The 70,286-nt window shown below is 48.8% G+C and overlaps 1 protein-coding gene and 2 long non-coding RNA genes across 4 annotated transcripts; all 3 read right to left on the bottom strand.

Moving 5' to 3' along the window:
* Positions 1 to 34,061: 34,061 nt before the first annotated feature.
* Positions 34,062 to 44,197, bottom strand: LOC116795813. Its single transcript, XR_004360165.1, has 3 exons — positions 43,720 to 44,197; positions 37,675 to 37,926; positions 34,062 to 34,260 (listed from the first exon to the last, which is right to left on the bottom strand). It is a non-coding gene; the product is annotated as an uncharacterized LOC116795813 (long non-coding RNA).
* Positions 44,198 to 47,821: 3,624 nt separating this feature from the next.
* SUDS3 (SDS3 homolog, SIN3A corepressor complex component) lies at positions 47,822 to 66,766 on the bottom strand. Of its 2 annotated transcripts, none has more exons than XM_032705829.1 (12): positions 66,592 to 66,766; positions 64,916 to 64,985; positions 64,231 to 64,286; positions 63,775 to 63,846; positions 61,594 to 61,613; positions 60,890 to 61,046; positions 58,876 to 58,971; positions 57,024 to 57,085; positions 56,116 to 56,137; positions 55,286 to 55,391; positions 51,245 to 51,332; positions 47,822 to 48,707 (listed from the first exon to the last, which is right to left on the bottom strand). In XM_032705829.1, the coding sequence occupies exons 1-12, from the start codon at positions 66,749 to 66,751 to the stop codon at positions 48,609 to 48,611; spliced, it is 1,008 nt and encodes a 335-aa protein (XP_032561720.1). In that variant the 5' UTR covers positions 66,752 to 66,766; the 3' UTR covers positions 47,822 to 48,608. The 2 variants fall into 2 exon arrangements, with proteins under 2 accessions (XP_032561720.1, XP_032561721.1); XM_032705830.1 differs by having other exon boundaries at positions 51,248 to 51,332.
* Positions 66,767 to 67,682: 916 nt separating this feature from the next.
* Positions 67,683 to 70,039, bottom strand: LOC116795812. The gene is made up of 3 exons (XR_004360164.1): positions 69,941 to 70,039; positions 69,740 to 69,825; positions 67,683 to 69,631 (listed from the first exon to the last, which is right to left on the bottom strand). It is a non-coding gene; the product is annotated as an uncharacterized LOC116795812 (long non-coding RNA).
* Between the last annotated feature and the right edge of the window lie 247 nt (positions 70,040 to 70,286).

The following is a 70,286-nucleotide window of genomic DNA, read 5'->3' as shown; positions in this document are numbered from 1 at the left end:
CAAAGGGAGCAAATTCCCTCGCTGTGCTGCAGGAAGAACAGGCAGCCCCCGACCGCAGGCAGAGGGTCCCAGATGTGGCCGGGAGATGAGGAGGGTGAAACGCAGGGCTGCCCTCCTTGCAGGGCTGCCCTCCTCCCACTGCCTGCCCCGCTGGCAATCAGCAGCCTCCAATCACACAAACAGTACCCTTGCCTTTTGGGGTAATTACTGGTTAATGGAGCAGAGGCAGCTCGGTCGGATCCCAGCCTCCAGCTCGGGCTGACTGGAGGAGGAGGTTTGGGGATGCTCAGCCCAGGTTTGGCCTGCAGAGCAGGAAGGCACTGGGCTTTTGTCTCCAGCTTGGGAAGGGTGGGACAGGTCAGACCTGGGATGCACGTCCTCCTCCAAACCAGCACTGCGATGTTTCCAGTCCTGGCTCACTCTGGGTGTTGGTGCCAGCCTGGCAGGGCCAGGTCCTGCTGCCCGCTCCTCCAGCACCTCCCTGCCCTGAACCCATGAGCCAAGTCAGGGGCAGGAGGAGGTTTGATTCCCCCAAACTGTTTGAGCTTTAAAACCCCAGACTCCAAACCTCATTTCACACTGTGAGCCCTCTATCCTGAGCCCACCGGGAATGGCAAAGATGCTGTCAAGAAACACAGATCTGGCCAGAAATCCAAAGCTATTTAACCAAACCTGCCCGGGGAACACTGATGGGACGGGTGGTTTGACCTCATGCAACCACCTCTGACTGAGTTTTTTTCCCCTGGATTTTTCCCCTCAGGATTATTGCACTGGGGAACTGGGAGCTATGGACAGGGGAGCCCAGTTCTGCCTCCTTCGCCCCTGCCATGCAGGGCTGCCCACACCATGGGGGGATGGAGCAGGAGGGAGCAAAGTGCTGTGTTCTGGCTTTTATAGACTATTACTGATAATGGAGAGGAACAAAAATGCTTTAAAATAAAGCACTTGAGGGCGTCAGCCTAAGCGTTAAATAGGCTTCTGCTGAAACACTGCTTCCACTGAAAAAGCTTCCTGATTTGGATGGGAGGCATTACCCTGCCTGGGAGAAAGCTGGAGCTTCGATACAGGCAGCACCACCCTGGGAAAGGGGCTCTCGTGCTCCTCCTGGGGTGTGGGATGATTTCTACTTTCTGCACAGCTCCCTCCCCCCACCCACTTGGGGGTGCCTCAGGAGAGCACCCAGTCTCCTAAATTTTAGGCTTCCCATCCCGGCGGAGCAGTGCTGCTCCTGCGAAACACACGGAGCATTTCGCAGTGTTAATGGGCAGCACAACTGCTAATGTGTAAACTTTAGTGCTCCGGAGAGCAAACGGAGAGTTTGGGGAGCAGACACTTCCCATTAAGACGCACTAATGAAATGTGAAAATGTTTTACTGTGCTGTAATTTTGTATATTTTCGAGCGCAGCCGCAGCTGCAGCGTTGTGCCATTTGTGGCTAATTCAAGCACAATTAAACCGGGCTAAATTACAGCCAAGTGCGCTGCAGGAACTGATGTGACAAGGGACGTGTCCAGGGGCCCCAAATCTCACTGACCTTGCTGTCACTGTTGGAGCTGGTTTGCAGGCCGGATCAAGAGCCGCCGGCTCCTGGAGCTTGCCAAAAGGTCATGGCAGATCCCTGAGGACTGCAGGATTTGCTGTCCAGGGTGATGTGAGGGCTCCACACCTCCCACGGGCTCCAGAGCAGTTGGGGGCATCTAGTTGTGCCCAGCTTTCGGAGAGATGCTCTTCCCTGTTGTCCGTGGCTGAGAGCTTGGATGAGGCCAAGGCTGTGGCAAACCCTTCCCACTTGTCCAGGGACGCCCATTTGCTCTTGCAGGAACTGTGATGTCCTTCCTGAGCCATCTCCTCAGCCCCCAGTTTGCTGCCTCCTGGGGAAGCTGATTATTCTCAGGAAAAAAAAAACTAATTTTTTTTTATTTTTTTTAATTTTTTTAATAATGAAGGAGCTGGTGGGATTTTGTTCTTCCTTTTGGGTAAAGGAGGAATAGAGTACCTAAAGGCTGGGTCATGGCCACTGGCATCCCCTCTGTAGCATCTCGAGCTGCGCTGCTCCATTCAGCAGCCATAGAGTCCCACAGCCTTGGGTCCCACGTGGTTTAGGGTGCAGAGCCTGTTCTCAGCAGTCTGGAGTTGGTTTTTACCTCTGATAGCTGAGGATGGCCTTGCTTGCTCCACCCAGGATACCTCAGAGGGATTCAAAATGACCACCAGCCAGCTCAGCTGTTCCTGCAGCCCCCGGCACAGGGAACTGCCAGCTTTCCCAAGGGCTTCTTTAGTTGGTTTAGGCAATTGCATTAAATCCCCTGTGGCCACTGGTTTCCAGCTGAGCCAGGTTAGACCCAATTTAGGTCAGTGGGAACAGGGCTGACATCATCTCACAGCCTTTGGGGATGCTCCTTGTGCCTAGGGGCACTCTGTCCCTGCAGAGCCCCCCCACGTGCCTCCCACCATTCCTCCAGGCAGGTGGGTAGTGAGCTTGGTACCGAGTCCCCAGAAAGCTTTTTCTAATACTTATAAATAAATACTTATATGTATATATACACATATATATATTTAATGGGTGTTTCCCAAGGGCAGCCAAGGAGCTGAGTTGATGGCACAGACTCCAGGAGGATGCAAAGGATCTGACCCCAGAGCACAAAGTGGGGGGGAGGGGGGGCGCACAGGCTCCTTCAGCTCTCTGGGTTCCGGTGAGGTCTAGAGAGGATGTCTGTCTGTCTGTCTATCCAGATGAGTGACCACATTGACACTGGTGTGTCTGAATGGGAGAGTAAGCCTGAGTGGCCACCTAGGGCAGCAGGAAGATGGGATCTCATCTTCCTGACGCTCAGCAGAGACTGCAGTAGCAGTGGGGCAGCGTGGTAGAGTCAGCCTTCCCACAGGACTCCCAGCCCACCCTCACCTCCCTCTGTGCTTCTCCCCAAGATGTGGGGCAGAGGTGACCGAGGGCTGGTGGGCACGATCCGGGGCCCCTCAGACAGCCAAGGGTGATGGGGAAGGCCTCCCCGTCCCCCACCTGCCTTAACACCCCCTCGGCTCCTCCTTTGGGTCCTCTTGTCTGACTCACAGCCCCCTCTGCTCCTGCTGCCTCTTACAAGCCCCCGTTAACCAAGCCATGCCTCATCAACTCCAATTAGCAGGCAGGTCGTTTCCAACAGCCATCATCCAGCTCCAGCACCCACGGCCGGGTGAGCAATGCCCCGGCATCCCCTGGTGACGCTGGTCCAGCACCCGGCGGGCACAGATCCCATGGATCCCGCCTCTGGAGGAGGCTGCAGCCAGGGCCAGACCTCCCCAGCGCGGCCGCCAGCTCCGCTCTAATTAATCCAATTACAGCACTGCGTTGGCGGCGCAACCGGTGGATTAATTGCGGTTTGTTCCAGGTAGATGGAGGCGGAACCGCTCCCGTATTCAAACTGGCTCGTTGTCTGCTGTTAACTGTGCAAAGCCCAGCCTCAAACCCGGCTGGGGAGGAAGGAGTCCTGCCACCGGCATCACCCTCATCGGGAGAGCGGGGAGCTCGCTCCTCCCTGGGCTCACGGGCTGCCTGCAGAGCCCTCGCGTCGCTCCCAGAGACAAATCCGCACCTGAGACTAAAAAAACAAAGAGGGGATGATGCTGTGAGCGGGAGTGCAGAGCGGAGGGCTGCTTGCTCTCAGATATATATATTTATTTTTTTTAATAGAATAAAAAGGAGATTATTGGAAACAATTAATTGTTCGGACTGTCAAGAAGATGAAAGTGTCAGGAGTAAGCAGATGCTGGTCACGATTCAGCGCTCATTAAGGCAGGAGAAGGATTCATTTCATATGCATGATTAACTCCTGGCCACTGATTTACACAGCAGATGATCAAAGGAGAATTAATTATTCCTCAAGCCAGGCTGCTGCCAGCCCGACCCCTGTCCCTGACGGCGCTGCCGACGGCACAGCCTGTGGCCCCCAAAACCAGGATCACCGCGGTTGTCACTGCCCAAGGCCACGCCTGGACCCAGCTGTGTGCTGTTTGCCCCTCAGCCCTCAGCCCACCCATCCCACCATCACTGCCCAGCGTCCAGAGGATCCTGGGCTGCACCCACCAGGCTCTTCCAGCATCACTATGAATATTGCAGGGGTTTTGTGCCGCCGGGATGCACCGGCTCTCTGACACCCAGCTCAATCATCTCCTCCCCGTTAGCAGTAATTAACCCAGGAACGTGTCTCTCCACTTGACACCTTTTCTTTCCTTTGTGATTGATGGAGTCTCTCGCTGTTACAAATCCACGCTGTAATTAAAGGAAGGAGCTCCACTCCCTCCACCTGATTTATTTTTTAATACCGTCCCCTTTTGATCTCGTCTCTTTCTTAATTAAATTACGAGCTGTGAATCAACACCACTACCAAAGAAAGCTGCTCTGCCTCGCTTGATTCCCTCCTCTGAGAGGGAAAGAGTGTTTCCAAATCCTGGGGATGGTGAATTGCTGAGAGTTACAGGAAACACCAGCTCTGCTCTTACTGAGATTTCATGAGGAGCACAGGGGCTGCATCCTGTTGGAGAGGAAACATGAACACCCCAGGACCAGGGTACGAAGCAGGAAGCAATGCTGTGGGGTGATTTTGCAGCCATCCCATGTCCCTGCCAGGTGACGGAGGAAATGGGGCAGCTGGCAGACCATGGCCCCATCCCAGGCATCACTCTCCTGCCTGTGCTTGGTCTCAAGGAGGGGAAACCCTGACAGAAACAGCACCTGGGCTCTGCTGGGATTGTCCATCTTTGGGAGCAGCAGGTTGCCAGTCCGCAAAGCCCCCTCAAGGCTCACCTGCTCCGGGGGCTCAGCCCATCCTGGAGCATCCCTGCCACGTGCGGTGCCTGTCCCTGCATCCCTCCTGCACCACAGCACCCCGGTACACTTCCCCTCCTTGATCTGAGGCCACCACCAAGGGAAAATCGGACGTCAGCCACCTCACCCGGCAGAGCCCCTGCCCACCCCGGGCACCCGGCGTGGCCGAGGCACATCCCCGCGGCTGCAGGAGGGCAGGGAAGCCGCGTGTCACAGGAGCTGAACGGCACAGCAACTCCCTCCGTGCGGTGTGGGTGATGACAGAGCTTTTAATGACGGATAATGGTGGTTTGCATTTAAATATACCGCACTGTTGACTCATGACTGCAGCAGCACCGGGACAGGAGGAGTAAATCAGGGAGGGATCCCAGCAGCCTCATCCCACTGGAAGCATCTCCTGCGGACACCATGGAACGAGGGCAGGGGAAGCAGCAGATACACCCTCTGCCTCATCCCCCCACCGAGTGCAAATGAGCCTGATGCCAATTTAATGAACTCTTGATGACTATCGCCTTTATTTTTAAATCTGAATTCCCGCAGGAGTCACCTTCAGCAGGGAAGCAGCCCCTCCCCGGCGGGAGTGTGGATTGATTGCCTGTATCTGATTAGCAATTACACTCAGCATACTTCAGCAGTAAATACCATCACCCTGGGCTGGGCACGAGGTGATGGCAGACTGTGGGGTCCCTGAGGAGGGTGCAGAGTGGGGCTGGGAGCCCACAGGAATGGGAGTGTGGTGGTGGCTCTGGATGGTGATGACAACCACCCTGGGCTCAATGCCCGCAAAGTGCAGAGCAGGGGCCACAGGCACCTCCTGGCTGGAGGAGACAGTCCCTGAAATAATTTGCTTCCCAAAGATTTTGGAGGCTCCATGTGGAAACCATTGGAAGCCATTGTCAACTCTCCCTCCCCTGCTGCCACCCAGCTGGTACTTACAGGCATTTATGAATTGTCTTTAATATGGCGTTGGAATATTTGCCCCATAAATTCTTAAGACCAGATTTATCGGTGAGCTATTACTGACATTATAGACTGTTAATATATCAGTTAAACCCACAGAAAAAATTGTATTCCCACATTTTACGTTGGCACAATAAACATATAGGAAGGGCCATAAGGCAGTGCAGCAGCTGGGGGGTGGTGCGCGGCCACCATGGTAGTGAGGCCATGTGCCGTGTCCCTTGGGCCACCTGCTCTGTCCCAGAAGCCACCAGCCATTCCTTCCCTGTGGGAATGCACAGGGCTGAGTGAGCAGCCAGACAGCTCCTGCAGCAAAGCCTGGAATACCAGCCTGGACACAAAGGATCTCAGCACATCCCCAGGTGGCAGAGGTGTCCCGGGGTAAGGAGGGTTTCTGCACACTGGAGTCAGTCCTGAGGCGCTCAGGAGCATGGAAGGGACACAGGGGACGATGCTCTGACTGCGCTGCCTCCTCTGTTTCCAGAGAAGAGCTATTTGCAGAGCTGGCTGCTCGGAGTACGCAGCTATTTCTGGGAGAGGCTTCATTGAGAAAAGCCATCTGGAGAAAGGCGGCGGCGGAGCCGCGTCTCCAGGAGCAGCTGGTCCCGCGCCGGAATCCGGTGTGTTTCCAGGGCCCTGATGCACAGGGAAAATGTGGAGTCTCCCCTCATTCCCAGCCATATCAACTGGCTGGATATCGGGCTGCTTTGTCCCTAATTCAGAGCTAGTGAAGCCTAATGGTTTTATCCCCATTCCCACCCTTGCCAGGGCTATTCCCAGCTGGGGAGATGCTCAACCTCCCCACCACATGATGCCTAAGATTCAGGCAGAGATCTTAAAACCTGGAGATGTCCTAAGACCAGATCCTAGTGCTGCTGTGGATGACAGGAAACCTGGGATGGAGGGCTTAAGCCCAATGCCAGCTCCTGGACTGGGGATACCAAGTGAGACCCTCTTCCTAAAAAGAAAGAGGCTGAGGAGAGGTGTGGCAGGAGGCCAGTCCCACTGCTGCTACTGGGATGCCTGGTCACAGAGAGGGGCTGGGAGCAGATGGGCCAGCAACAGCCCCACTGTGGTGGCCCCATGTCTGGCTTGTGCCCTACAGTGCCACCAAGCATGAGGAGCCCCCATGAGAGTCAGGACATCTCCTCCACAGGAGCACAGGGGGAGATAAATAAACAAAAATGCAATATTTTCCTCTGCCGCCAAGATTCCATCAGTGCTGGCTGGCTGAGTTTGATTAAACCTCTTATTTATTAGAGTTTGCAATATAATTTTTCTACCAGAGTAAAAGCAAATAAGACCCAAAAGAAGAGTCCCAGTGCATCCAGTCCTCAGAGCCTGCACATGCCATGGCAGGATGGGCTGGGGGGTGACAGTGGCACCTTGGGGCACCTCAGCATCCCCACTCAGGGTTCCTTAGGCTGCCAGCCCCTCCACCAGCCTTTCTTCAGCTGGGAATGCAGCCTTGTGGGGGTGGTTTTCCTGGGGATTGCAGGCACAGGGGATCCATGCAGCCAGGGAAGGGCCAGCACAGCAGTGCAGATGCTCCTCCAGGGGGCACAGAGGCACCTGGGCTCACCAAGAGCCTGGTGAAGGGACACCCCCAGGCCATTGCCACCCAGCCCTGATCTGCCCATGTCACTGAGCTGGACCATCCCTGGGGTTCACCAAATCCTTGGGGCAGCAGAGCTCCGTAGGGGTGCAAGGGTAATGCAATCCCATCCCTGATCCAACCCTGGCAGCTGCTGAGGAAGAAGCCCTGCTCTCCAAAACCATCTCCATGGGGTCTGCTCATACAGACACACGTGAGGCTGCTGCTCTGGCAGGCTCTCAGCTCTCTGCCTGTTGCCCTTCAATGAGCTGGCTACTTAAACTGCACTTAAGCACTACAGCTGCCGGGCTGTACAGCGTCTCCGTGACACCAGCCCCTGTTCCCAGGCACTTTAAAAGCCTCTGTGTAAAAGAAATTAATAACAAAGTGAATTGTACTCGAATGCAGCTTCTGGAGAGATAAAGCGGTGGCGGGGGAGCAGCGGAGGGTGAGGGAGGAGTTTAACCTCCCCTCCCCTCCCCACACCCCCCCGGCAGTGGTGGATGATGATGTTTTCACAACATCACAAAACCAGGTCAGATTAAGACTGAAACAGGCTGAGGTCCACCAGGCTTTCTGCTGGGGCCCTTACTGGCAGTGACGGGTGTCAGGAGTCCGACAGCAGATGTCAAACGATCGCTTCCTAATCGGGCTGGTTTTCCTTCTCAGCCCAGCCCTCGGGAGCCAGGAGGGAGGGAGCTGCCTCCTGACACTGGTGGGGTTTTGGTCGGGTCTTGCCCAGCAGCCCATGATCGATGCTGACACCCCTGTCAGCCGCCTCCAGCTCCAAGCTGCTCCAGGCTGGGGGTGTTTTGTTCTGTTCGTGATGGACAGAATTTGGGAAAACTCAATCCTAAAAAGCTCCATGGCCTCATCTGGAGGCTGTGGAGCTTTCACCCCCAGCCTTTGCCAAATCAATGCGGCAGCAGATCAACCCACCGTGGAGCTGCCCTTGATCCTGATGAACACGGAGAAGGGAAAAATGTGTTTTAAAAAGATGCAGGTTCACAAGGGCTGATCATAACTCACTGTGTGTCCCACAGGCAGGAACAAGAGGCTGGCATGGAGAAGGAGCAAGTTCCGCAGGTTCCAACCCCGAGGGGGACACAGTTCCTTCCCAGTTTTCAGCTGGAGTTTTCAAGGAGCAGCATCTGCAAAATATCCCTGGCTGGGGAAGCAGCAGTGGTCAGGACCTCAGCATCATGGCTCTGCCAGGCCATCATCAGCAGTGATTAATGAGGCATCTGAGCTGTCACTCAGTGCTGTGATGAACCCATAAGCACCAAGATATATTAGGGAAAATGCTTGTGGGAGAAGAAGAGAACTGGGCTGGTAACTCCAAACCTCACAGACCCACAGGGAGGTTCCTGTCGGTGATACTCTCCAGGGAGTATCCCACCCCCAGGCAGTGTCTGGCATCCCTCCCAAGCACCATTGTGCTCCTGATTTCCAAGGGGATTTGTCTTGCAGGGGCCCTGCAGGTCCTGGCAGAAGAGGGAGTCAGGAGCCATTCCCACCTGCCAAGGGAGAGCAACTTAATGTCATTCAGAGCTGAGATCTCACCTCCAAATCCTTCCTTCTTTGACAAGAGCAAAAATCATCCACTCAAATCTTCAAACAGCAGTTCAAAGCCTTTACATCACTCTGAAGACTAATTAGTAGCTAAATAATAATCCAGGATAAGTCTTATCAAGGCATAAGAACCATGACATGGTCAGTCAGTGATGTGGGGGATCTGAGGCAGGAGAAAGCTTCATGTTCCTGGTTAAATCAACATCTCCCAGGAAATTGCAGCCTCTTCCCATAACAAATAGCAGTGTCAGGAGTTAATCCTCACCAGAGGAATATTTCAAAGCAAACTCACCTGGAGCAGAGGGTCTGTTTGCTTTACCTGTGCTAGCCTGAAGCAGGGCAGCAGCAGAGCTCTGGTCGCTGTTGCTCAACCCAAGTGCCCACCAAGGCAATGGGTGGTGACCCCATGGAAGATGGGTTATGGTGGGACAGAACTGGTGGTTGGGCAGGTCCTGGGGCAGGAGGTTCATAGCCTGAGGATGGACATTAAATATACAGATACTGTGTCAGACCTGGGACATCCTCAAATGCAAGCAGTGGCAACAGGAGAAGGGACCCTGGAGGTTCCCTGTTATTCCCTCATCCTGATCTTACATGTCCTGGCTGGGCACTGAGCCCAGGGACCTTGGACACAGCCTATCCTGCTCGGAATACTGCCTTTCCTGCTCTGGACTCCCATCTGGTGCTGACATCCCCTGAGTGCCGTTCCTTTCCTGCCAACCCTGCTTTTCCCAGGCACCTCTAAACGCTAGGAAGGAAAAAAACCCAAAAAACAAAACAAAAAAACCACAAACAACAACAACAAAAAAAACCAACCAAACAAACAAACAAAAAAACCAAAAAAACCCAAAAAAAATCCCGCAGCAGCAAGCTGGCTGCACCAGAACATTTATTTCATATAATGCATCATTTATTTTCAATTATCGTGGCACTTTCCCCCCGCCCCCCTCCCCCTGTCCCTGCTGCTGGAAAGTTTGCAGAGTTGCAAAAGAGCCTTGGGAGGAGCAGCGGCTCCGGCACAGGGCGAAGGGACAGGCGGGATGGGGACGGCACCGGCACCTCTTACAGGGGCTGGGAGGAGGCTGGGAACCTGGCAGGAGCAGGGGAGGATGGACACCTCGGGGCTGTGGGTCAGACAAGGAGAGATGTCCCGGCTGTCAGCTCACCTCCGGATTAACCAGCTGAAGGAGGTGACAGCAGCGAAGCGGAGGCGGTGACAGGGACACTGCAGGGGAGGGCACAGGGAGGGATGAGAGCAGTTCTGTGGGCATCTCCTCCCTCCAGACAGTGTCACTCTCCCGCAGCCTTGGCCTTCTCTCCCTTCCCCTCTCCTCCAGGGAGCTGCTCTCAATGCCTTGGCGAGCCAGAGGTTGAGGGTGGAGCCAAGTCAACCTTCGGCTCACTGGAGACATCCAGACCTGACTCTGGGATGCAGCTTGAGATGCCATTTTCACAGCTGATGGCTGAAAACCCCAAACCCACCCCAATTACTGCTTGGCCAGGAGACCTCCCAGGGCCAGGCTGCCTTTGAGACCAGGGTGCTTGTGTGACACCCACCCTGCCCCACAACCCCATCCCACAGGAGGTGCTGCAGCTGCAACCCAGGCATGGAACGTGTCATCTTCGCCCCACCATTGCACACCAAGCAGCTTTTTTATTCCCAGGTCTACCTCAGCCAAAGCCATTTGAAGATCTCCAACATATCATGAAGAATTTTCTAATGGGGCTCAGCAGACTCTAAGATTTATATCAAAAAGCCCCAATTTATTGAATTAATGCTGCAGAGCAAAACCATGGCTGCTTAACAACTGGAGTATCAGTATTTTACAGCAACATAACTAATAAGGCCATTAATACAAACTGGGCTCACTCCTGACATTTATATCACTGTAAATCTCGCTCTCAGCACCAGAATTATTTATGCCATCCCAGGCACTCGAGAAGCGCTGTCATCCTTTATCAGGCTGAAAGATTTGAGCTGAGAAACAACGAATATAAACATAATAAAAAAAAAAAAAAAGGAGCTCCAGACAGGTCCCTGATGCAGAGATGGGGCTGTCCCTTGCTTTCCAGCAGGGATGGGACCAGGGGGGACCTGCAGTCCAGACAGGTCCCTTGAAAATGAACCCTTCCAGTGCACCTGGCTACAGCTCCCCAGGTGAGCCCTGAGCAAGGAAAACTCAGATGATTTTCATACAATCACAGAATGGGCTGGAAGGCACCTTAAGTATGATCTAGTTCCACCCCCCTGTGGGACTGCTTTTGCTCAAGGATCTGGGTGCTTTTGATGGAGAGCACAGACACCGAACCCACTCTTACAAATTTTAAGCAGGGACTGCAGATGCAGCCAGGAAGAGTGAAAACTGCAGAGGGTGAGAAAGGTCTAAACCCCCCAAAAAACCCCGTCCCCAGCACTAACCAAGCACCTGGGAAAGTGCAAATGGGAAGGAGATGAGGGCAGGGGGGTGGGAGAGGAATGAAGCCCGACAGACCTCACTGAGTACTAATTATTTCTGGCATTATCTGCGCAGACAGATAAGGTTTTCATTAATAAACTTGATGGGGGGGGGGGGGGGCAGAGAGAGCAGCAGCTGCCAAGAGCCAGGCAAGAGCTGTGGATGAACCACCACCACCAGCAAAATGCAATCAGGACAGGGAGCAATTAGGGGCCCGACCAGCAGTGGTGGCAATGGGGGGACGTGGGGACAGTAATTGGCCGCCAAGCCTGTCCCTGCTCAGCATTCCTGTGCAGGCTGCCTCCTAATTCACGGCACGTTGGAAATGAAATCGTTAGTAATCTTTCATAGGCAGGGCCTTATTAAACCCACTATCAGCACTTGGTTAATTGGAGGAGATAAAACCCCGGCCGGCACGGGAGGGCGGGAGAGGGAGATGCATCAGCCCCTCAGAGCCTCGCTGCAGAACAAACACAGGGCACACGTGTGTCAGTGTGAGACACGGGGGGGGCACGGGCTCTGAAACCACCCATTGAGGATTTTAGCTACACAAAGGGACCTGGAGAGGCAGAAGGATGAGGGATGCCCTGGGCTTGCAGGGGGGTGTCAGCACAGCCAAGGGCTGCAGGGCAGATACAGGCAGGTCCCCGGGGGCAATGGGGTGGTCCAGCACATCCCACCTGCCCGGTCTCACCCCAAAGGCCAGTGAACTGAACAGGGGTTGGCCCCAAATTGAAAGAGGAAAACCTCAAAATCATCTCAGTTAGGAAAAGTGCTGAGAGGCCAAGAGTTGAAAAACCAGCTGAACTCGATAACCCTTGTGGGTCCCTTCCCACTCGGGATATTTTATGACTCCTCACCGCTCCAGTTACTTTGCCCTCCATAGAAAAGTGAGGAACTCCAGACTGCTGAGGAGGAGTGGCATTCCCAGGTGGGTGCAGGGGGCAGTGTGCCATCATCCCTGGTCAGCATTCCGGTTCATTAAGCACTGGCACTGCTCTGTGGGCGCTGCCAGCCCGTGTTGGCTTCCTGTGGCCAGCGATGCAGGGCATGGACGGGGATGGCTCAGGGTCTGCATGGGATGCAGACCTGCTCCACCACTGCCTCGGGGCTTGTACTGCCCCATCACCTTTGCTTTGCTGCACAGAGCTCTCCCACAGCCCTGACAGCCCGGGGATGTCTCGCCATCCAAAAGGATCAGAGCTGTGATGGCAAGTGAGAGGCCAGGACAGGATTCCCTGGTGAGGAAGGTCAGCCCAGCCTGGCACAGCAATACATGGGGTGAGTTCACACTGCATCATGCAAGACTGAAAAAGGGGAAAAAAATTCCACCTCTATCTCTCTAGAATCTCCTTTTTCACACCTTACAGCCCAGCTTCTCCACAAGCCAAATACAAGTCCTCTGGGCAGCAGCAGTGCTTTGCCCTGCTTGGCTGTAATTAGCTGCAAAACCACCTCAAAAATTGCCTGGTTGAAGAACATTTAAGGACTAAAAAAAAAAAAAAAATGGAACTGAGCTGCGAGAAAGCAAGCAAGATCCATCATGGCTAATTATTTGCTCTTGATTGTCAAAAAAAAAAAGATGGATTGATGGAAGGAGTTGGTAAGCAGGATGATAGCGGGAGTGTTCTCAAAGGAAGCACTGCAGTAGGATCCAAAAGCAGGAATTTTCATAATCCATGGGCTGTTAATTATCTAAACAGAGGTCTCTTGGACCTGCCTGAGCGAAGATTAATTAGTTTTTGAAATAATAGCTAAATTGATAATGGGAAAGAGTTTGGGTTCCAAAATAATGGCTGAAAATTAGCCAGCCTGTTTCTCCATTTCTCTCTGCCACGTTCAGGAGGACATTTGTCTTTGTTGCTTTTTCAGAAAAGGGCCATTAATCAAATCAGTAGATGGTCCTTCCCAAGCCTGGGGTGCTGCATAAACACAAAAGTGAGGAGGAAGAAGCAATCACCAACAAGTGTGAGGGAAAAAAATCCCCCAACCCCGTGATTAGCAACTCCAGAGTCAGTGTTCCCTGAAAGGGCTGGATCTGTTCAACTGGAGTAACTCTCCTGGAGATGAGGAACGTCTACCATGACAAGCAGGCATCTCCAGGAAAGGGATTTGTCTGTCTTTTAAACAAATTACCTGCACTTATCCCAAATACCGGGATTTATGTCTCCTGGTTGACCCAAGTTTGATGTCCAAGTTGTCACTGCCTGCTCAGGCTTTCACCCATGAGTGAGCCACACGTGTGTCGGACGTTCCTGTGTGTGCCAGGGGTTTGCCTGCTGCCTTGTCCCTCCACAGAGATGCTCCCCATCACCCTCTCCCACCCAGCTGCATGTTGCACAGGAACATCTCCTGTCAGCATCAGTGACAGCTCTGCTGTCACACGCAGCCGAGACCATCCGAGGGGCTCGGGAGCTGTCAGATGTACACGCACATAAAGAGCGCAGTGGCACGCGTCTTGTTCCCTGGGAAAGTCAGCCAGCAGGAGCCTCGGGTCCTCTGAGCAGCCCCCAGTGCTCCCTGCCTCCCAGGGCATCCGACCCTGCCTTGGGGATGACACTGGCCATTGTCACACGCAGCTCTGAGCACAAAGCACCCTCACAGCAGGTACCCTCACAGGTGGGACACCGCTGCCCAGAGCTCCCTGCTGGCACAGCCGGAGGTATCGGGCCGCTCCAGGGAAGCAGGTCCGTGTCACAGCCAAGTGAAGGCACAGGCAGCTGAAGGCTGCCCCATCAATCACACCAGCCTCTCTGCTCACAGAGCCCCTCGGCTCAGAAGAGCATCTGCTCCATCACACACACAAGGCTGACACATGTGAAACCCTGCGCAGCACTTATTGATGTGCGTTGCCTTGGATTTTATGGCACAATAAATAACGGGGGAGAGGCAGACACCCATCCCCTCAGCGCCTCCACACCACATCCCACCCCTTGTGGCTGCTCAATCCCAGCACTGCAGACACACTTTTCTCCCTGGATGTCATTGCTCCACACCCTGCCAGCCACACGTGGCCAAGGGACAGGAGGTCATGCTCCCTTGTTCCCTTTCCTGTTTAGCAGCCTTTAGTGAACAGGCATCACCAGCTACCAACAAAAAACATCCCTCCCAGCCACTTGTTATCTTTAGCATCCCACAGCCAAACGAGGGGCACGTGCCTTGGTGCAGGGGGGTCTCCTCCAGGATCTGCCTGAGCACAGTGCAAGGCTCAGACCCTCTCCATGAAGGTGACAGCCACACCCTTTGTCACACGGGTGGCCAGCAGCCTCCTGTAGCCCACTGCCCTGCCCTAACCTCAGAGCAGAGACCAGCAGCAGTCAGAGTCACCCTCAACTTTACACCACCCTGCAGCAGGATCAGACCTCAGCTGTTTGTTTCACTGTGGATGAGGCAGGAGCAGTGGGAGGAAAGATCCTTCAGATAAGAGGGAGTGGGTGACAGGCCTGCAGCAGGGGGAAGCCACTTGGTTTATCAGCACAGGTCTTGGGCAGCACTGAGTGCCCACTGCTGTGCAGGCAGCCAGCAGCAAACAGCTCATTAGTAACGGTGACGCTCCCGCTGCTCCGCCAGCCTGGGCTGAACCGGCTCCCAACCTGGAACAATATCCCCCACCGGCAGCAGATCAAAGGCAAGGCAGGGAGAGGGAGGGGGAACACACCTTGCAGCTCCTGGTTCAGCACCATCCTCAGCTCCTGGGCTGTGTAACCTCGTGGTCTCACCCCACTGCAATGCCTTAACTAGATTAATCGCCCCCGCCACAGGCAAGAGAAGTCAAGTGGATGCTGTATCCATGACCATTACTCTGATTTTTCATCCTTCACCTATTGTGAATAAAAAAAAAAATGACAGTGAGAGGGGCAGCCCCTCAGCCCAACACCCATCATCACCCCCAGAGCATCCATCGCTTGCTGTGCCCTTCATGGTCCAACAAGCCACTGATTTATCCCCAGGTGCTGGGAAGAAGGTGGCTCACCACCAATCCCTAAGCAAAGTAGAGGTACCTCTGCCTCGAGGAAGGGCCGGGTCCTGTGCAGAGCCTGGGAGCAGCTCCAGCTCCTGGGCAGGATGCTGGGGCTTGGCTCCACTCAGACATCTCCACGCCTGGTGTTTTCAGCGTGGGCTTTTTGCCACGTCTGTGCAGCTCCTGTCCAGTGCCAGGCTGTCTGCCAGCACACACACCAGCTCTTCTGGGCTCTGCAGCCCAGCTAACATGATGTGGTGAGCACATGGTCCCTTCTCCAGATTCCTTTCCAGTTATTTCCCAGCCCCAGGCATGGGGATGATTTATCATCCCCTTCTGCAAGGTGATCAAACGCTGCAGTTGTAAAACACTTAATTCTGGGAAACAAATTATGCAAAACACACTCAGTGGGATCTCACACAAATGGATACAGCCAGCTGACAGTGGCGACTCTGCTTCCAGGATTTACTTTTTGGGGACTGTGAGAAGCTGCCTGGCCAGCCTGCTCCATCCTAGGAAAGGGTGTCTAGCAGGCACAACATGGATCTCTGGTTGACCCCACTCCATTGCAGCTCCCAGGGACCTCAGATCCTGCCCCTCCTCTGGGGAGGGCTGGCTGGTGGCAGGCACAGCACAGGGACAAGCTGGTCTGGAGGAGGCTTGGGCATCACATGGAGCAGCTCTGGAGGTCCAGCACATCTGGATCTCCTGATATTGGTTGTTTTAACACTCACATGGATTTTTCAGAGCACTTCTGTTGCTATTGGCAGTGCTGCAGCACTCATGCTGGGAGAAGAGCATCTGGATGAACCTTCAGATGCTTGCCATGTTTCCAGGTGGCTCCAGGGATGCTCTACCTGCCCACAGCCTCCACAAGCACTTTCCCAGCAAGAGACCTTCCTGACTAGGCAGAGTTTTCCATGTCTTGGGCCACCAACAATAGGAAAGGAGGAAGGAGCTCACTCTTCTGGACTGGCTCAAGGATGCTCCAGGGGAAAGGACTGCAGGCAGGTAACATGCTGGATTATGACTGAAATCAATCCAACCTGGATCCTGCTTGGGGTGCATCACTGTTTAAAAGCCATAAAGAAAAGAGAAATGAAGATTTCCTGCCCCTGAATTGCTGACTCATTAGTGACTCAGGGGCTAAGTTTAGCTGTCGGAGCGCTCGGCACCGGGGTGAGCGGCTGCTGGCCCCTCCTTAACCTCCTTATCAGACCTTCACCAGCTCAGGAGAGATTCCACTGATGCTCCAAGGGGATTATGAACCATCTCTGAAGGCTGGAATCACGTACTGAGGTACACACACAGCCTTCTGGTGGGGATGCAAGACCTGGGAGCGGAGAGACAGCACAGAGTGCATCAAGCTTGGGGAGTTGTCATAGCAACAGGGGATTTTAAAGGCAGTTAGGTGTGGGTTCATCTGCATCAAACAGAGGGATGGCAGAGAGCCCTGTGGACAAGGGGCTCCTCTGGTTCAGAGATGTGGTGGCACTGCCTGACAGCAGCAGGCAGACCCAAAATGGTTTTGAAAGCCCCATAAGTGCTGGTACAGCAGCTCAGCCTGGCCTGGGGAGGGGGGATGCCCCATGGGGAAGCACAGAGCTGCAGCCCGGACCGATTTCCATACCAGGGTGCAAAGTTGAAGACTTTCTGACCGAAGAAATGTATAAATTTCTAAACAGTGATGATATCAGCACCACAGCTTGACCCAGCTGCGAGCTGAGCTGGCCCTGGGCCTCAATCACACCTGTTCCTGTAAGGTCAATCATTACATAACCTCCCACAAAATCTTCATTGACCACTTCCCAGGAACACAGCCTGGAGAGCAGCTCAACTCCTGCACTGCTCAGGCTGATCCAGGTTGCTGCTCCTCGCTCCTCCCCAGCCCCAGGGCAGGAGCTGGGGGATCTGCCCACCCTGAGCCCCCTGCACTCCCCAAATGCTGCTGATGGGGCCCTTGACCATGGCAGGAATGGAGACAGATTCCCACATGGTTACTATCACGTGGGCTGAAGGCATTTTCCCTTCTCCACACACCTGGCTTTTCCAGTTCCAATAGCATTGCTGAGAGCTTTTTTCTTTCCCACCTTTTTTTCTTTTCATATGCTAAAAGTCACTTCCTCCTCCTCGCTGCTAGTAATTCCTCTGAAGTTTCTCATCCCATCTTTTCCTTCCCTTCACAATTTCTACATTTTCCAGGCTCTGTACTGGATGAAGTGCTGTTGATTCCTTCTTTCCATCTATTTTTCCGCATTTTTGGCTCACAGTGGCCACTCTGGCCAGGAGACATGCTCTGAGACTCACTTCCCTGGCTAGGGACATTCCCTTTTCATGAGACAGCTTCCAGGAGGCCCTGGGAAGCCACAGAAACATGGGCAGTGCTGTGTTCATGCCTTCCTTCAGCTTCCAGCCTCCCATTTTATTTATGGGCTAGAGAAGGGTCTGTGGCAGTGATTTGGCTGCTTTCTCCCAGTCTGGAGAGATACAGGGGGGCAACATCCATCTGCAGAGGGGAGATAAGGGAATGGGGCACCTCCAATGCCTGGGATCTTATTAAAGGAGAGCTGGCTGGTGAGATCCTATCACTGCCCAGAAATATCTCTGACTTCATCCTCGACTAACATGGACCAAAACGAATCAAGTGAGCAGGGCGAGCAGGTGGGTGCTCCTGTGAGGCAGGACGGGCAGGGAGGGACAGGAGGCTGCTCCCCTCTCCAGGGGACCCTGAGTCACGCTGTCCCCAAGGCTGGCCAGCAATACTGGTGGTGGATAAGCCTGAAGCAGTTTAAACCAGTCACCTTCTAATGGAGGTGGCAGCGCCAGACCCGCTGCCCATGGTTCTGGAACCAGAGCTGGGTTTTAAAGCTGCCAGTCCTCCATTCATTCAGGGACATGAGGGACAGGGACAGCTCTTGGACAGCCAACATCTCCCCTGCCAAGGCACCACCTTCCAGCCCTGTCAGTCCCACCTCCCACTGTCAGCCCAGTGGGTACAGCTGGAGAACTGTGCCCAAGCATTTTCCCACCCAGCACCGTTTCCCCTGGGAAAGCACAGTTGGTTTGCCAAGGTTTTTTCCCACCTCTCTGCTCCACAGCAGAGGGAATTGGGCACTGCTGATAAGCAGCTGCACAGAGCCAGGTCTTGCTCTGGCAAAGCCCAGAATGAATTACAGACAGGTGAAGCTCAGATTTCCAGCTCCTTTCCTTCTGTCCTGACACCTGGGAACCTGATTTATCTCAGAAACCATCATGTGCTGCTTGTTCCTCTCAGGAACAAGCACGAGACAGACAGCAGTGCAGGGAGGGATCCCTGCCAACAAACACTGCTCATGCTGAACATGGCCAAAAGGAGCCACGGGGAGAGGACCCAGAGCCAGAGGCTCCTTTTTGCCAGGGCAAAGCTCACTTTGACCCCACAGCAATTTGGCAAGGGGGTTTTGGAGGGCAATGAGAGCCTCACTGAGGCTCGTGGGGCACAGACAGGTGCTAACAACAGCCAAGCAGAGATAGCGATCTTCTTGTCAGAATAAACCTCGCAAGAGCCACATGAACAATTAGCAATAAATTCTCCCCACCCTTCAAAAGGGAGGGCAGGTGTGCAGGAGCCTGCTCTGTGCCCTCCTGGGAAGCCAAAGAAGATGCAGCCTCTCACCATGCCACCTCCAAAAAGCCTGGGCACAGCTGCCAGCTCATGGCACGGCACAGCCCTTGCCTGAGTCACCGGGGCCTTGGTGCCACCTCCCACCAGCCACAGGAACAAAAGGAGCCTTATCATCCTCCCTTGCACGGCAGAGCTCTGCCCTCCCCATGGCTCTGGGGAAGGGGGGCAAACATCAAACCCCACTGCTGGGTGTGTGGGCAGAGCCTGACAGCATCTCCCCCATGGGCAGGGGCAACAAAAGTAAACCAAGAGCAGAGAAATTTGGGAAAATGAGTAGGCCAAGCTACACCAAAGCAAAGAATGTGAAAATGTTTCTGTCAGCTCCTCTCATTCCTCTGTAAACACCAGCCTAGGAGCACTGTGCCCGAGATCACAGCCTGCCCAGCCCAGCACTGCTCCAGCAAGGAAAGAACTTGTCCCACACAAGGGAAAACATGAATCTGGGAAAGCACAGAACACACAACCAGCCAAAGTGTGTCAGCAGCTCATGGCTCAGAGGGTGACAGCCCACACACCAGCAGGGCAGGTCCTAGACAGCAAGGCCAACGTTGACCAACCTACCTCAAGAAGCAGCCCAGCGGCTGGAGAGAATATTTGTGTGCTTCTCAGGATGGGATGATTACAAAGCAGCCCTGCTCCTTCTGGACTGCACAATTCCTCGCTCAGGCATCTCTGCATCCCACTGTGGTGGAGGCAAGGAAGCCCCTTTGGGTGAGTGGGAGACCTGGAAACCCTGAGGTGATAACCTCCTCCTTCCATATTATCTATTAGCTGTGATTGAAGACGTGCTGCCTGATTTATCCAGGGCAAAGCGTGCTTGCAAGAACAACAAAGTTATTGAAGAGCTGCACTGGTCAGTCTGCATGGGCAGTGGGAATGTTACAGGGCTGATGACAGAGCTGCTCTACCTGAGCTGTCACACGTTGATGGGAAAAGGAAGGATGTGAAAACCAGCCTCATCCACAGCAAGCAAGAACCAGGGCTCACATATAGCTTAAACAATGTATTAGCTAACACACTGAAGGAATGAAAAAGCTCCGTCTTTCCTATATAATTTATAAACATCCAGAATGTGATAATCTTGGACTTAGTACCACGAGGATGTTCAGCAGGAGCAGTGGCTCCAGGATGCAGCACCAGCAGCCACTGAAGGTAGCAGGAGGCACTTGTGGAGCCAACCTTGGCAGGAGGTGCTGGGACATGAGCTCCACGTTCATTCCCACACACCCAGAGCTGGTCACTGCCATCAGCTGTGGCTTATTGACATCAGCTCCCCTCTGTGGGTCACAGCTGCCCCTATGCCCCAACCCATGTCATCAGAGGGGACACGGGACATTCAGGGATTTAGGGATGGCAGCAAGAGCAGTGTGCCAGGAGAACATGGCTCTGCCTTGGTTTGCATTGTGCTGCACTAACCCAGACTAAATTACCTTTTACACTGCCACACTTCAGCAAACAGAATAAATAACCAGAGAGCAGCAGCAGAGAACTTCTTCCTGTGGCAGCTGCCAAGGGAAACCAGACCCTTTTAGTTCATCCTCTCTGCTGCTGACAGGAAGGCAGGTTTTAGACACCCCAGTGCTGAGGCTTTGGGCACTTGTCAGCAGCACCAGGGGTGGAAGGGAACAGCCAGAGCTCCTGACGCAGCTCCGAGCTGGGTACGGAAGAAGAGTCTATTTAAAGGAGTTGGAGCCTTTCTAACCTACCTTCCTTTGAAAGGAAAAAAGCCCACCTAAATATATCCTGCCAGAATTAGAGCTTTCAACCTGTTTGCCTCCTGCAGCCCATTGTCCGGCTCACCAAGAGCTGTTTCCCTGGAAATGGCAGTGCAGGCTAATTGCTGTTTGAAGCTTTTCCTCCTATGGAGCAGTGCAGCAGCCTTGGAATGCTGATCCCTTCCCTGACAGCAGAACAGGCTTCCCAAGCTATTTTTCCCCAGTTTTCTCCCTCTACAAGCAAGATTTAACCAGGAGAATTTCCCTGCAGAAGCCACCCTAGGGTGGGTACAAAGGAGGAACTGCTGGGGACACACAAATGGACTGACAGCTCCAGCTGAGCTCAGGGGACCCTCAGCAGTGGGATGAACCCACAGCTTTCCCTGCAGGTGAGGAGTCAAGGCAGCCAGGCAAGGAAGAAATGCAAACAAGAGGAAAAGCACATCTGATTTATGCCTTTTTTTTTTTTTGCCTAAGCTCATGAGAAGAGCAGGTTGTCAGAAGGCAGAACAGACATTTTGGTGACAGCTTCTTATTTAACGTAATTGCTACACCTCAGAAAAAAAGAAAAAAAAAATATGCCTTATCACGAGCCAAGACGATTTTCCTCCAAGAAATCCTTGAGGTTTGTTGTTTCCATTGAGCTCTGCAGGGAAGAGCCCTGCTCCCAGACAGCAGCTGGGGCTGGGGAAGCCACTTTCTGGAAAGGGAGGAAGGCTGGGGAGGAATGTGGCACGGCAGTGCCCTCTTTGGGCACAGCCACCCGCCGTGCTTGGTTCTCACTGGGTTCATCTACATCTCTCCTTCAGGAGCTGGGACACACAAGGAACTTTGTTCTACACAGCAGGTATTTGCTCTGGCAGCCTCACCCTTCCCAGGAACCTGCCAGAGCCAGGCTACAGCGTGCAAGAGAAGCCATCCAGACCCCCCTGCTTCATCCTGCCACGAGCTCCTCGCACAAACCCCATGGAGAGCAGTGACCAGGTGTCTGGAGACACTTGGGTCCATTGAAGAAGCAGTTTGAGGGAGTGTTGAGGAAGCTTTGCCAACTTAAGAAAGGTACCTGGAGCCATGCAACAGTGTCCCTGCAGCTTGAGTCAAACTTCTAGATAGGCAACGCTCCTTCAGCCTTGCTCTGCTCCAGCCCTTCTTGGCTGCAAGTCTGGTTGGGCTTTCCAAGGGGAAAGGCAGCTGATGGAGACTATTTCTGGGTTCTTTGCTGGCACACAACAATGCTGTAATCAATCACCTCTGAGGTTAATTGCATCAGGTTCTTCAAAAAGCTCTCTGGAGGGGCAGGACTTCCTTTTCTCCACATTAAGCCATTTTAATAACACTCTGGTAGGTCTCAACATTGTGCTGCCCCTGTGATGCTCCTCATTGTACCACTGCCAGTGAGGGGGGTCTATTGCAGGAGATCAGGGGTGAGCTACAGAGAACCACAAACAGCAGAGAAAGCTGAATGAGTTTAGAAACTGTCAGCTTTAGCAGCAACACCAGAGTCCAACTGTGCTCGTGCCCAGAGCAATCAGCCCCATGCTGCACATGGTATTGGAGTCACAGCAATGTCTTTGGCTCTTACCCTGAAAGATTTCACAGGACTGGAGATGCCTCAGAGCTCTAACAGGCACCACACAAAAAACCCCCAGTGCTCTCAGTGTAACACAACATGACTATTTGCTTGCAAAAATGACTCAGCTTCTCTGTCCCTGGACCTTGCAGGTGTTTGGTGAACAGCCTGCATGTGCTGAGGGTAATCACAGCCCTGCCAGGGGCTGAACAGCCCGGAGGACACGGCCACACTTATCTCCAGCACGAGCTGAGCGAGCAGCTCCCGAGGGTGAGAGCTAATCTGTGCAGCCCTGAACAAAGCAGCCGCTCTCTCACACCTGCAGCCTCCCTGGGGAGAAGTAGAGGACAAGGCCTGAATGGGATTAGTACAGAGGAGAAAGGGATGTCTAGGGCTGTGCCTTGGCTGCTGCCAGGGATGTGCCTGGGGAAGGGTCTGCCTTGGCTGTCCTCATGATGCCGAGGGCTGGAGGCCGGGAATGTCTCCATGGGTCTGCTGGGGAGTGAACAGGTCTCCAGCTTCACATCCCCTTCTGGTCTCCCAGCACAAGGAGGAGGGAGGTGGCCAGGCAGCACGTGGAATCTGCTTCCCCATGCACCCATATGCCCCAGAGCAGAAGTGATGGACTTGTCCTCATGGCACAGCCAGTGCCAATGGTTTCTGGGCAGTCACAATCATTTCTGATCAGACTGATATCCCCAGTGACTAACCACAGGATAAGGCCATGGGGAAGCAGCTGTAAAACACTAATTATTCCCACCCCAGCCCTCACTCATTAACCAAACCAAGAGATCCCACCAGCCCAACTCCCTGGGGAAAGAATCCCACCGTGAGGAATGAGCTCCCTTGCTTCTCTCATTTCAGTCTATTCCAACCTCACAATTCCCTGTTATCCTAAGAGCCCGACTCCATTTCAGGGGTTTACTAGACACATGGCTTAGGCTGCTGAAGAACACAGAGGTCAGAGGGTTTAAAAGCCACCTAAACAGCACCAGCAAAATGCAATGGGCTGCAGAAGAGCCTTTCATTAGCAACCCACATTTAAAGCTGGGCTACAAACCACTGCTGTACTGAGCAGCAAAACTGTGGTCCATGATCAGCCCTTTCCCAGGGAAATATCCCATTGCTGGAACAGGCAGCAGGACCCTCAGCCCCAGCCAGGAACCAGCTCCCAGCTGAGGTTACTCCTGCATAATTCCAGAGGATCCTACAGCCCAAAAGCACTTCTCAGGGCCAGGAGACCCAGCAGGGACTGAGGTCAGGACATAACTCGGCTGAAGGCTGTGGGATCAGGTGGGGCTGGGACTGTACAGACCTGCAGAGCAGGGGTGGTGTAGAGGGAGTGCTGAGTAGATCACAGGATAATACAGACCTTATACAGCCGTCTCCAAGGCTCTCTGGAAAGGACCCTGGAGCTTGGGAGCACAGGCATTTATCCCTGTTGCCCCTTGGCCCACAGGAGCACCCATCTTCACCCCCCCCACTGCCATCATTCTCAGGAGACCATGCTCTGCTTTGCTCATGCACACAGAAAACAGCTCAAACCAGGGAGAAAAGGGAGAAAAAGGCAAACACTCTGCTCTCCACCCACCTGCTAACCCTGGTGTCTAACCTGCTCTCCCCTCCAATTCATCTGCATCCACAGCCCTTGCTCCTCAGCCACCTGAATGGTGCAGGAGCTGGAAGAAAGCCAGGACTCTGGCTCCAAGTCATTAACCCTTTTCCTTGTGACTGGGTAACCCTTCTTCAGCCCACTCAAGCCTCCCCCAGGGCTGGCAGGGGTATGGTGCTGTACAACTCCACAATGCCTCAGCTCCAGGAGGCTTGAGCTGCTCCCTTCTCCCCTTTGGCTTCATGGAAGTGCATAACAAGATCTCGGCACAAGCTGAGGAAATTGCCTTCCTTTATCTTGCCAGTGCCTTGCCCAGGCTAATCAGGGAAGGAGAACACAAGCAACAGCCAGAACACTGTTCTCCTGCAGGCAGCAGAGCCCAGCAGTGAAGGAGTCAGCAGCCCCTTTGCCTCTCAGCTTTCCATTTCATTTGCATTTCATGTTCGGGAGCTGCCCAGCTCAGCATCTGCCCTACAAAGGGCAGGGGATGCTCCAGGGCCAGATTCCTGCTCTGCAGGTCAGCCATGGAGAGAGGAGACATGCTCCCTGCAGCCCCTGCTCACCACATCACGAGGCATCACCAAGTGCACAAGGAAGAGGTCAGGCACAAGAAACAAAACCAGAAACCCTTCGGCAGCATCCTGGCACACTCAGCCTAGAAAGAAGCAGGTCACGCTTCTCCATGGATACTTGGACCAGGATATTAAAGAGGATCATCACAGCAGGCAGGCAGTGGTCCAAACTCACTGTTTTTAGGCATTTGAGAAGCCAGGATTTGCCTGCATGAGCTCCCAGGAATTATCCCAACTGTCCCCACGGCACAGAGTTCACTGTAGCATCAGAGGCTCTTCCTGCAAGATTCTCTGTAACAAATGGCCCAGCAGCATGCCAGATGGATAACTGATCCCAGCACCACTCACCACCCGCTCCTGGGAGCTCAGAACACTTCCCGTGCCCACAAACAGGAACTATAGATGAGGCTCAACTGGAGATGATGGTGGATGGCAAAATCCACCGTGTACAACAACTGCTGCACTGGCAGGCTCAGCAGGGTCTGACCAGGGACAAGGCTGCCAGAGGATAAAACTGGGCTGTTTTGCAATAATTTGTCCAAGTCTGCATGGAACACGAGGGTTTCAGCAGTGCCTCTGGAGCCAAACCAAGACTAGGACCTCAGCACAGATCCTACACAAACACACTCGCTTCCAGTAAATCCCAGCTCCACGTGAGGGAAAGGGAACAGCTCTACTTCCCCATTTTCCAATGGTCCTTGGGAAGCATAACAAGGTGAAGGCAGTGGTTTGACACTGGATGAGATGAGGTACTTTGATAAATGTCCAAATTCCTTCCCCAAAGAGCCATCAGGGAGATTCTCCTAAAGATGTTGCTGGTCTAGGTGGCAAAACACAGCCCACTGGTCCATGAAAGGGAGAAGGGAGAGCTTCTCCATTCCCAAAACACAGGAGGCTGATCTCCTCCCTCAACCCAGCCCTAGCAGCCACAGAAATGGAGATAAAATCAGATGGAGGCTGCAGGAATTGAAGTCTCCCTGTCCTGTTTGGACACTCTCCGAGCATGGGGCTGGAGGGCAGCTCTGCCCCTCAGCCCAGCTCATCCTGGAGGAGCTGATGTCTCACAGGTAAACAGCTCAGCCAACTTCAGAGGAATTGGTCACAGGGCTACGTGTCAGCAGAGCTTCAGTACAGCATCTCTGCAGCTCCAAGCAACAGCCTCTGCCAGGGAGAGAAGGAAAAAAAATAGCCTTGAGCCATCATGCTGCAAAGACACCATCCCTGGTCCTGTTGGCTTGAAGGACAAGCGTGGAGCACCTAATTTTCTTTGGCCTCATTGATTTTCTGCAGCTTTCTGCCCTCAGATCTATGGTGAGGTGGCTTGTTCAGCCTTGGCAGCAGCTCTGGATCAGGATGAGGACACCCATATCCTGCTGGGGCAAATGAAACAAAGGGCAGAGACAGCAAAAGGCACCATGGGACGGTTGGGTTAACACAGCCATGAAGTGAGGATGGCATTCCTGCCCCTTGGCCTGTTCCCATGCCCTAGGACAGGGACTGCTTTGAGAAAACTGGGCTGCCTGGGTGACAGTCAGCTCCTTCATCAGCTCCTCATATCCCCAGAAGGCAGGATCCACCCAGAGCAAGCCCTGCCTGCCTGGCAGCCACACTCACAAGCTTTTCAAGTCTCTCACATCCCAGCCTGGAAAGCAAACTACAGCAATTACCAGCACTCACTGCTGTGAATGGCAACACTCTGTAAATAAATTGCATCTCGGAAATTAATAAGTGTTGCCTAATTGAGGCTTAGCATCTCAAATTCCTAAAAATCCTTATAAGACGACAGAAAAGGAAGAAGGAAAGACATTTTCTTGGCTGGAGAGCCCTAATCCAGCCCTAGCAGTAGGCAGGACACCCGAGGAGACTCAGCCCTGACTGTTATGGGCTTGTCATGCTCCAGCAACAGGACATGTTACATCCCAGGGTCAGTCCAATTTCTCCTGCCAGCAGAGCAGCAGTACTGCAAATGGCTTCTAAATATCAAGCTGGCACTCGAGGTAGAGCACTACATGCACCAGGAATGAAAAGAAACCAAATCAGGGAGCAGCAGTCCAGCCTGGGCCTGCACACACAGGGCAGAGAACCCTTGGGCATTCAGCATTTGCAGTGCAGGAAGCTCAGTGTTCCTCCTTCTCCTCCTCCTGATGGCTGCCAGCTCTTTGGTGTGTCCCACGACAGTGAGAAGCCAGTATGGATGAGCTCTGGTTACCTGGGAGCAGTCAGAGCTTCTGGTGCTGTGTGGGGAAATCATTTTGGAGCCAAACATCACAGATTCCCAGCAGACAACTCCCCTGGCAGCTTCCTCTGGCCTGCCAGCTCTCCCATGCCAAGCCTGCTCCATCCAGCCTCCAAGCAATCTGTCCCTGTGCAGGGAGCAATGTGTTGTCCAGATCTTTTCCTTGCCTGGGGCACACATGGACTCGTGCCCGATGAGAATCAAGTCAGAACCACACTTGTGTGTGATGCTGATATTTTGGTTCTCCTTCAGATTCCTCCCATCCGCCTCCCAGACACCCCAGAGTTCCCAAAGGACTCCATCCCCTAGCCTGTTAATGGGAGATCAGGAAACAGGTAACTGGGATAACAGCATTTTCCAGACCTCCAGCTCACTGGGATTGTTGTCCATCCTCCCCAAGGAGATGGACACACATCCCGTGGCACACAGAACTGGCACTGCTATGCAGCCAGTGTCCCCCTCCCTGCTGCACACACAGGTACCTTGAAGGTTAAAGCACTAATCCCCTTTTCTCCTGCCCACATCATTAGCACATCCAGGTGAGCAGCAAACACAGCCCCTGACACTGAGCACTGGTTTTCCTCTCCACTGACTCCCCGGGGCCTGGCGTGGAGAAACCTTAATGGATCCGACACAACTCCTAGCACAGAGCAGCTCCACTGTTTGATGCAAAGTTTAATTTGATTTCTCACTTGAATAGCTGAGACATCCTTGATGTGCATCCTTCAGCTCCTTCCAGACAAATCTGCTGCATACAATTAGCACCAGGAGTCACCTGCATCTCACCATCCTCCCCCTTTGCTCCACTGCAACCTCCACCAGCACCTCCCAGGGCTGCAGAGCAGCCCTGCTCTCTCCTTTGGAAAAGGCTTTCCATGGCATTCACCCTTCTTTAGAAAGGGAAAAGCTGGAATTAAACAGTGGTGATGGGGAGCTGATGGAGGAGGCAGAGGCCAAGGCAGGAGTGGCAGCAGCTTTCCCAGCTCAGTCTCCAGCAGCAATCCCTGCGGGAGCACAGTCCCAGGCAGCAGCAATCCTTGCTGCCCCAAGCTGCTCCATTCCTCCCCAAACCCAGCTGCATTTCAGCAAGGCTTGGATCAGCTGTACAGCCCCTGAAAAGCAGCACAGTACAATGTCCTGGAAACAGGGAACAAACATTGTGATTGCCATGAAAATATGGGAAGCACAGGTGGGAACATGGTGTTCCTTTTTTCTTTTTTTTTTTTTTTTTCATATAAAATTCTTGAGCTTTTTCTGGCAACTGTTTTCAGGACATCCTGAACTTCAGCCTACAATCCACAAAGCCTGGGCACCACAGACCTGCTGAACCAGGGTCACTGTCGAGGAGGGAGACCCACAGCTTTCCAAAGCCTTGGAGAACAGTGTTGTCCTGTACCACAGTGAGACACAGGCAAAGGTCTCACCTAAGACTGGAGAGCCCCCACAGGCTCCATCTGTTCTCTCTCTGGTTCAAAACTCACTGGCGAGCCAGCTCGACTGAATCCATTCCCTTCCCAAAGCTCTGAAGCACAACAGTTGATTTAAAAACCTTACAGCAAACTGTTGGGGAGTGAAAAATGGATTTTCAGGCATTAAAGCCCAGACCGAGGAGAAAACAGACACCTTTGATTGAGAAATCAATGCTTGGGTTTTACAGCACTTCACACTCAGCAGCAGCAAAGCCCTGCCTGCACCTCACCCCTCCAGGGCAGGGGGGCAGAAACCACCTGAAAGCAGAGAAATGGGACACACTGGTGCTTCCCATGGTCTTACCAAAGCCAAACAGCCTTTGAGGACCTTTAGTCCATGGAGCAAAACATGTTTTCAAAAGAGACCCTCTGGATGATAAACTGATAGGGAAAGGGTCCCTGTCATAGTGTTCAAAAAAGGCTTCTCCTGGCTGCTCTCAGGGCTGAGGGCTGGTCTCTCCTCACCCCCTGCCAGCCAAGACCCTCAGCCACCTGATCCAGTGGGTGACATTCCTGCTCATGGCAGGGGGTTGGAACTAGATGGTCTTTAAGGTCCCTTCCAACCTAAACCATCCTGTAATTCTCTGATCTCTCCCAGTCCAATTCACGAGGTGATCCCCACCCAATACAGCACACAGGAGCTGCTGCTGCTCTGCCAACCAGCCCTGGGTGCAAAAAAGGAAAAGAAAAAAGAAAAAAAAATATAAAATAAAAAAAAAATTTAAACCAGAGCCTGGGATTGATGAAGATGCCAGAGGGAAGGAGCAAGTCACAAAGGGAAGAGGAGGAACAATCTCTGCACCCAACAGGGATGTTACAAGCGAGAGAGACATGCTGACAAATTAAAACAGACCACGAGAACCCCTGATATGTTTTAAAGCCTTCTCTCAGCTTTCTTCTTCTCCTTTGTATGTTGGAAATTCATCTTCAACTGCAATCGCAATGCCCCCAGAGGGAAAAACACCCCAGCACAAGGCAGACTTCCCTCTAGGCAATGTGAGTCTGTATTACCAGAGCAAAAAAGGCTTTCATCTCAAAATAATTCACTTCCAGAGCACTTGACCCAAAAGGAAGTCTCCTTTATTTCTGTAAAAGTCACTTTCTCTACCAAAATCCTGTGGCCTCAGAAGGGAGCTGGGAGGCAGTTTTCTGCACTCCCATTGCCTGCTCAGAGCCCAGCTGCAGCAGGCAGTGCCTGCCATCACTGCTGGGACATGGCTGGGGCACAGACCAGGATGACAGCAGACCCCAGGGCTGGGAGCTCAGGGACCTCTCCTGCTCCCCAGAGAGCTCCTCTGCCCCTGCCAAGCTCCACGAGCCCCTTCTGCCCAGAGATGGTGGCAGAGAGGGGGCCTTCTCCAACTGTTTCCATCCTTCAGGAAGAGCCAATGCAGCAAGTGCAGTAGTTGGCATCTGACTCGTTTCTCATCAGATGCTCCAAGCCAGAAGCGATCCCTTTCCCAGCAGGAAGCCATGGATACAGGGGTGTATCCTCAGCACCCGGGTGAATTTGGACAGCTCTGTGGTGCTACCAGATGTGCCACACAGAAACCAGCTTGTGCAGGCAGCAGGGTCGGGGCTTGGGGAGCTGCTTCTGCCCAGGGAGCTGTGCTGACTCCATGAGAAGCCAGCTGTGATCCACACCTCCAGGAGCTCCCAGATCAAGGGATGTTCTTGTGAGGCACTCAGGCCTGGAATGGAGGGGAAAAGTGGTACCAGCAGTTCAGCAGGAGGGAGGAGAAAGGCTGTTTGCCAGGACCAGCAGGTAGCCAGGCAGCTGGTGTGGGTGAGACGAGAGCTCCTGGCTCCCACAGCCACCTGAACTCGGGGGAAGATGCCACCATGGACAAAGATCTCCAAACTAAGGCTCCCAGCCCAGCTTTGACCCTTGTGGGTGGTAGGACAGGGGGCACCACGAGCTGGTGACACACACCCCTGCTCTATCCTACAGGACACTGAAGGACACTTGCTGACCTGGGACACAGCTCAGTAAGGCAACCCTGGGCTCATAAAGTCATAGTCCAGCACAAGTCACTGTTTCCATGCTGAGTTTTGCAATGGATGTGCAGCACAATGGCCCAGACTCAGGTGAGGGAAAGGACAAAGAGCCCACATTTCTACCCCTCCAAGCTGAAAAGAACCTGAATCCCAGTCCCCAGCGTGCTGGAAAGAACCCAGGGACTCACAAGGCTGGTTGTGCAAGAGCTCTGTTAATTCCATGTTTTTTAAGCAGCCCTTGGAGTTCTTTTGAGTGCCTGCTGTTGAGATCCCTGCAAACAGCTCCTGAGCACGAGCTCTGCTCTCTCCCACTGCATCTGTGTGTGTTTAGGTCTGGCTTACTCGACAGGCTCGGCCATCCTGGAGGGAGCAGATTTATCAGGCAGGACTGGCAATAAAGATAACAGTGTTGGTGATGATTCCTGAAGCTGAATTGCTCCCAGTGCACTGGGAGGGCATATCCAGTGCAGGACACCTACAGAGTTCTGTAGAATAAATATGACCTGCTTCAGTTTATACAAACCAGCTCCACAGAAGCATTATAACCAAACAGTACTGCCCTTACAGGGAAGAAACAGGAGGAGCTGGGATATCTGAATTGCCTTTCCAGTGAGGAGGCAGTCTGCTGGAGGCACTGGTTGTAGAGCATGCAGAGGCAGCACACACACCCTCACACACACTGATGGTACATCACCCAGAGGGTGTAGCAGCTCTGGCATCACAAGGTGATACCTGTGCCTGTGGAGGCTCTGCTGTGGATGCAGCCCAACAGCATCCCACAGCAACAAACTGACTCCAGCCCCACGTTCCTGGGGGACAGTGCACGGCCCCAGCTCACAACACTGCACAAAGCAAACTGATTGCAGATTTTGCTGGCACAGCCACGCAGCAGCACAGCTCCTGCTTCCCTTCCTTCTGGGAAGTGACACAGCACAGGCAGCTCTGCACCAGGCTGTCAGGAACAGATTCCCACTGCACTGGAATTAGAGATAGGTCCAAACAAACCTGCTCCCTTCCAGGGATTGGGGAGTCACACCTGCCTCTCTGTTTTCTGAAAAGCAGGTACAACAGTTTTGTCTGTTCAAGGTGCACCATCCCTGATCCTCTGACAGCAGCACTGAGCAAGATGCTCAGAGGCAAAGGGGATTTTTGAATCAGCTTGGGTGGCCACCAGCTATTTCAGGTTGGGCTGATTTCTGCAGGCCCTTGGCAGCATTTCTGGTGAGGTCTTTTTGAAGCTATGTCCTTCAGCTGAAACCCCCCCAAACCCCTCTTTTTCTGACCACCCCAAGGAAAGTGAAATTCCTTGAGGAAAATAACTTTCAAACCTCTCTGAGTTTTAAAAGTCCTATTAGACTAATTTTTAGGATGCAGGGAGAAGAAAGCTTAAGCTAGACAAACTAGTGGAAAAACTGATCTATTAAAGCAGTGGATGCTATCAGGGAAGTGAGCAATTTCCTACAAGCACCATAACCATTGCATTTCTGCTAGAGCAGACCTGTCTCACCTTCCCAGCAGCATTCCCTCTACCTGCCCTGTTCCTGGAGTCCATTTCAACAGCTCCAATGGTGTGATGCACTTCAGTGACCTATTAGCTGTCACCTGCTCAAGATACACCCATGGCACATTTGCCATTGTGTAAAAGCAGCAGTAGCAAACATAACACCCTAAATAAATGTTCAGAGGCTGCAGAGTGGTGTAATTAATCACAGGGTCTTTCACAAGCAGCAGCAGGGAGGGGGAAGCACAAGGGAAGGCTGTGGGAGGGGGGACATCAGGGCCCCCTTCTGCTGTCTGTCCCCATCCTGCCCTGCCAGAGGCTACGGGAGCCAAGGGATGAGAGACCAGGCAGCAGCTGGAGTTGGAGTCAAGGTCAAGCTCCATTTCACAGCTCATCCCATTTTGTGAGCCCCGGCAAGTGACAGTTTCCCCAGCCTGCTTTGTTTGGGCACATCCCTGATCAGCAGACAAGTAGCCCTCATTGCCAGGGTCTGCAGAGGTGTAAAGTTAAGACTGCTCCAAACCCACTCTCTGCCCTGCTGGATTTGCATCTTCCCTTTCCCACATTCCCCAGGGCCCAGACCCGCTGACACAGACAAGAGATGTCAAAGAAAGAGACAGAAGGAACAGCTTAAACACCCTGAACTGCATCCCTCCAAATCCTCCCTTGGCAGACAACCAGCTCTCAGCTCTCCTTCCCTGCAGTTATCTCCTCCTGCACTCCCTGGGAATGTACTCCGTTGGGATGCTGGCTCCTGCTGCCCACCCAGCAGCTGAAAAGCTGCACCAAGGGACACAAAGTCTGGGGACTGCTTGGGGAAAAAAAAACCAGGAAGCCTCAAATTTAAGACACAGCAGAGTCTAGGACACAGCACACCTCTGTCAGTGTGCCTTGCAGCCCAACAGCAATGCTCTCCCTCGACAGCTGGCCCCCAAGTTCATCAGCAGAAGCTGTTGAATAGCTTAAACAACTGGAATAGCTTAAACCTGGGAGAAACCTCCACCATCACCACTTGAGAAAGTCTTCAGGGACTCTTGGACTCACCAGGATGGTAGGAATGGCAAGCTGGGAGCCAGCAGAACTTCTCCAGGGCGAGCTGACTGATGCCTTGGCTGAGCCCTCTGCTCTTCCCGACCTGAATCCTCCCTCATCCAAGGACACTGGTCAATGCGGAGGTGTCCTCCTGATTCAGAGGGGCACTGCCCTCCCCTGAAGAGACAGAGACAAGAAAAGGTGGTTTTAGTTCCTGACATTGAGCAGAAAACTAAAGCATAAGTCCTAAAGGCTGTGTCAGCATTCACCCTGAGCCCCAAGGTCAGCCCACCTGAGTCATGCCTCCTCTTCTTCCCTTTTTTCAGTCCCACTCCCTGCTCTCTCCAGAAGGCTGGCATTCTCCTGCTCTGACCAGCTGCTGGAGCAACACACCAAAGCACTGCAGAGCAGAAGGAAAAAAAAAACCCAAACACATATATAGCAGCCTTTGAGCCATGCTTTTAATATTTCATCTTTCTTTTTCTGCCAGAAGAAAGTAAATTCCTTATGCTGGCTGGGCTGCAACCTCACCACCATATCCCTGTGCCTCAGACAGCCCTGTCTGCCAGCCCCTCCAGGCAGATGGGGAGTGCAAGGCTCATCTTCCTCCCACACAACCCCTTCTGCTCCGGCGTCCCTTGACACTGGTCAGGCAGCACAGTGGGGACGAGGCACTGAGGGGACAGGGAGGCCTGGGCAGCTGCCCAGGAACTGCAGAGTTCAAGATGCTGCAGAGAGCCCCACACTGAGCTCCATGAGGCACCCGGACGCCTCGATGGACCCACTCTGGTGGAAGAACTTGTCTGGGAAAGGTGACAGGTCAGCAGGCACCAGGTCACCCCGAGTGGCATCTGCCAATCCCCGCCACCGAGCTCCGCGTCAAAGCCAGCCGCCATCCCACCGGCACACAAACCATCCATCAGGCATCATCTGTGTCAAAGCCAGTTTTTTATTTGTAAATTTAATGTCTGTAAAGTATTTTGGCTTTAAATTATTCCGCAGCCTCCCCTCGGTTCAGCGGCGCTTCCCCGTCTAGACAGAACAATCTTGTTGTCAGCGAAACAGATTCGCCCTGACATCCCCGCCGCGATGCCGCTGCTGTTTTGTAGAATGGAAAAGAGCTAAAAAGCCCTTTCTTTACTGTTTTGAAATGTGATTCCTGTCCATTCAGCTTCAAACAAACGCCTCAATAAATAATCCTGCTGTCTTTGGTTTGATCTCTCCGTGTTAGGAAGATGCATGGATGGAGAAACGGGGGGTGGCTCAGCGTCTGTTGGGTCTGGCATCTCCCAGTGCTGCTTGCAGCGTGCCTGCTCTCCTGGGAGCAAGGGATTCCCACCTCTCCTGCTCTGTCTTTCAAACCCACCTGCTTTGGCTCTCTCCCGGGCTGCAGAGCAAGGACTGGAGTGTGGAGATCTCTGTGGCAGCAAAGTCCCTGCTCCCGAACACTGATCTGTCTGATCCTCTGTGGCTGCGGGACAAACCTTGGATGGCTGGGAGGGAGATGCAGGACAGGCATCAGCAGCCTGAAAGAGATATTAAACCAAGTCAAAACACATTTTGCATATCACTTTTGTTGCCAGGTCTCTGCCAACATGAAAGACTACAAATACTTCCACTATAATTTAAAAAGTACTTTTTCCCCTTGTGCACCAAGGCAAAGGTAAACAAGAACGAGCGTTCAGCAGCACCTCCTGTCAGCCTGTGGTACTTGGAGAGAGAAAACAGCCTGATCCAGCCAAAAATAACATTGCTCCCCTTTTGCTCTGTCAGTGACACATCCTTGATGTTTGCAGTCAGAAGTGACAGGTACCAGTTGGGGATCTTTCCATCTCCTCTCCTGATGAGACGGCCACCCACGTGGCAGCAGGGAGGTGATCTCTACCTTGTGCGAGGCATTCCCTGCCTGGGCATCACCCAGGGAAAAGGCACAGCCCCAGAACTAAGCCCCCGAGGAGCTGGACACAATCACACAGGAACAGAGAGGCCTCCATCAGAGCAAGCTGAAGGTCAAGAGCTCAGCCCCAGGGAGGCCTCTCCAGGGTGCCTGCAGCCAGGTGGGGATGGAGAAGAGTCTGAACTCACCAACAGGCACATCTACGGGTGGAAAAGGGACACATTACCTGATTTTATTCCCCAAATGCTCACAGACCTCAAGGAGGTGCCCAGTTCAGAACACTGTATCAGTCCTCCGGCATTAACATTTAATCCCAATGCCAGAGCATCACACTGTAGATCAACTGCAAAAGCACTACACAGAGAAAGAGACACTCACCTCTAAATATTCAAGCAGAAAAAGTGCCTCTGAATATTCAAATAGGAAAAATGAAATCATGAAGCAAGAACTTGTTTTCTGCACAGGCACCACCATCCAACAGCGCAATGGGGAGAGCTACACAAGAAGGAGCTGCTTCAGGGCACCTCCAACCCTGCTTCCCACCCTTCACCTCATTAATTCATCCCTGTCCTGCCCCTTTGGAGATATTAACCCACTCCCAGGAGCAGTCAGGAGTTTCTCCAAGGGGCAAGCTGACTCTGTCCCATAGGGAACAGGTCCCCTTGGCTGTGCCACAGCCAAAGCCCCACATTTGGAGCAGCCCCCAGCACACCCACCCCAGCCAGGAGCAGATGGCCCCGGGATCCAGAGAGGCAAAGCGGGGGAAGATTCCACCATCCGAGGATGTGCCGTGCAGAATCAGCCCAAAGGACTGAGTGTTCCAGGGAAAACAGCACCAGGAAAGCATGGCAAACAGCATATGGATGTGCCCCTTCCTGGGTGCATTGAGACCATCCCACACAAGATCCTCCACAAGCACAGAACCCAGAGAGGGCTGAGAGCATCCTGCAGTAGCAAGTTCTACTTTCTGCCTCCTCCTTTACCCAACAGTATTATTTTACCAGCTCATGAATTCAGTGAGAAGGGTTTGCCCTGGGTCCGGGGGACCAGCAGTCGCTCCTTTGATCAAACCTGTACCTTCAGCACCTGCTCACTGTTGATGGAGAGCTGAGCAACCTTTCTCTCCTCACCCCCTCCACCTGCAGCAGCCCTGCTGATGACCAGATCCATGATAAATGGAGTTAGAGCTGCAGTGGAGTGTTTGCTGTCCTCCTGGGATGGAGGTGTTAATGCATGGGCTGAGCTGGGGGCGGGGGAGTGAAGTGCTGAAAAATGATGCAGGCAAAGCTCATTATCACATCCTTAATAGCCCTGAAATTGCTGTGAGGGCCTCTGTCAGTTCTGCTCCCCCTGGGTGGTAGGGAGCCATCCCCATCTGTCTCAGCAGCAGGGCCTGGTCCCCTCTCCAGAGCCGCTGGCCACCCAAGCAGACAGGGCACCTCCACACTTGGAGCCGACATCTCCACACCAGGTATTCCTGAGAGGAGCTGCAAAGGAGAAGTCGTGCTGGCTCAGCTCAGCACCTCTGCTCCAAATCCATTGACTCCAGGAGGGGGCACTGGCCTCAAGCATCCAGATTTTACTCCTACGCTCTGCTCCTGCCCTCCACGACAAGAGGCAGAACGTGCCTCGATCTCCCTGCCTGTATGAAAGAGCTGTAGCATCTTCCATCCACCTCAGTGAATATCTTTTCCTTTTGGTTCTTCTTGGGCACTCACAGAGCTTCACTGATACATTTTGGGGAATTTTCAGCCAGTACAGAGGTGCTGATGGCACTTCCAATGTCACCCACCACCTGGGCCATGGCTCTGCTCAGGTGTGTTTTCAAGTCAACTCATCATCACAGAATCCCAGAACAGTTTGGGTTGGGAGGGACCTTAAAGGTCATCTAATTCCACCCCCTTCCACTAGACCAGGTTGCTCAGAGCCCCATCCAACCTGGCCTTGGACACTTAACACATCCTGGTGTGTGCTGGTGCTCTCTCCAGTGGGAGATGGATGTGGACACCAACCACTTGGCTCCAACACACCCTGAACAGCTCAGACCCCACCAATGACAGCAGGTGCTCGAGGTACTGGTTTGATCCAAGGAGCAATTGCTGGTCCCCCAGACCTGGGGCCAACCCTTCTCACTGAATTCATGAGCTGGTAAAATATTACTCCTGGGGGAAGGAGGGGGCACAGGGCAGGAGTAGGTCCCATGTCAGCACAGAGCTGGTGGCTGCACCTTTAAGTGCTGCATCTCAATTCCACTTCTCCTGACACCTGCACCAAAGGGATTTGATGGCTCCCAAGAAATGCCAAGCCAAGAAGCTTTTAAGAACTCCTGAACTGCCTTTTTAAGAGGCAGGGCACATGTGCAGCTAATCCAGTCTTAAAACTAATGATTTAATTTACCTTAGGAGAAGCAAACCAGCATAAGTTAATATCTCCCAGTAGTATAACATAAGCATGTTTTATCTAGAGATTACGTTGATTAAATCATCAAGTGCCATAATCTTCCTTTCGTACCTCAATTAAAAAAATCCCTAAAAATATAGATATAGCCTTCCAAGCCACAGGAGGGAAGTGCACATTCATCTCCAAGCACTCTCCTCGCTCAGCAGTGCGTGCACATGAGACTCCCCACCCTGGAAGGAGCTGCTCCAGCTGGTGCAGTAAGGAGAGGGAAAATGAAGCTACGTGTTCCGAATGGAAGCGATGCCAGGAGGTGAAGGAGCTTGGAGTCGGTACAGGAGCCACACTCGTGGGGTTTCACTCTGCAAATGTGACTGAAGAGATCAGATCTGACTTCTCAAGGCCGTGTATCTGCTTTCAGGGTGTTAAGGCACCAAGGCCATTAGTCACACAAGCTGGAAATTCAAGTGGGCTCAGTTCCACCACGCAGGGAGACGGTGCCTGAGCAGAGGGGGAAGGCACAGAGGCCCATTTCAAACATTTCCCTCCCACCCCTCTAATCTCATTTCTGCTTGTTCCCACTTGCTTTGCTCTCCACTGAACTGAAGGACTACACCACCCACCCTGGTGAATCAACAAGACCTACCTTGGCTTTTTCCAACCGAGTCTGCACCTGCCGGGGGTTGTTTTTCAGACAAAGCCTGTTCCTGTGGGACTCAGCTGCAAACCCTCTCCTGCAGTTCTCTGCCAGGTAATCATGCACGGGCACTTCAGGTTTAATGGCTTTGTCTGCTGGCTGCTTGGATTGCTGGAGAGCTCTTGGGCAGGGCACTTCAGAAGCACAACACCTTTCATTCAAAGCCAATTCAGAGCCTCAGTGGTGAGTTTGAAAGCTTCCCTGGAGAAGGACAAAGGATTTGTTAGGAGAAGGTGTCCAAGGCCAAAACAACATCCCTAACATCAACAGAAAGCTCCTGCCATGAGAGAGCAAAACCTAAACACTCTTTATACTGACCACTGACATCAGGAGCAGGTCTCCAGCAAACAACCTGGATTTATAAGGCCACGTCTCAACATGAGGAACATCGACTCACCCTCCTAGCCCCTGGTGTTGGTGTTTATGAAATAAGTGGATTTTGCAAAGAAAGGGCAATTAATAGACGCTTTTGTGTTCGGTTATTGGGAAGTTGGGGCAAGCAGCAAGAATCTGCCAGTGCTGCTGAGTGTGGGCTGCAGCCACCACAAGTCCCCTGCCTCAGTTTCCTCATAAACAAGGTAATTACTCCGCTGTTGTAAAAGCTTGGGAGCCTTCAGGAGGAAAACAGCATTATTATCTGAAAAAATATTTTAACGCCCAAATGAAGCTGTCAAGAGCAACTCCCTGCCCAGTGTCTCAGGCAGAAAACACGTCTCCATTCAAACACCCTGTCCCTACAATTAAAAAATATACATCTTGTAAAGGAACCAGTTTCAGGTTCTGTGAGGAGGTCTTTTCTCAGCAAGAGGTTTTTTTCAGAGAGGAGACCCAGTGTGCTGACTTACAGCCTTACAAATCTGGAAGCTTCAAGAAGTCTCCTGACTTTTTTTTATTATTATTACTCATTTCTATGGTCCTGCAAACCTGTCTGATGATTCACAGAGCAGAGGAGGGTTGTGTTTCTTTCCTTGAACTCCTTTCAAACTAAAACTCAGACCCAAGCCCTTCTCTCCCCTAGAATCAAACCTCCATGTCTTACTGTATAGAACTGAATTCCCTAAAATAATTCAGACGGAGGACTGTAATTTCAGAACAACTCCTCACAGTCTTCTGATGTCATTTTACAGTAGAAATAACCTATATCTGACCCTCTCCCTCTGCAAGTGTCTCTGTCTGCCCAGCTCTGAATAGCATTTCCCTCCTGGGCTTTGTAACCTCCACAGTCCAATTAACAGGGTCTCCAAAAGCCTGGGGACTTCATTACTTCTAAATGAAACATCTTCAAACACACTAATGCCACTTGTCTTCTGCAGGACCCTCGTTCCAGGCAAGCCTGACATTTTGACAGATCTCCACAACTCATTTTCACCGAGGAAATGCACCATTACACAAGGTTAATTTTTTAGGATGAATAGAAAACCTCTTCCTCCAGGTAAATATTAGACAACATCTACACACTGCATGGAATTACATGTCAAGCCACTCGATAAAACCAACTTATCTGCCAGGAACAAGCCTGTCAAATCCTTGGCACAGATGCCTTTCTGCCCCCACTTTAAGTCTAGAGGAAGGGAGAGGGGTTCCACTCGTTGATCACCCCCACCCTGCCAGCACCACGTCTGCCTGTGCTTCAGCCTCCCTGCTGAGACAGCTGCCTTTGGAGAGGAGGATTTTGAGAGGATACCAAGAGAAAAGCCTTCCAAAAAAAAAAAAAAAAAGTCACAGGGGTTTCTTGGCTTCCACCCTCATTCCCAGGGCTTTAGGCACGCTGGGAGAGCACTGCTGCCTGCAAACACCACCTCTGCCACATCTCCTCCTCACAGAACAGCCTGCAGGCAGCACAGAGGGTGCTCAGCTCGCCTGTGACAGCAGCCAGCAGAGCCACATCACTCTGCTGCTGCTCACTCCCAGCAGCTCATCCCTTCCCAAGGAGAAAACTCGGCTGAGGGACTTGCTCCTCACTCCAATGCTCACAGCAGACCAGACCTACAAACGTTTGCTTTCAGGTTTTTAATACATTCTCCCTCTCCCCAAGCTGGGGGCAGAAATCTTTCACAGCAGATCAGAGCCCACAGATGTCAGACAGCTTCTCTTCCTTCTTTTGTGATGCCCTGGGAAAGCCAAAGCTGGCAGGCAGAAAGCCCAGGATACCTGGCAGGATGGACTTGATTGTCTCCAGCTAATGAGTTCCACCTTGGAGGGAGAGATCTTCATTTCCAGGGGCCTCAGGTCCTCTCTGAGCTTCATCTAGAATCTGCAGGGACACTGCCATTCCACACTCAACATCCTGCACGAGCAAATGACTCATTATCCCCAGGGAGCTGCCATCTGTCAGCCCATCACGGACAGATCTGATTAACAGAACATCCCCGTGATCTCCACCTACTGCAAAGGAGAACGTGCTCCCTCCCAGTGGTTCATGCTAACACATTCTAACTTGGGATTTGCAACGAGCCTCTCATACTCAACTACCAAACACAGCTGATGAGCAGTAACTCGTTATCCAGAAATCATTGGGTCACTGCTCTGGGCTGAGCCAGATGGAGGAGGGACAAGAGGGTAACACTGAAGAAGAGGTGATGCACCCAGAGGTGAAGTTCTGATGTAGCTGAAACTCTAGAGTAAAACCTTAAGGAAGGTTAAATTGCCCTCAAGCCCAGATTACAAGCTAAATTGAGGAAGGCATTTCTAACTGGATTGCAGACCCAGCTCTCAGTCTGTGGCAGATGTTTGCTCTCCCAAGCCCCAACTAAGTCATCAAGTTTGTTCTCATTTACTTCTCTCCGTAGAAACCTTTGAGATTTGCATTTCAAAACCACTATAGGGGTAAAATCACTGCTGAGACAGGCAGCAGCAGGCACTGGATGCCCTTCACAGCACTGACCATGCGGGAAGGCAGGAATGCTCCTGCACTGGCAGCGGCTTCTCCCGCTCGTTCTGCTCAGCAGCAGCTGAGATTGCCACAGCAACAGGAGACAGAGGAGAAAAGTATTTCTCCAGAGCATATTTGGTTGCTTTCAAGTGGATCGACACAGGAGAGTTCGTTTGTAAACGTCAAGAGCATGTCGGTGTGAAATTGGAAATGCGAGTGGGCGGCAGCACAGCTCAGGGGGGAGGAGACTGAACACTGGGCTCACCTGAGCAGGGTGTGGACCCAGAGACCTGCAGGAGCTCACGGGGCCTCAGCACTCATCGACTGAGCAAAGGAAAACCCTTGTCACTAAGGCTTTGTGGCTACTCCCCCCACGCTGGGCTCCAGGAGTTCTGTCTCCAAAACGCCCACCTTTGTGTGCGGGCACCACGAGCCTGAGCTGCATCCTGCTGTTTTCTCCTCGGGAAGGGAGAGACCCCAGTGCTGATGTTCCTCTGTCAGCTGAGCCATGTAACCAGGCAGCAAACACGGACAGTAAGGTCGAGCAGGAGACTGTGCTCCTCCCCAAAACAATTGAAGAGGCTCATTAAACCGGTTAATAGCAGGAGCAGCACTGACACCGTGCCACAGCATTTTCACTTTCCTTTGTAACAACATCCCAAAGGGCTCGAACATTTGGCTCCAGCACTAAGTGGCACCTCAAGAGTCCAGTTGAGATGTGCCAGGAGCAAGAGAGGGCAGCTCATCCTGAAAAACACAGGAGGTAATGAACCCCTTCTTGGATGAAGAGCGAGGCTCTCCCTGTGCTCTGGTGATGATGATGGCTGGGTTAAACATCCAGTGAACAACCAGGCAGCACAACTCAACCTCACCATCCTTCACTGCTCCCCCTCACAGCAGGCATTTGAGACATCTCCTCCCTAAAGGAAAATTTGGGAGAAGCAGGATGAGAGCTAAACAAACACTTAGAATAGTCACATTTTTGTGATTCTGCTGACAGCCCATTCGGAGCACACTCAGCTCACTGAGAGGATACTGCAAGACAAGTGATAGACAGGGTCACAGGTCCAGGAGACCTCCTTGGTCAGAGGCATCACATCCAGCAATCCCCAGTGATAAACCAAGAACCCAGACCCTGCCTGGCCATGCACCACATTCCTTTTCATCTGAGGCACCACATTGGTTCAACCAAGCGTTTGGCAATTAGAAGATGCAGAGGCAGTGAAAGGGCTCACTGCAATAAATTAATTAAATAAAGAAAAGTAGCAATGCCTTGGAATGTAAGTAAATATGCAACACCACCACTGAAACAGGGTGTGTAACAAGGCACGGTTGGTTGGCTGGCTGAGACACACCGACCATCTCTCCTGGGCTCGTGCCTCTGCTCGGCTGACTGGCTGCATCCATTAATTACACCCCCATTAGGCAGGCAGGAAACCCTCCCAACCAGAGGCACCTTCCTGCTCTGTCACTCAGCCCAGGAACATGACAGATACAACAGAGCTGAGGCATAATCGAGACAGAGCACCTGCCAGGCTGGATGGATGGGGAGAAACCCCTCTGCACAGAGGCTTTGCAGATTATTAATACCTTTGGTTACATGACATGATGAAGAGGCACTGCAGGCCTCGTGAAGGCCACAGCCAGAGTTTTTGAGGTTGCTCACATCCATTACAGGTGTATAATATGTTCGCCAAGGTCTCCAGCACTGGGGTGGCAGAGCAGTCACACGTGGCAGCCACAGCCACAGCCCAGCACAGGAGCTGATGCATTTTTCATGCCCCCTGTGGCTTTCACATTACTTCAGAGCAAACAAAACCTTTCTTTCAGAAATCCAGCCTCAGCACTGAGGGGTGCCCAGCCCTGCTAACTGCTCCAGAGACTGCACTGTGGGGAGGCACAGGCTGCTCAGAGAAGCTGTGGCTGCCCCATCCCTGGAAGTGTCCAAGGCCAGGTTGGATGGAGCTCTGAGCAACCTGGGATAGTGGAAGGTGTCCCTGCCCATGGCAGGGGGTGGAATGAGATGACCTTTAAAGTCCCTTCCAACCCAAACCATTCTGTGATTCTGTGATTCCCTCCAGGATCTGCTTCCCACACCCCCCACCTCCCTTGTCCAGACACACCATGCAGCAGTCCAGGCATGAAAGCACCAACACTGCAGCTTTACACTCCAAAATATCTGCTAAATACTCACTTTTACAGCACCTGGAAAAGCCAAGCAAGCACCTGTGTCTACTCAGAAGGATGAAATTCTCAGGGAGCAAAGCCCTGCTGTGACAGAGCCCCTCACTGGATTGCCACCAATTGTCCCTTCCTTGGAACAAACAAGGGTTTATCCATCTTGGTTTTATCCAAGGGGACAGACACTTTATTTCTGTATTTCACCCAGACTTCCAAAGCTCTTCTCAAAACAGTTATTTCAATGAAAGTGGAAACAAATCAATAGTTTTGAATTGTCTTCGGGGAGAAGGAGACCAACAGGCTGAGGCAGGGCTGGGAACTCTCCTGCCAGCTTTGCCACGTTATTTCCCTTCCCTGAACTGCAAAACTTCACACTGGGTACAAAATGAGCCCTAATCAATACTCTAGTGCTGAGATACTATTACAGACTGTGCATCCCTGGGTCCCAGGTCACATGTCAAACCCTCCTGCCATGTCTTACAGTTTCCCAGACAGTCTTAAACCCACAGGTTTAGCAATTCCCAATTTCAGTGGATGAGGTTTTTACTACCCCAGAAATCCTGTTCCATCAGAATATTTGCCTCCTGAATTTATACTGATTTTGTACAACTGCATTACATGATTTAGTACCTTTAGTATTCAGTCTGCCCTATTACACGATGCCTCATGATGTACAAGGTTTGGAATGTTGCCTCCTAGTCACAACAGAAAAAAATATTCCTGTGACTATAATGCCCTGTTAGTAAATTGTAGTTCATGAACAACAGGCTATTTCTTCCCCAAAATGAATAATTATTCAGTGTTAACAGGAACTTGAGATGATCAGCAGCTGCCTTCAACTGTCTGCATAACAGAAATCAATCAATTGTTTATCAGACACCCATTAGCTCCCTGAACAAAAAAGGAAAATAAACCCCAAAACAAACAAAAACTTGACCTACCTCTCCATTTAATGACAGAAGCTGACGTGGAGCTCCATCCATGTGTCCTGAGCCAACCACTCTTCAAACCCATCAGTGCAACCAGTCTGTTCACTTTATCACCCTTCAGTCACCAATTCCAACCAGGATTTCAACCATCAAGCAGAAGAACTTGACTTAAGACACCACTTTTAACCTTGACTCGCATTTGTTATTTATTTTTGTTAAAGCTTGTTAGCTTTGATGAACTGGGCTGGCCATTAAACCAGCAGAGATGTGCAGCCAACCACCCCTGTCAAAAGAATCCTAACTCAATAAAAGTAAGGAACTTCAATAAAGCGAAATGAAAAATGTACGTTTCATCACTATTCTGATTATTTTCCCCTCTCAAGATTTGGGGCAGAACACGGGGATGCAAATTAGAACTAAATGAAAAATGACAAAGCTACCTTAGGCACACAGAGTGACTGATAGCTTTCAAATTTAGGATTGATTAAATAAAGCAGTGGCTGTTTCCTGTGGGTTAGAGCTCTCTGTTCCAAAGCCCTACAAATGCCTGACTTTGCTCAGAGCATTGCTATTTTAGAACCAAAGGCTTAAGTAACTCTTCCTGCTGCTTGTTCAGCATCTCAATTATGTGAGGGGAGTTTAGGCACCCACTCTGCTTATATGCACACCAGATATTTTGCCTTTGTGTCTTTTTGTCACCTAAATGTCATTTGAATTTTGGTCCCAGGGTACAAGGTTTCTTTGAGTGACTTTCCCCCTCTGCCTGTTTATTAATATCACGTTGGGGGGGCAAAAACCCCCAAATATTTTGTGGGGTTTTCAGTGCTCATAAACCCAGAGAGTTCTGTAAGCATATTTAAAAACTAAACTAAATCAACATTTTCCACTCTTGCATAAAAAGAAGGAATCTAAATAACCAGTATTGATGGCACTGCAAAGAGACAGATTAACTTAAAGTATTACAAAATATTTTGGCATCCCAGAAGTCTGACATGATGTTAAGTGTTAAAGGTGCTTCCCACATTCAGCATAACATTAAAATAATGGCCCTCTAACTGTACAAAATGTGAACTGTCAGTGACAACAGGTTTTCAATAAATCATAGAAAAACAGAAACATTAATTAGTTTTCTAAATAATCCAGTATATATTAAATGTTTAGTTTTAGAACTGGAGAAACTAAAACTAATAACAGCAAACCTTAGATACCCATTCAGATTTTCTTAGGTCATTCAGCATTTGCTATTTGGAACAAGAACCCAAAAGCTGCTTTTTGGTTTTTTTCTGAAGGAGGAAGAACTTCAGTTACTCACAAGTGTCACAGCAATTTCTTGCTCTTTCAGGGTTTATTTTTTTAAGTTCCCTAGAAATTAAAAAAAAATTGCAAAGAATTAAGGTTTCTGTCACTCAATCACTTTGTCTCTTTAAAAAATTCAAGAAAAAGCACATGAGCTAAAAAAGACAATTTTATTTATTAGCTTTTGTCCTTGGAAAAAGCCTCTGTGCATGAGTATGATGTCAAAAGGCCCCTAGAATTTGGCTCACTGATCTGGCTGCTGTCCATTTGAACATCTAATGGCTGGGGGGGATGTCTTTTTTATTTTACACGTATCAACATCACAGTTCATTTCTCAAGGCAATGAAAAAAAATGCTTAATATGAGTCAACAGCCAATTCCAATTTAACCCTCAATAAAAGTCTATTTTTGGCAGAAGGTTTGCCTTTCTTTAAAATTACTATAACCATGAGTTAAAAACCACTTCATAATGAGGATTAAATTGTTTCATACCTGCAGCAAAGCTTTTTCTGTTCACTGAGGGTTTGAATCCTTCAAGACTGATGATAGGCAGGCAAAGAGCAGACAGAAAAGCCAATTTTCTCTTGGAATTTAAGCAAGACCTTGTCCATCTCCTTGAGTAACTTGTCTCTATTTTTCCAACCAGTGGCAGGAAATCTTCAGTTCTACAGCTGCTGTCTATACTCTTGATCTCCACATGCCTCATCCTCACCACAGCACATCTTGAGCATCCTTTTAGGATTAAAAAAAAAAAAAAATGCACTGCTTCCCTGAGTGCACAACAAGGCACTGCATTTCATCATTTCCAGCCTTGCAAATGGCTCAGGCCATTACAGAACAGCCTGCCTGGAAAAACTGGGTACAATATCCAGGTACTTTGTGAGACAGATCTACTCTTTACAGTGATGACAAAGGCAGGACAGACTTTCATTTCATAAAGAAACTAAGGATGAAGTAGCCTATAAACAAAATACCTTCAGAGCAGCAGTTAAATCTGAACAAAGAGGGCTGCAAGCCCATACTCAGGACTGCCAAACCCAGAAATTATGGCTCAGAGGTTGATCCAGGGGCAAGGAATTCTGGCAGAAGGAGATTCAAGATTGGTACGGAAGAGGAGAGCACAAGTTTGAGATGAAGTTTTGCCAACTTCCATGTGGAAGCAGTGCCCTGATTCACTATGAGTTTATGTAGCCCCCTGCCCCCAGTCCATCCAACACACACTGACATTCCTTCCATCCCTCACACACTCCTCACTGTCCTCGTTCTTCCTTGTCTTCTCCCACTCCTTGATCAACACCACAAGGTGACCTTTAGGTGAACAGCAACATCTCAGCAGTTGGGTGTCCACAGGGTTTTCAGAAGGAAGTGGTTCAACAGTCTCACAGGTATTCACTTCCAGAAGACTCTCCAAAGTCTGACCAGGGATTACACTGGAAACCTGTGTCCCACCCTCATCTCCCCTTTCAACACCTCCAATGTAAAGACAGGCTTTGGCTTGGGAGAGCAGCTGTTCTTTGCCCACTGATGGTGAGCACATGTTGTAGATTCAGATTAAGATGTGGTGTTGAAGCTGTTTAATTACATTTACACAACATGCATCTGTACCTATACCTGGCTCTAAGGGAGCTGCTGCACATCCACACTCCTACCAACACCCAAAGTTACCCCAAAACAGCAGCAGAGATCAGCTGCTGTCAGCAGGTTTTATCTCCCCAACACTGAACCAAAGTTCCCAGCTGCTTCCACAAATATAGATATTGATAAAATGATATAGACAGGAAATAAATCCTGCTACTCACTTAAGCACTTTTTATTATTAGAACGATGATGTTCATTTTAAGACTTGGTGACAAATCCTGTTTGGTACATCACCACCTTATTAAAAACCTGTGACACGTGCAGAGAATGTTAAATTATATTAAGTAAGCTGTTAACTTGACAAAATCCAGGCTGCTGCTTTCTGCCTGACTAAGCTGCAGCAAAGATGGCACGTTGTCAAGGGGTGGGAAACATCCTCTCCTTCCTTGCCAAAGCTCCAGATCCAGTTGAAACTCCAAACAGCAAAAATCAGTAAGGTGTCTGTCACATCAAGAACTCAGCCATCACACTCCACTCCAGACCCACGTACCTGCATCAGTTTTTGGGGTGTGACTGCCACCCAACTGCAGCAAAGAAATGGACACAGTCATTCCAACTCCCTTGCCTTGCCTATATTCCATTTATCCAGCTCGACTGATGCTGAACAAGAAGGCAGCTCCAGAGCAAAACCAAAAAAAAAATGCCTCAAAGTGACAGATATTCATGAAGACAGAATTTACAACTTTTTGAGTACTAATCAAAAGCAGCACAAAGTTGTTCTGCACATAAGGCAGAGATCTGACAGCAGTGCCAGGGCACTGGGTGGCTCCTGCCAATGCAGTCCCACATGGCATTGGTGGTTCCAGCCATCAGCAAAAGATTGGGAATAATAAAGGAAAGCCAGAGTCAGATCTTTAAACATCTTGGCATTTACATCATTATTTGAGCATTTTCACTTGTGCCACAGGAGGGCAAGTGTAGAAACCCCAGTGTTTACCTCCAGTAATTAAAACACCCTTCAAGGGGAACCCTTTGCAAAGCATTTTAGGGAATGAAGGTTCCAGCTATGCTCTAAGAGCATGGCAATGCCACTTTCTACTCTGTACCAGGCTCCTTTGGAAGATAAAACAGATCCAGTACCTCCTGTCAGCAGGATTCCACCACAACCTGTCATTCTAAGCATCAATGAAAAAAAATGAAGTTTATCTTTTGTCACTACATCTGTGAATGATGATACTCACACACAGAGTTCAAGCTATCTGCAAACTCCAGGTAATTATTCCTTTAATTTATAGTCATCCACCTATTCCAGGTAATCTATTTCAGCAAATAGACATACTCTGCTTGTTCATTGAAGGGTTTTTTAATGTGAAGAGAAACGGAAGCTTCCGACTAACCACGCGTGACTGCTTAACTACATTAAAATCACCACATTTTCAGCAGTTTCTAAGCTGTTCACACCGTCCAAAAAAAAAAGCCTCAGCACTCAAGTCTTTGAACAGTTCACCCAATAAACTTGATGTTGTGCACCAGGTGTTCTGGAGGCTTCTCTTCAGCTGCAGCTGAAACCTGGCAGGATTCATCTCCTTTTGCCCAGCATCCTGAGCCTTGCAGGAAAACAAGGCCAAAAAGAACAAACAACCTCAGGTCTCGACAAGCAAAGCTTCTTCCACTGGTCTGACTTCAAACAGAGACGTGACACTGTTTTGACCTACGAGTCCCATCTGTGCACCACAGAACGATGATGACAAAAGCATGATGCAAAGTCTTGTTAAACAGTCACCCCAAATACAAAGAGAGCAAACAGAAGCTTGATGCAAAAATCCAGAAAGAGTCCAGGGCAGTGCTCGGGCATCGCTAAAGATTTAAGGACTACTGGGGATCATGTGGCCAGCCACAAAGGGTCTCATCAGAGGTCATGACATTGTTCTGTGCTGCTGGGAAGAGCGAGCAGCCTGACACCCCTCAGCAGAGGTTTGGTGATCAGTTAAAAAAACCAAAAAGAAGGCCCAGGGAGGAGCTCCCGCTCACGCAGCCGATCGCCGGCGGATCACGAACACACCTCGCTGCAGCTGCCCCAGGTAGATCCTCATCTTTGTGCTGTCGCTGGTTTTCCTCACCCAGATCTGCAGGAAAGAAAGAATATAAAAAATGGGGCGGGGAGATGAATTGGGGGTAAAAAGGGGAGAACTCACAGTAAGAAACACACAGACCAATAAACTTATTATCAGAGCTGAACACCTCTGTTACTCCCCCGTTACTCGGGTTAATCCTTTCTCCCTCCCCACATGAAGCATTTGCAACTTGAGTAGAACATGAAATAAGGTTTCTAACTTTACCTCCTTAACTTCCTGCTTGGAACAGTCCTCAAGAAAAATTACTCTTTCCATGCACCATCAGGAAAGCAGGTTCCTTTCTGCTCCAGTTCACAACAGAACTGTGGCATTAAGCTTTGCCTAATCAAGAATAAGTCTCCCTAGATCCACAGATCATAAAATTACCTACCCTGGGATTTGCCCAGGCAAGTAACTATTAGTCAAATGAAAAGCTTATCCTGACTCTGTTCTGTGAAGCATTTCCCACAATGTGTTACAGAAATGGTATCTGAAGACAAAAGGGCCTCTCTTTTAAACACCTGCATGGAAGAATTCACACGACATGTTCCAAAGGACAAATTGCTGCCACTCCAGAGAATTTTTAAAATCTCTTTCAAGATGTTTAGATCCAAAAACTTGTACTTTAAAAATCAAGTCTGAGCAATCTCCTCTGCTTTATATCATTCTAATGCATTTAAACATATTTAAATATGTGCATGAAGTAAGAATTATCCAGCTCTTAGTACTGGAGTATTTTAGGACAGAAGTCCAGTATTTCCTACTGCAAAGGATTATAAAGTTATGTTGGCCTTTGATTTATCCTAAACTATTTTTTTAGCTATATTAGCTATTAACTCTATTATTTTAATTATAAACTGACTTTATTAACGGGAGCCCTCAGTATACAATAAATTTAATGTTTGCCTGTGTTTGTACTTCAATTATTTCCCCAGAGAAATTAAAATCAACATTAATTGAGAATCAACTCTCAACCGCAACATTACCAAGAATTTGGTATGTTTGCCTTGCCAAAAGAATTAAAAATTTCTGAGCAACTGTACAAAACAACAAACATGTACAATTTTACATTTTATCAGGATATCATGGAATGGTACATTAGTTTTGCTAAAATTAACTGCTTTGTTAAGTTCCACTTGAAGCAATATTAAAGTTCAGGTTTAAGTGACCACAACAGTGCAATTACTTAACATTAAAATCTGCCACAGTGTTCAGAAAAATAAACACAACAAGACATATTCTGAACTCAAAACCAATGTTTCAGACACACAATATATTGTGCCATCAGAGGAGAGCATCTATTAATCCTAAAACTGAAAGAGGTGGGAAATAGGAACAACCAAAACAATTTCTGATTTTTTTTTTTTATTCCTAGACTTCAAAAGAAAAATAAGCTTCCTCCTTTTTTCAACTTCAACAAGCTGAGATTTCTGAATAAACTAATAAAAAAATAACATTTTCCTGCAGGTGCTGAAGAGGTTTTTTTGTCAAAAAGCACTAGACCAAGTTGCTCCATGCCCCATCCAACTTAGGGGGACACTTCCAGGGATGAGGCAGCCACAGCTTCCCTGGGCAACCTGTGCCAGGGCCTCCCCACCCTCACAGGGAGGAATCAATTGATTCCATTTCCCTCATGGTTTCAGGTAAGGTGCTCCCAAAGAATTCAGTTTTAATGTTATAAAGTAACAGTAATAACTTTAATCAAGTCAGCAGCACTACATTTAGCAGCCATTAGCACACTACCACTACTTTATCTGAACTATCAACTGCTGAGCACCACAACTGTTACTGCCAGGGGAACAGTTGTGATACAAACATATCCCATATGCAACTCATTCTGAAGAAAATAAAGTATTTTCCCTCAGCTGCCACAACAAATTAAAGTTCCTTTACTGGCTGATTGAAGAGAAGTGCACTCAAGTCTATTATTTCTTTCCCTGAAGTGTCTGGAATCTGCAAGCAAAGAATAAACTGCTCCCTTTGCCCAAGTGCTGCTCCTGCAGCCAGACTCACATCAGTCTTGGGCACGGAGCTCTTCACCTGCTGCTCTAAGGCTTCAGCAGCAGCCACAAGGAAATTGCCTCAGACAAATGACTGGCCTGCCCCATCTCCCAGGGAGGTGATGGATGCTGCCAGAGAGCTTCTCAATTAGCAGGGAGAATCTTCTTCCCTCACAACAACTAAATTTGGTGACAACGTTTTTTCTCATCCTCCTCTGCATTCCCAATGGAATTCCTTTTAATCCTGCATTAACAACAACTGTATGCATGTTCTTGAAACAACAGAAATGGAATTTATGAATGCAGTGCCAATGAGATGCAATATGTCAGTTCTACCCATTTTTCAGGCTACCACTTGTAAAATGTAGGATCATTCTTTAAAAACAGAGCAAGTGTCTTCCCATCTCAAAAAAAGAGATTTCTCAACTCGGTTTTATCTTGGATTCAGCTTCTTTACACACTAAATATGTATCTTTGCTGAAAGGTTCACTCTTAGTCCTCACTAGACCCATGTCTTCCCCCCCCTCCTGAAAAACAAAAGCAGCCCACCACCTCGTTGGCTCCCACAGAGCTGATCACACAGCTGATCTTCGTGTTGTCTTTAGACTCCAGGTAAATAGCCTGGCTCTTGTGGTACCTGCAGAAAGAAAAAAAGGGAAAGGAAACACATGAAACCACTGGTGATGAAGCTGGGATTCCACGTGCATCTGGACAGAGTCAATCTGAGCTCTGTCTGTCTTTCCACACCACTTTCTCCATCTTCCCAACACAGCGAGTGCTCCGGTTCTACACACCCACACCTTCCATTTCATGATATTTTGAAATGCATGACTCACATTCAACTCTACATGCAGGCCACTGAAAACAGGTTTTCACATCTGCAAGAGGAAGGGGCAGAGCACCAGCCACAACACAGGAGAACACTGACTGACAATAAGAGCTAATCCAAGAGGCTTTTCACATTTCAGACACGGGATGGATTTCAGGAGGCAACTCCATATTATGCCTCATAAAATATGACAGAGGAAGTCACAGATACTCAAAAGTTATTAACATTTCCCAGTACAAAATTACTAGTGCACCAGCACCAACCAAAGTGAATTATCCTCAATCAGTGCAGTTTGTGTGTTGTTTAACAAGACCTCAAATCTCTAATACTGTTTTATTTTGTGAAAACACCCAAACTGGTAAGTGATGGGTTTCTGGCCCCATAACAAACTGTACATACCTGCCATTAGGAGCCTGTGACTAAACCATACCCATTTCCCCCCTCCCTTTTTTTTAAGCTATATATTGTTCTTAATGTGTTGTGTACAAAACAAAGACTTTGAAAGTCACAACTCTGAATTACTTGTTTCCAGGGACTTGCCCCCTTCACAGCCCACATTTCTGTAAGTGCTGCAGCCAAACCCCCCCAGTTTCTGTTTATTCTGCCTAGGAGAGCTCTGTAGGCAGAACTAATCACACTGAAACAGGTGATTTGTAAGTAAATAATCTTAATCAAGCAAGCACCAAAATGCTTTACAATCATAAAAGCATAACTATATTTCCACCTTTACCCTAATCATGATGTGCTTCATATTTATCAGGGCAATCCAAGCTGCAGAATCACTGCACAGCTACTCCCTCAGTAGCTACTCAGTACAACTCCTGCAGTCTGAACACCATTTGCAAAATGCATGGATTTATTTAATCTTTACAGCTATTTCTAAAATAACCACACTGTAAATATGGAAGTCTTCCCATGGTTTATTTCACAATGTCTTCCTACTGGCTCACGTACTCAGAATTTTCACACTGCTTGCCAGTAACTAGAATGAGTGTCAGCTTTGAGCCTTCTAAAACATAATCACTACCCACAGGCTGGGTGAGGTAATAAAAAAAACCCAAATCCTGCAACCTTTTGACACCTGTGCCCGACCATTGCCCTTTCTCCTTCATTTTAACAGAAAGGATGTCAGTGGGTTTCAGGACAATGCAACAGCAACAATGATCTTGAGCCAAAAAAATTGCAGTTTAGTGAGTCCAGATGTCATTAAATGATACAAAGGAACTGAATAAGCTACTACAAACCCCAGGTCTCACTTAAGATAAGACAAAAATCTCAGTCCAGCAGTGTCCTACCATGCTGTGAGTGCTTAAGCAAGGAGAATTGATGATCTTGATACAATCAGTATCAGTGCAGAAGATACCAGTGCAAAGGACACCTCTCAAGTGTTATCTGTGCCTGCACAGGTAATGAAATATTTTCCCCCACTCAAAGCTGTTTCTTTCAATTTTTGATTACCACACGTGGCACAGGCTTCAGCCCTCGGATTTCACATCACAAGCTACCATCCATCAGTAAATGCATGTTAATTGTGCAGAAGGAAGGCAAGGGAACAAGTTGGCTCAGCACTGTTTCACTGAGGAGTCGTCTCAGCTGTCTCACACTCTGTGCACACAGACAGGTCAGCTGAAGGCACAGCCTGGCACCTGTTCATGCCTCACCCTTGTGCCAAGTTTATACATCCACAGAGGGGTAGAACTCAGGAAAACACTCCAGATGAAATATTCAATGGAGTTTAAGTTGGCTTTCGAGAGAGGGGAAAGTGCCAAACAACTCTTGTGTTGCAGTGATAAAACACACCCCAGTGCTTACAGGTGAAACAAGCAGAAACAATTCCACTTCCTGCTATAAAAGATTTTGCTGAAGGGCCAAGATTTTCAGCTGGAACTCCATCAGGAGATTGAAAGAAATCCCTCTACATTATTGAAGGCAGCAAAGCTAAAAGCAAAAAAAGATGGTTGTTTCACAGTGAACTGTATTTTAGGATTCGATGGAGGAGCACGGAGCAAACTGACTGAGGATAAAAACCTGAATCTAATTCCACATTCATCTGAAACTCTCCACTTTGGAGACTTATTTGTGAAATATCTCTGCAAAACCTTAGGGGGTCCTTAAACATTCAGTGCTTTCAGATAGCAGTCATGCACAGCTGCATCAGGAAACAGAGAAAGTCACTCCTGAGCTGTCAGGTTTAGTATTTCTGTGCATGCCAGCACTCTTAATGCACCTTAGAAAGAATTACCCTCCCACTATCGAGAGTTACTTCATTATTTTAAAACAGCAGCTACTTTGGAAAAGTTCTATTACTATCAATCAAAAAAAAAAAATCTAAGCAGGATTACAACAGCTAAAAAATGTAAAATACTTAACTTAAAAAAGCATTAAGAACAAGGTAGATAGGAAAGACAACATCTGGAATGCCTGACAGTGAGACCCTCATGACAACTGAATTCAGCTAGATGAAAATATTTGTTAGTGCTTTATGTCCCAACTAGATACCCTTCTGAGAGAGCTGGTGCTTCTGTAAGATTCAGCTGGGCTTGCTGAATCTCTTCCAGGTTTAAATTTAGTGGGAAGTTGGGAGCTTTACTGGCAGATTACTTCAGATTCCATTTTTTTTTCTTTTTTTACTAGTGAACACTTTTCAGTACCCTACACACTAAAAATTCTGAAGAACAGTTTATTCATCCAAATATACCCCAGAGATAATTTTTTTGTGTGTGTAAAGTGACTATGAAAGCAAAAAAAAAAGAACCTGAAGAATTTGTGAAGCCTGTTCAGTTCACATCTGCTTCATGCTTCATGGACATTTAAACCCAGGCAGCAGCTTTTATCAGAGCTATGTACACTGAACCCCTGATGAAACATCACAGTCAGAAGGGAAAAGTGACCAACTGTACAAGATGACTCTTGTGTGGAAAACAAGCTTCACCCCTGTCATTTTCTGTGATAAAACTACAACCTCATCACTTGTTATTTTGAGCCACTAGGACACTGAAGAAGGTTACAAACAAGCAAATTGCTTCCTGCTCAAGGAGGACAAGATTGCCCCCTTGATTATCCAGGTTTGCATGTCTCATGGATTAAGTTTAAGACCTACTAAGATTTCTCTGCAGAGTTTAATATTTTCCTTGTGTTTTGTGAGGCTTGTACAGCTGTACAGCCATAAAACTCAACAGAGCTAAATCCAATCAGCAATTCTGAAGTTGCCTCTCCCAGGTGGGTCTGATCTTTAAAGGTTATTTGGATTTATTAGAAACATTTTTCATCCTGCTCTGCTGGTGGACGACATTTCTTCTGCCACCTTGTGGAATGCTGGGCTTGTGTTCCACAAAGCTGAACCCCTGGAATGTGAATGCTGCTGACACCACTGTGCCCAAAAATCATGGAGTGTCTGTATCCAAGCTGAGCAGCTTCATGGTTCCATCCCACTGTGTCTGCTGCTGGTTCTCTTACCTAATATCAGGTTTGACAAAAATACTTCCTAAGCGTCACAGTGGGCATCACTGACTCCATGGGAAAGACTCAAGTCTCCTTTTATTGGAGCCACTAGTTATCCCTCAAATCTACGGGGTCTAAACACTCCACCATCACTTCTGATTTACTGGTTGCAATAATGAGCCCTTGGGGGAAGCAGCAAACTCTGCCCAAAAACATTTTGTCCACAAGTTCTTTGATCAAAGCAATTTCTCTCTGCAGCCTTTTCCCTCTTCACCACACAACACTCAGGCTGATTAAAACAGAAATCCCCCAGGCCTCACCATCTCTTATCATAGTAGAGTTTTCCATCTTCTATCCGGGCTTCAAACCTCTGTGCAGGAGACTCTGCTGGTGTAGCTGGGAGGTGCTCAGGAGAGGAGGGGGAGGCTGAGAACAGGAGAGACACTCTGCTTAAAAAACCAGCATGTGTCCATCACACAGTAGCACATCTGACTGCAAAGCTGCAGTTAATAAGGTCATATATGCAGAAATAACAAGCCCAGAAAGCTAAAAACTCAAATTTCCCTCAGAAAAGTATTACATTATTGGTATGAATAACTCAACCTCTGCCTTGAATTATAATGTTCACTGAAGGTTTAACTGAAATAAACATTCATAGGTAGGTGATGGACAGTATGTCCTTGGTTTTGTTTTAATTCTAACCCAAACTAAAGTAGTTAAACAGGGTCAGAATTACTTAAGCAAGTTGCTACCACTCTGTCTTGAAATTAAGTGCACAGACACATCTAGAGAGCTGGAGGCATAAAACCATAAGTGCTCAATCCCTCCACTGACCTGACAAGCAGGCAAGGTGTCCAGATGCACCTGAATATAATGAAAAACCCTCTTTACACAGTTGGATTGTCCCATGTTTCAGCCACCCAAGATACACATCTCCCTTCTCATCCCTGGAAAACGTCAGGGCAGACAAAGAGACTTCACACAGGGCCCATTCAGCACAGCAGCCACACAAAGAACAGCAATTACACAGTCAAAACAATTATACAGCCAAATTCCACAGTCAGCAATTATACAGTCAAGCATCTACAATATCATTCTCTGCTCAGAACAGCACCACTGTGAGCATGTTCCAATGCAACTGTTAACTCACCTGGTCTCTTGGGTGATTTAAGCTACATGGGAAGAGAGCAAAGCAGTGTTAGAGATCTGACAGGAGCCTTACAAGTTGCAGTAATAACTTCAGATATCTTACTTTCCATACTCTGAATGCTTCTGTTTTAAATGCACTGTTAAGTGGCATTTCATACAACCAGAGCAGTGTGCTATAAACAGCCAAAGGTGCAGATAATCGGGACCATGATACAAAACTGAACTTTAGAGCATTCAGACAATCACTCAAATGAGCCAAACCCATCTAACAGACTGTATTTTTGAACATGATCCAACATTTCTTAGGGCACACAAAATACAGGAGATAAATCACCAGAAACACCTCAACAGCTGGCACAAAACCCATGTTCCACCACCATCCTCAAATGTCTTAATGAGCAGCCCCTATTGTAAGAAACTAGACAAGCCTTCAAGTGCTTAGTGAAAGCAATAGGTTAAGCAAAACTAGAAAAACTATAAACATGCACACCACCCCCTATTCAATTTGCTGAAATATTGTGACAGCTGGGAGAAAAACAAGTTAATAAAAACCCCACCTCACACTAAAGCCTAAACCAAAGGCAGCCTGTGATCTCCCAAAAAAACACACTGACACCTGTTCAACCATGCAGAGGAAGAAACTCCTTAACAGGAGCTCACCCCTTGGTTCAGACAAAAGGTAACATTTTTAGATGACAGTCATTTTAATTAGGTTAATTAAACCTATTAAAATAAAAGGGAGGAGATACCATCTTGCTAAATCTTTTATTGAGCTATTTCAGAAAGCCTACAGGGATGAAACAGTCCCACACCTCAAAAGGGAACATTAAAGAGAGCTCTGTTCTCTTTAGGGGAAAGCAATGGCTTTTTCTTTAAAACACAGAAATACAATCAAGCAACAATCCCTACCTTATTCAGTGTTCTCAGGTCCTCCATTATTTGCTCATCAGTCAACAAATAGTTTAGCTGAGGTATCCAGAATTAAGGTTCCCATAAGCTCTTGACAAGCAAGGCTAAAAATTAAAGGTCAATGACATTTCACTTGACTAAATGTAAGCCAAAAGGTTTCTGTAAATTTGCATAAGATTTTACTAAGTGTCACACTTGAGCTTTTTTTGTCATAGGAATTAATACAAGCCAATCTCCACTGAACCTCATCTTTAGCAGCAAACAGTGCAAAGTGACTTTAATTTATTCAGACACAACCATCAATGGAAAACCTTTAGTGCATTGACATTTACTTCATGGAGGCATCAAGCACCAGCATTTTCAGTGCTTTCTGTCTTGTATTTCTGTAGAGAAGAATCTGGGAGCTGGAACAACAGACTCACTTCGGATTTTGTACAAAGAAACCAAACCCCACCCAAACCCAGGGAAATAAAACTCATCATTTTGCAACTCAGTAAGCAGGAGTAGAGAGATAGAGAGAAGAGGAGAAAGCCATACAAAATTAAATTAAAAAATTAAAGCCACAGGTACAATTGTGGATGAGGATAAATAAGAGCCTGTAATGCACCTGAAAACAAACCCAAAACCCCAGAACACAGGAATTAGTCTATTATAGCCTTACTAGAGCTTTGCTGTCCTTTTGTTTCTCCAAAACAGCTGTTAATTCAAAAGTATTCAAAGTATTAAACTAAAGTTAACAATTGCAAGGCTGCATTTCCAGGATTTTGGTTCTGATGGACTTTAATCTCCCCCCAGTGTGGGTAGGAAGAGAGGGTTTCATACTGTGGCTGCTGTATCATGGTCAATTAGCAGGTCATGTTCACTATGAAACTCATTTATTTTGGATGAGATAGGGGCACTAATAAATGATCATATTTTCCCTGACAGAGTGAACAGAATCTCCAACCAGAAAGAGGTTAATTAAAACTGGAGATGCTTGTGACCATCCTGCATGAACTCCAGGAGTTCAAGGTTTGATACTGCCTTCAGAAAATGCCACTCACTAAGATAAGTTTTTTTCTAATCTAAGACATACAAGTTTAGAATCTAATAAGAAGCCTCTGCAAAGTAAATATCCTTGCCTTCCTTTCCAGGTGAATTTAATATACAAATATAAAAATTGCCTGTCATCACGGAGGAGCTAAAAACATATTTCCAGAAGCCAAGGAACATTTTAATTCTGAGACATGCAACAAGGCAGAACAGAAGGATTACATATACATGTGTTTTTCTCTCTTGTGAGACATAAAAACAGGATGAATTTTCATCTTTTCTTATTCAAAGAACAAATCTACCACTCCTTGCTTTTGCCATGCATTTTCTGGATTAGGGATCTGAAGCCTTTATCAGAAATGGAAAAACTAGTTTGATATGACAAATATGATCTTCCTGGTGAATGTTTTGTCACATCTTGAAATGAGAAAAGCTTTGGCTCATGTAAAAAGCCATTTACTATCTATGGAATCAATTATCTCAGCATATAAATATAATATCCTTTCAAAGTTTTTCCTTTGTGAAAAAAAAAATTGTCTGTAGAATTCAAACTATTCTGACAAATATAAAATTATCTCATGATACTGTAAGGTTTCAGTTAGGATACCAAGGGATCTCCAAACACAGGTTTTTACATACACATATTATATTATATAACTGCTATATTGGTTTATCACACATTAGACATGACAATTGTGCTTCGTTATCTCCTAGGTCAAATTTGATCCTAGCATTTAATTTCATTTTCTTTCCTGCACAGCACAAAGGTGCAGGTGGCACACTGGCTTCAAATCCAACAGCCTTCTCTGTGAAAGGATATCAGGGGCAGGTTTCCTCCTCTTGTCTGGGATGGGAACTGGATCATTTGGTCGTCGCCTCAGTTTCCTTGTCATAATAGGCTTCACTTCCATTGAATCTGGAGAGTAATGAAGTTGGAGAGCTGATAAGACCAGAGAAAAAGGAGAAAGCAGCAGCAGCTTTCTACACAGGGCACAAGGAAAATAATCTTTCCTCTTTCATACAGCAAATTGAATTTTTTTTCTTTTTTTTTTTTTTTTTGTGGCAGCTTCCAGCACCCGGAGCGGGAAGTGCTGACAGTGAACACAAGTTCTCTTTGCCATCAGGTCACTGTTCAGTGGCTGCTGCAGTGCCATGGTTACAGCTGTCATTTACAGCTGCTCCACGTGCAGATAAGCAGCACAATGATGCTACAAGGATTCCAGGCAAATTTCTTCAATGCTAATTCTATCTGCTTAGGACAGAGCATTTAAAAGGCCCACGTTCGTGGAGCTCTTTGTCAGCAAAACTCGGATCATAATTAGCATGTCAAACATCTGCCACAAATCAATTAATGTTTTTCTTGTCTTCAAGCAAGAAAAAGAGCTTTGTCAAAGGTATACAGGAAGTTACTGCATTCAAGGCTGATACAAGTCTGCTGGAGTGATTTTAAACAAACAGAATTCAAATTCAGATTATCTAAAAATTATTAATGAAGTGAATCTAATTAATAACATGCAGAGCAGCAGCTGACAGGAAATAAACTGCAGCATATGCACTGGGGAAAAAGGAAAAAAGTCTGTTTAAAGGTGAAACACCAGTCTCCTCACCAAGGAATTATCTGAACTGGCAGTTTGTCCAAGTGTCTACACAGAGCCTTAACTGAACAACTCCACCAAAACCCTCAGAACTCATTCCTTAATTTATGAAGATATGTTGAACTGGCAACCAAGAGACCACATTTTCAATGCCAAACACATCATGTCCCCTCTCTTTGTATGTGCTGAGATTTATTTGCTCATCTTTAGCTACCACTACAATCTGTGAAGCCCCTTTGGCTCCCTCTAGATGCTGAAACCTTGAGCAGCTCTGCATGTGCAAAATACACCAAATTCCTTGTCTCCTCAATCTCAAGGGTGAACAAGGATGACCATGAGACCAGACTTCGTAATTAAAAAAAGTTATCAGGGGAACAGCATAACTCAAGCTGTTTGAGTTATCAACAGTTTGTACCAAGCCAAAAGAACTCTTGAAGATGTCCAAACAAGGTTTAATTCTCACTCCTGAGCACTAATTAGATTATTAGCTTATATAACACCTGTAGATACTATGCAAGAAAGATGTGAAGGGTGTAACTCGTGGACAGGCCTCAACAAGAAAACCACTATCTACCCAGGAAGTGAGGGAGTTGCTCTCAAAATGAGAAACAAATCAGACTTTTGGTTCAGGATCACAGCAGTGCAATTCTGCAGGAGGTTAATTACCCCTCAAATTAGCTCCACTGTGTCAATTACTACAATGAGCACTGCCAAGGCAGCAAAGGCATCAACTGCTCTCAAAGAAATCTGTCCATTTAATGTAAATTTTCCACAGTGTGGACACAAAAGCAGTTCGCAAATCTATTTTTCTGGTTTAAAGTAGAATGTTTCAATGTTTATTGTCTGCCTTTCTTCAACTACTTGACCACCTACTACTGTAGGAAGAAAAGGGCACAGTTTACAACCTGGCATCACTGCTCAGGTCAATATTGTGACATATCTCAATAGTTTTATTGCCAGATCACAGGAACTAGAGCAGCCCATTTCCCTGTCTGTAAGAAAGCCCATCATCCACTCTGCTGCTTGACTGGCACTATTTGATTCACCTGTCAGCAACTCAGGTCACTGAATTTTATTAGGAACTGCTTTCTCCATTAAAAGGCCATCAATTTGTGTTCTGCCCTCCTGGCATTTCACACCAGTTGTCTGTATAAACCATCACTGCCACCTTTAGAGCTTTTCCTCCTAAGCAGCAGCAGAGTGGATAACATCAGTGACAGCTGCTTATCTTCTTCTTACCCCCTGTTAATTCCATGGTTAGCTTTTCATTCTCAATCATCTTCTTCTTCTCTTCCAGCTCTGCAATCAGATTTTCCTTAAGCTCAATTTTCTTATCTTCAAACTCCTTTGCTGCTGCCTTCTTTTCCTTCACATAATTTTTCTCCACCTGATCTGTCTAATGCAAACCAGAGGAGCAAGAAGGTTAATTAAGAGACCAATGATTCTAGTTAATGATATCACAACAGCTTTTCAAATGCTGTATTGATCAGCCTTTCAGTTCAAAACTGTAGGAGTTCTAAAGATTATCAATATTCATAATCAACAGAAAACCATCTAAATATGACTTAGTACCATTATATTGGCTAAAGAGTTAATTATTTTTAAAAAAGACATTTTAATGTTGCATAACATATCAAGTCTCCTCAGATTTATAAACAGGACTATAATTTATTGCCTTAAACAACCTTTTTTAGGCAACCCAATGCACAGCCAGATACAACAGCCCAAAAGCAAATATTTAATTCTATTTTAACACCAAAGTGCAGAAGTCACTTGAAGTAATACCAGCAGTAGGCTGTACCACAACTCCAGTGTAACAAAGCCAGATAGAGGAAGAAAATTTCTTTAAGCTTCCTTGGAAAAGAAGCCCAAGTACTGGTTGATGAAACAGGTTTATACCTCTACCACCTATATATATATATGTCTAAATTAAGATTACTTACTTCCAGCTGCAGGAACAGTTCTGAAATGCAAGAAAGACTTACTTTATTATCTTCAAAGATGCACAAAATTACTTCCTTAACATTTTAAGCCATTGAATATTGCAGCCAAGACAGGCAGTGAACCAAAGTGTATGTACTCATCCCACCTCTACTCTCACTTTTCAGTTTTATGCTGAAAATAAAGTAACCACGAAAAAATTTCACAAAAATATGCTGTTAATGTAAGTTATTTACAGACTGCCAGCAAATTGAAAAGCTTGCACAGCAGTATTCCATAACATTCAGTTTGGCTACTACTCCCAGCAGTACTAAGCAGGTAGTTCATCTTTCTTCCTATTAAATTACAATCAATTAAGACTAGATAAAAACTTCCCATACAGGAGCTTGAAACTAAATGCAACTAAATATTCACAGTTTAAGCCAACTTCATGAATTTCAGCAAAGACTGGTTAAGAAATAATTCTGCAGCTGTCAGAAGATTGATCTACTCAACTCACACGTGTGATTTCAGGCTCCTTATGCCTGAGAAAACAAGGGAATTGTTGTGTAGCACTGAAGGTTAAGTGCCAACACATGGCAATGATTAGTTCAAGTCTGACCTATGGATGAGGTGAAGGGATTTGAGGGTGTGAAATAGTCCTGCTACTGATGTTTGTGCCATCTTTAACAACTTGAAATTAAGCAGGATTGCATTTCCTAGAGGACATAACGGCCAAAACAGAGTTTTTACTCAAGAGAGTGGCAACAAAAGCAAATTATGGCACTTGATCAGCCTTCAAGTCACTGTATTTTACCAGCATATTAAGTTTTGGTAATACCTGGAACAGGAAAAGCTTCTGTAAAGACCACAAGCTTCAAAAATATGTTTTGGAGAAGACTGTGGTAGCAACACTGTACTGCTGGGCTTTTTTAAACATGATTTAAAAAAAAAAAAAATCAATAAAATAAATACCAAAGACAGCAATGGCCCAGTAAAAAAAAAAAAAAATCAAACCTTTTGTCTGCAAAGAGCTCTACCTGCTGAGCATGGAAGCAGTTGGATTTTTTAATCACAAAATTGAAAGTTATCACCATCTGCCCTCCTGTGGAAGAAAGAAGGTGCTGCAGCACTGGCCTTGGCCAGCCAGAAATACCAGCTGGCACTTAGTCTTAATTTTATCAAAACAACCCAGTATTGCCAGGATGCAGCTCTAGTGCACATGAAATTCATCTCAGAACACAAATTCCTGTTAACAAGAAGCAGTTCAAATCACTTAAATTACTCAAGAAAATCCTTTATCGTCCCAGGCACTTTTAGAAAGACAGAATTCACACTATTCAAAGGTCAGAGTGTGTTGGCCATCAATCAACTGCCACTGCCTCTCTGCTGTATTTCCCAGATTAACAGCCCAGGCATCACAGGATTCATCCAACTTCTCTAAAGGAGGAACAGCTACAATTCCTATTCCCACATAATGGCTTCTATAAAAGGCCCTGCTTCAGCATCCAAGATAAGAACCTCCTAGGAAGAGAACAAGAAAGAGAGAGGGCAAGTGAAGGGCCCTGATTTCCAAGCCATTTCTCTGCAGTAACACAATAAAGGCCACCCAGAGGGGTGAGAGCTGGGCACTATAAAAATGAACTTGGGCCTCTGCTCCTGGAACAGAGCAGAACACAAAGTACAGGCAGCCCTTTCCATGTCCCAGCTATGCAGAGTAACAGTTCCAGCAGCAAACCCTCTGTATTCATTGTTCTGGGGCACAAAACAGATCTCTGGGAAAGCATGTGCTCCTAAATTCCAGTCCTGCAAACCAAAGGGAACAGGGCACCCAACACCTTCAGCAAGCAGCACAAAACAACAAGCCAAAGTGGGAGGCTGGGGGTTAGGCAGATAAAAATTAAATAACTGTTTTCACTTGTGCTGTTTCACACAAATGAAGACTAAAACTGTTTATTAGTGTTTAGTATCAGTCAGAAAACAATGCTGATGAGGGCAAAAAAAAATCAAGATAGATCCTGTCATGCTTGGTAGAATCTGAAACAATCCACACTGTACCTACTACACCCTTGGAAGCAGAAGAACCCTTGGCTCCAGCAGGTTCCTTTGCTTTAAAGCACAGAATTACCACTTTCTTTCCTCAGGTGTTTTAAAAACCATAAATTTAAGTTGGGTGCAGTGTCTTACAGAGAAATTCCACTTACCTGCATTTCGTATCCTTTCTTTGTACTGCTGGTCCAACTTCTTCATTCTTTTCTGGTATTCCTGAAGAGTACCTGGAGTGGAAATAAATTGTAGATTCCCACTGATGGTTTTTTTTCCCCCCAAATATTAAATTTTCTAAAGGAGCCATGCACCACTTGAAGCACAAACACTAAAATCTGAGATCAGAAAATTACAGTTCTATCTTGTTCATTTGAAAAAGCATATTCCCTGCTTCTTCAGAAAGTGGATTACTCCTTTTAAGAAATGCTTTAGCACACAGAGGATTAACACCAAGTGTTTAGAGGGGAAAAGGATGGAAGTGGCTGACATTTTTAACTCAGCAGCACAGCTGAGAGCCCACATGCAGTGAAGGATGCAGCTTACATCTTTCAATGGCATTTGAAAAGTGCTGAAAATTGTCTAGGAATATAAAAAAGTCCCCCTTCAAAGTTTACCTTCCTGCAGTTGCTGCAACTGCCTCTTCAGAGATGCCAGTTTGTCCTGATACATCCTGCAAAGACAGTCAGCATGAAACTTTACTTTGAAAACAGAGCCTATTCCATCATCTCTCTAGGTTACAGCACATTGACACAGAATTAAGAACTTTTCAGAACTTCAGGAAACAAATGAACGACGAATTAAAAAAATTTTATTCAAATTCAAAGGTTTTCATTCTGTCTAAAAAAAAAAAAAACCTCTGCCACCCCATTGGTTTTATGAACCAAATATTTTGGGAACAATTCACGATAAAATAGAATTGATATTTATTAATGTTAATATCTAAAATGACATTTAGGTCCACAAACATCAGAAGCTTTACAGTTTTTTCTTAGCTTATATAAAGCAGATCCTTTGTTTTATTTAAAGCAGCAGGAGCCATTTGCAGCAAAACTCAAAAGTCATAATTATTTCTTTAACCAAAACAGCAGCAGCACTTAATTCCTTGAACACATACAGACCAGAGAAAGTAACTGAGAAGAGCAGAAATACAAGTATATGGTCTTATGAGCTATTCCATTGGGCTAGGCATTTAAAAAACCCAATCTTGGCTCAAAACTCTGCAGTTTTGTGAAAATAACATCCCCAAACCCACAAATAAACAGAATATTACCTTACTTTGGATTAGTGTGGGTTACTTACTGTTCTTTCATTTCCACAAAGTCCTCCTCGTCGTGCTTGGCCAGGTCAGTCTCACTGGCATCCTCGGTGTCTAAAGGAGGTAAAAACCAACTTGTTAACATTAAATATTAAAAGAAAATATTTAAAAACATGGAAACAAGCAAACAAAAAACCAATCCCCAAACCTCAGGCAATTTAACCTCAAAGACACAACCTGAGGGGCCTCTGCAGAGATGAATTCAGGGGTGGAACAAACCTTCTCTTCTTCCTGAAACTGAGAGTTTTGCAGTGAAGCTTTACATCAAATCTGAACAACTCCAACTTCAGAGACCTTAGGAATTTCTTCCCATTTAAGACAACAGGCTCTGCATTAATGGTCCCACATACACAGGTGAGACAGGAAAGACCCTGTAAGACCTTTCACAAACTTGTCACTACAGTTCCACCCACTCAAAGCTGCTCAGGTTGATCACAAAGGTCTCACTGAAGAGAACAGTTACTCACTGTGACCTGAACTTCACGGCTACACATCACTCAGAAGCACTTCAACATTTAACAACAAACACCAGCACTGCCACAAAAACAGCTCCACTTTATAAACAGGTAACATAAACAAATTAAAGCACTATGGGGCTGCTGGTTTTCTGCTAAGCGTTTTCAGGCTTCTATTTATAACACATGGGTAGCCAAGAATCCATCAGATTTCCTCCCCAAGGAGAGGTCAGTGTCTCCAGGCTTTACAGGGCACAGCTGTTGAAACTTAATCAAAGCTACATAACCTACACAGAGAAGGGGGCCCAGACCCTTAAATCAAACCTTTCTCAGATTTTTTTCTAAACCTACCAACAGTTTAAGCTCACACCAAAGATAAACCAAAAAGTTTTAACTGCAAGAAAAGCAATTAAGATGTCTGGGTCACCATAAAGGACTTCCATACCCAATTCAGTTGGGTGTAGCCTTGGAGAGCCCTGACTGACCCAAACACTGTCAGGATCTTTAACATCCCCCATCCATGACCACACCAGAGGTGATGGAGGGCACTGCTGACAGCAACAGGCACTGTCCAAGGGTCTTCCTCCATCCCCCTTATTTGTTATTTTATGCACCCTACACCCCTGGGTACTTCGTGTTTTACTTCATTTCTTCTTCTACAAATCCCCTCTTCCCTCTCACATCCTCCCACACTCCCTCACTGCTGTCCACACTTTCTCCTCCTTTAGCTGCCTCCTTCCCCCCTCACACCACAGAAATAAAACCAGTATACGAGATTTCTCCACTATTTTTCCCCTGCTGCCCCACTCCATCAATACACTGCATTTCTCCACTATTTTCACCCTACTATCCCACTCAATTAACACTGGATTTCCCCAGGTTTTCCCTCTGCTGCCCCACTCAATCAATACACCGGGTTTCTCCACTATTTTCCCTCTGCTGTCCCACTCAATCCCCCCTGCTCAGCGCCCTCCCATCTTCCTCCTCCTCACCCCGAAAACCACAACTCCACCTCTCCGTGGACTCGGCTGTCCTACTCTTCCACGGGGCACCCCTGCAACCCGACAGGTCCTTGTTTTCCTCGGGCGTTCTCGCTGCTCCAGAGCCTTTAACCACCCAACCCTCCCGCATCCTCCCGGCCGGGGTGTGTCCCCTTCTCCATCCCACTCTCCCACACCGTCCCAGGGCACCAAACCCTCACCCACCCTCATCGGAGTCGCGGGCCCGGGCGCTGCGCTCGCCGTCCTCCTCCTCGGCGCTCTCCAGCTCCTCCTCCTCGTAGTAGTCGGGCGCGGGGGCCATGGCGGGGGCGGGCGGCCCCGGCGGGGCGGCGGGGGGAGCGGACACGAGCCCGGCCGCGCTCATGGCCGCGGGGGGGGCTCCGGGAGCGGCAGCGGCCGGGACGGACCGGGCGGAGCGGCCGCCGCTCGGCAACCGCGCCGGGAACCGCGGGCACGGCGCTTCCGCTTCCGGGCGGCGCCGGGGCCGCCGCGCCCCCGCCCGGGCAGCGCGAGGCACGGAGGGAGGGACGCGGGTTCGAGTCCCCGCCCCGCCGACACCGGGGTGGTGGGTCGAGGGTTTTACTTCTCTGCTTTTTATGGTTCGTCTCCCTTTTGGGGCACTTGTGTTGCAGGATTCTGGGCTCCTCGGGACGAGGTGCATGGAGGTCCTGGAGCGAGGCCAGTGGAGGGTGAAAGTTGATCCAGGGACTGGAGCATCTCTGTTAGGAGAGGCTGAGGGAGCTCTCGTGGGTCTCTACAGCTGCCTGAAAGGAGGTTGTAGTGAGGCGGGGGACAGTCTTTGCTATCGTGCCTGCAGTGAGAGGACCGGAGTAAACGGCCTTAATCTAAGACAGAGGAGATTTAGGTCAGATATTAGAAAAAAAAAAATTCACTCTTAGGGCAATCAGGCACTGGAATAGGTTGCTCAGGGAAGTGTTCAAGAGGCATCTGGGCCTGGCACTGGGTGATATGATTGTAGTGGTTTAGGGGTTATAGTAGCATTGCTGGGTGAATGGTTGGACTTGATGATCTTAAAGGTCTCTTCCAACCTTAAGGATTCTGTGAGCTGGGCCTGCTCAGCCACAAGAAGAGACAACCGAGAGGGGGTCCCGTCCATGTCTGTCAGTGTGTGCAGGGAGGGGTCAGGGGATGGACCAGGCTCTGCTCAGGGGGTGAGGCTCAGCAATGGGAGAAGAGGAATGGGCAGGAACTGATGCCCAGGGAGTTCCACCTGAACACAAAGAAGAACTTCTTTGCTGTGGGGGTGACTGAGCACAGGAACAGGTTGCCCAGAGAGGGTGTGGAGTCTCCCTCACTGGAGATATTCCAGCCATCTGGACACAATCCTGTGCCATGTGCTTTGGGATGCCCCTGCCTGAAGAGGGAGGTTGGACCAGATGACCCACTATGGTCCCTTCCAACCTGACCCATCCTGGGATTCTGTGGTACAGACACACAGCAGAGCTGCTCCTCAGCAGGCAAGGAGCAGGACCTTGCCGTGCTAGGAATGGACTTCTTAGGACACTTTGTACTCACCCAAACTCTATTATATTTTAATACAGAAATTGCTTCCCTGTTCCTCCATACTCACAGCAAAGCCCCACCGCAGCACTGTGATCTCACCTTCACCCAGGTGAAGCAGTTCCTTCCTGCCAGCAAACAGCAGCTTCTAGAACACGTGCCCAAATCCATCAGGAATGCCCCACATCTGCCAGGTACACGTTATCCTCCTGACTAGACACTGCTACAGAATTAAGGACCAAGACACAGATCCTGTGTGAGATTCACACCAGGTTAAAACCAGGATCTGAAAATGCCTCACATGGATATTCCAGGCTAAATATCTCACCTATCTTAGTTGTGCAGCTCAAAGTCTAAGGGAAGGACTAATTAGTCTCCTTGCCTCCAGCACAGCCACACCAATGGCTCACCTTCAGCTGCGAGGTGCATTCCTCACATGCAGAGCTTATTGACTCACTGAGGCACTACGAGCACCTCACCGAGGGGAAGGAAATGGGTTTGGTCTAAAGGACGGAGCTCCAAAACCTGCAGCACTTCTCCAAACCCGCCGAGCCGGGCGCTCGGCACCCAGAGCAGCACCAGGTCACACTCTTGGTGTTCTGACAAGAGCTGCAATAACGCAGTGCAGGCACTTGGCTCTCCTGCAGTTCACCCCAAAGGTCTGTTTGCCCAGACTGACAATTTTTAACTCGGAACGCCCATGCCAAGTATGCCCGGTGCCTTTTTCCATAAGTCAACATCGCCTGTAACAGGAGCCAGGCTGAGGCGCGGCCAAAAGTCAGCACCACCCCGGAGCAGCTCCCAAGGCTTTTGGGAGCGTTTGACTGGTCCCAGGGGAGACACACCACCAGAGCTGCTCACTAAACCTCTCCTTTTCCAAGGAATGCCGGGTGCCGGGGGTTATCAGCATCTTGGAAAGCACTCCTTTCCCCCCCTCTCTCCCCACTCAGGCAGCGCGGCTGGCAGGGCTGCCCGCGGGGCGAACAGGAAAGGGTGTGGTGGCAGCTGCCACATCGCATGAGCTGCTTGGTGCCCACGAGTTTTTGTCCTCTCCCCGCTCACACCGGGCTTGAAGTGCTCAAATCGCTTCCCAAAGTTATACAGTCACAGAGCTAAAACCAGAAACTGGACTGCAGGACTCAGCCTCTTTCTCAGAACTAACCAGAGCCCCCTTAAAGCTTTACAAACATTTCCCCCCTTCCTTCCCCATTTCCTGTCTGTATCTGTTCCATCTGTCCACACACTCGGCTCACCCGCTCCCCTGTCCGCCTGGTTCGTGCTGCTGGGGATACCCGACTAGTTGTAAGTGTGTCTGAACCACGGCTGCCCTCCCAAGGTGAATCTGCCCTGCCTCACGCCGCCTCAGCACTTTCGGTTTGGCGCCGATTTACCCTCCCAGCACAGCCTTTCACGCTCCAGGAGGGCGGAGGTACCAAGAGGAGAGCACAGGAGCCCCCTGAACAGGAGCTGTGCGCAGCCAGCGGGTAAGAAACTGCAAACAGCTGCTGATGCAACGCTTTTTAGCTCGTTCTGTGGTCAAAACTGGGATCTCGCTGTTGCTCCCTCCGTGCTAATTCCTCCTGTTTAATAGGAGCCTTCTGGAGACACCCTCTGCTGTCATCTCTCAGGCATTCAGTGGGAACCCGAGGGAGGAGGCTCAGCTGTAAGGAATGCCATGTTTCCCTTACAAACGCAGAAACTTAACTGTCTACGCCCCAAGGAGCTGTCAGGGAAAGTGTAAAATTGCCTGTCAAGCTGTTGTTCTTGGCTCGTGCCTCCATCAGAGCTGTTGTTCTCATCGCAACTCATTTAGTGTTTTATACACACTCACTTTGAGGAGAGATTTCTGCCTCCTGCCTGGTCAGCACCAGCTTTTCACAGAGCAGCTGACACACGAGTCACGCTTGCTGTGCCCTTCTTTCCATTTGCAAGAAATAGAGGGGAAAAATAGGTTATAAGCTGAGCTTTGTAAACAGGAAACTCGTTTATTGTGTGAATTGCACCACTGCAATGAGAAAAGCTGAAATTGTACCTTGGCCTTTGAGGCACAGGACACACCAACACCCCTCACCTGGGACTCACGGCTCTCAGGTTTCTGTACTTCTGGTTTCACAGGGCTCTGTGAGGATGGTTCCAGAAGCCCAAGAGGGGAACAGCTGTCAGTTTTATTTAGAAGAATTATTAACCACCCCCCCCATACCATCAAATAAGCTTCTGTAACAATAAAGTATCTCTAAGTTCAGAGTCTGGGGGGAACCATAAAGTGTGGCAGAAACACCATAAACTCACCTTTCCCTGCCTCTACTCCAAGCAATTCCTAATCCAGAGCTCTCCATCCCTGCTACAGTCCCTTGTCATTTGTGCCTTTGACTGCTGCA

The sequence above is a fragment of the Chiroxiphia lanceolata genome, chromosome 18 (genome assembly GCF_009829145.1).
Source record: "Chiroxiphia lanceolata isolate bChiLan1 chromosome 18, bChiLan1.pri, whole genome shotgun sequence".
In the NCBI taxonomy this organism is placed as follows: domain Eukaryota; kingdom Metazoa; phylum Chordata; class Aves; order Passeriformes; family Pipridae; genus Chiroxiphia; species Chiroxiphia lanceolata.
The sequence above is the reverse complement of the archived record's forward strand: the minus strand, read 5'-3'. Positions and strand labels throughout refer to the sequence as shown.

What these genes read in the sequence shown, in the direction of transcription:
- SUDS3 (XM_032705829.1), bottom strand. Translation starts at nt 66,751, where the DNA reads ATGAGCGCGGCCGGGCTCGTGTCCGCTCCCCCCGCCGCCCCGCCGGGG. An exon ending in GGCCCGCGACTCCGATGAGG is followed by an intron (nt 64,986 to 66,591) that starts GTGGGTGAGGGT and finishes TACCTCCTTTAG; the next exon opens with ACACCGAGGATGCCAGTGAG. An exon ending in TTTGTGGAAATGAAAGAACA is followed by an intron (nt 64,287 to 64,915) that starts GTAAGTAACCCA and finishes CTGTCTTTGCAG; the next exon opens with GATGTATCAGGACAAACTGG.